Raw genomic sequence first — 69,221 nt, forward strand, 5'->3', positions numbered from 1 at the left:
ATGGTCATTTTGGACAGCAATAAGTGCAAGATGAAAATAAAATAACGGCGTTCTAGAGAGGGCTTCCCTGGTGGCTCAGTAGTAAAGAATCCTCCTGCCAATGCAGGAGACAAGGGTTTGATCCCTGGTCGGGAAGATTGCCTGAAAAAGGAAATGGCAACCCACTCCAGTATTCTTGCCTGGGAAATCCCATGGATGCAGGAGCCGGCTGGCTACCATCCACGGGGCCGGAAAATAGTTGGAAGCGACTAAGCATGCATGCACACAATAGAAATTATTGCTGTTGTTACATTCATTATCAGCATCAGTATGGAGGTGATGAACGTGGGATGCAGAGATCCCCAAAGCAGGAAGATCGGTCCCCTGTCTTCTTATATCTGCACTGTCCTGTGAGAAATCACTCCCCATCTACCTTCTAGTTCTCTTCAGCTGTGACAATTCTTTTGGATTGTTTTTTTTAATATATATAATCATTTTTTTCAATGCAAAGAAATAAAGGAAAATGATAGAATGGGAAAGACTAGAGATCTCTTCAAGAAAATTATAGATACCAGGGGAATATTTCATGCAAAGATGGCACAATAAAGGACAGAAATGGTATGGACCTAACAGAAGCAGAAGATATTAAGAAGAGGTGGCAGGAATACACAGAAGAACTATATTAAAAAGATCATGACCCAGATAACCATGATGGTGAGATCACTCACCTAGAGTCAGAAATCCTAGAGTGCGAAGTCAAGTGGGCCTTAGGAAGCATCACTGTGGACAAAGCTAGTGAAGGTGATGGAATTCCAGCTGGGCTAGTTCAAATCCTGAAAGATGATGCTGTGAAAGTGCTACACTCAATATGCCAGCAAATTTGGAAAACTTGGCATGGACTCCACAGGACTGGAAACTCCACAGGATTGGAAGAGGTCAGTTTTCATTCCAATCCCAAAGAAAGGCAATGCCAAAGAATGTTCAAACTCTCGCACAGTTGCACTCATTTCACATGCTAGCAAAGTAATGCTCAAAATTCTCCAAGCTAGGTTTCAACAGTACGTGAACCAAGAACTTCCAGATGTATAAACTGGATTTAGAAAAGACAGAGGAACCAGAGATGAAATTACCAACATCCACTGGATCATAGAAAAAGCAAGTGAATTCCAGAAAAACATCTACTTCTGCTTCATTGACTACACTAAAGCCTTTGACTGTGTGTATCACAACAAACTTGTGGAAAATTCTTAAAGAGATGGGAATACCAGGCCACCTTACCTGCCTCCTGAGAAACCTGTATGCAGATCAAGAAGCAACAGTTAGAACTAGACATGAAACAACAGACTGGTTCCAAATTAGGAAAGGAGTACGTCAAGGCTGTATATTGTCCCCTTGCTTATTTAACTTATATGCAGAATACATCATGCAAAACGCCAGGCTGGATGAAGCACAAGCCAGAATCAAGATTGCTGGGAGAAATATCAACAACCTCAGATATGCAGATGACACCACCTTTATGGCAGAAAGCGAAGAGGAACTAAAGAGCCTCTTGATGAAGCTGAAAGAGGAGAGTGAAAGAGCTGGCTTGAAACTCAACATTCAAAAAACTAAGATCATGGCATCCAGTCCCATCACTTCATGGCAAATAGATGGGAAAACAATGGAAACAGTGACAGACTTTATTTTCTTGGGCTCCAAAATCACTGCAGATGGTGACTGCAGCCATGAAATTAAAAGACGCTTGCTCCTTGGAAGACAAGCTATGACAAACCTAGACAGCGTATTAAAAAGCAGAGTCATTACTTCGCCAGCAAAGGTCTGTCTAGTCAAAGCTATGGTTTTTCCAGTAGTCACATATGGATGTGAGAGTTGGACCATGAAGAAGGCTGAGTGCTGAAGAATTGATGCTTTTGAACTGTTGTTGGAGAAGGCTCTTGAGAGTCCCTTGGACTGCAAGATCAAACTTGTCAATCTTAAAGGAAATCAGTCCTGAATATTCATTAGAAGGACTGTTGTTGAAGCTGAAGCTCCAGTACTTTGGCTATCTGATGCTAAGAGCCAACTCATTGGAAAAGACCCCGACTGAAGGCAGTAAGAGAAGGGGACAACAGAGGATGAGACAGTTGGACGGCATCACCAACTTGATGGACGTGAGTTTGAGCGAGCTTTGGGAGTTGATGATGGACAGGGAAGCCTGGAGTGCTGCAGTCCATGGGGCCACAAAGAATCAGACACGACTGAACAACAACAATAAATCATTTTTTTAAACTTTTTTAAAAATGATTTTATTTATTTATTTTTGCCTGTGCTGGGCCTTTGTTGCTGCACAGGCTTTTCTCTGCAGGGAGTGGGGGCTACTCTTCAGCTGCGGTGCGCAGGCTTCTCATTGCAGCGGCTTCTCTTGTTCAGAGTGTGGGCTCAGTAGTTGTGGCACATGGACTTGGTTGCCCCGAGATATGTGGGGTCTTCCTGGACCAGGGATCAAACCCATGCCTCCTACACTGGCAGGTGGATTCTTTACCAGTGAGCCACCAGAGAAGCCCTATAGTCATGTTTGTACTCTCTTGTTTCCTCTCTTTTAATTCTTTTACATATTTAGATCTTTCATGCATGGTTATTTTAAATTCTGTATTTGCTGAGTGTAATGCCTGAAATCCTGGCGGGCTAAATCTTTTGCTTTTGTTTCTCTTGATGCTTTAATTTGTGGTGGCTTTTTTCTTAGTGGGTCTGGTGGTTTTTTGGTCCTGGAATTTTTTTTTTATTGGTTGCACTTAATCTCTGGAAAACCTGAAAATCGCCTTTTGGGGACTCTCCTTTGGAAAAACCTGTAGTTACTCCTATGAGACACAAGGGGGCACTACATTCATGATAAATTAATTTCTGGGAGGAAGGTGTCCCACAGCTGGAGGACACTCTGGTAGCAGATGCTGTGGTTCATAGGAGCCCATCTGTTTTAAAACTCTTTATTTGAATTGGATTATAGTTGATTAACAATGTTGTGTTAGTTTCAGGTGTACAGCAAAATGATTCAGTTATACATACACATATATCTATTATTTTTTCAAATTATTTTCCTATTTGGGTTATTACATAATACTGACCAGTTACAGGAGCTCATCTTATTGCGAATATTTTCCCACCACAGGGAAAGGCAGTTTTCTCTGTAGGTTCCCTTTACTGGTGGGTGGAGTCTTTCTGTTCTCCTCTCACTAAAGGTGTAGCCCTTTCCAGGATCTTGACTTAATTTGGGCCAAAGTCTTCTGTTCTGTGTGTTTCTTTCAAGTTCTGTGTCACCATTTGCCTCAAGGGCAGCACAGTTCCAACACATACTCACTTCCTTGTTTTGAAGGGGTCTTTGGAAAGTTCCCTCACTTCTTGCAAAGTTAGCAATGGTTTTACAATCACGTTTGTTATCATGGTTGAAACCTAATGCCTTATAGTAGGAGGGCTCTGTGTAAAATCTAGAGTGCCAGCCTGCTGGGAGGAAGTGGGAAAGACCAGTTTTCATTCATTCATTCATTCAACAATTATATATTGAGCTTCTGTAAGCCCACTAGCATTTTAATGAGCAAAAGAGTCAAGGTCTCTGCCTCATGGAGCTTGTAGTTTAGAGAAGAGACAATTATAACCAAAGAGAAAATGTTAGTTACTCAGTCATGTCCGACTCTTTGCAACCCCATGGACTATAGACCACCAGGTTCCTCCGTCCATGGGATTCTCCAGGCAAGAATACTAGAGCGGGTAGCCATTCTCATCTCCAGGGGATCCTCTCCAACCAGCAATTGAACCTGGGTCTCCTGCATTGCAATAGATTTTTTACCATCTGAACCACCAGGGTCACACAAATGAAAGTATGTGATTACAGACTGAAAAGGGGAGAGAACACGAAAAGTACAAGCCAGTGGTTCTCAAACTGGCTGAAACCAGCAGCATCCGGGAATATACTGTGCAAAGCAAATTCTCAGATCCTCTCCAAATTTCCTCAATCGGAAACTCTGAGGGGGACCCAACAATCTGTATTTTAACAAGCCCACCAGGTAATTCTGAATCACTGGCCTAAACCAAAGGACACTGACCTAGAAAGAGGAGCTGAGGACAGTTTCACTATGGAAGTGATGCTGAACTGAGAGCCAGAGGCACACAGATAGTGAGAATAGCGTGAGCAACGCAAATGTCCTGCAATGGGAGGGAGCAAAGAGATGTCCGAGCGCTTTACAGGCCGTGGAAGGAAACTGCCTCGATTCCTCAGAGCAATGGGAGGCCATCGAGGGGCAAGAGGTGTAGAGGGACCTGATCAGATTTGCATTTGAAAAGTTATTTGTCCAGATTCCAGACAGGACTTGGGGTGTGTTAGTAGGATTGGAAAAGGGAGAATCAGTCCCAAGTTTAGCAGCAGGATTCACAGAGGTTGGGGACCCTTTTGAAGTGGGAGCAGGGGAGAAGGAGAGCTGCTCTTCTGGCCTCCGGAAACTCCAGGCACGTGTAGGATGCTCGAGGATCTGCGACCAGAGACAGTTGGCCATGTGGGCCGGGAGCTCGGGACAGCACCCAGGCCAGAGACGCCAATGCAGTGCGACTCCTCTTGGCTCAGTGCGTCTGGCAAACGTGGTTTAACCAGAATCAGCCCAGGGTGCTGCTTTGTCCTTCTTTACCTGCGTGTGTGGCCCTCGAGTCTCTATACCCAGAAATTAGTCTCCTCCATTTCTCCTACTGTGATTGATGCTGTAAGAATAAATACGACAGGGGACTTCCCTGATGGTCCAGTGGTTAAGACCTCACCTTCCAGTGCAGGAGGAACAGGTTCAATCCCTGGTCAGGGAACTAAGATCCCACAAGCCTCAGGGCCAAAACACCAGAACAAAAAATATAAGCACAATTGTAATAAATTCAATAAAGACCTTAAAAAAATAAGTAGGACATTTGATGGCCCAAATCCAGTGAGACACTGTTTAAGATGTTTACCCAAGTTGTAGACCGTTTATTTGTGACCCTCAGACACAACCCCCATGTTCAACCTCAAAGCAGGTTCCTTTACTATTTCCTAGTTTTCAGGGATTCCTCTCTGAATCAGTCTCAGATAATGATGCGTAAAAGTGAAAGTCGTTCAGTCGTGTCTGACTCTTTGTGACCCCATGGCCTATACAGTCCATGGAATTCTCCAGGCCAGAATACTGGAGTGGGTAGCCTTTCCCTTCTCCAGGGAATCTTCCCAACCCAGGGATCGAACCCAGTTGTCCGGCCTTGCAGGTGGATTCTTGACCAGCTGAAACACAAAGTAAGCCCAATGATGCCAAACAACATGCGTTAATTCCTTAAGGAGTTTAACAGGCGCATTCTGAGCCCCTGCTGAAATAAAAACATCTGGCTTTGTAAAATATCTTTGGTCATTTCCTGCCTGATCTTTGTTTGTCTTTCCACCCTCCTTTCCAAGAGGAGTGAGTTGTTTTCTCTCTAATCACACCGCGCTTAACCCTCGCCTCACCCCAGCACTGTTCTCCAGGCCAGCTGGCAGCCCTTGCCATAGGCCAGTGGAAGCGACTTTGGCTTGGGACCACATGGCCAGCCAGAGGGGGGCCTGCCACTCTCTCTGGTTCTAACGAGGAGCACAGAGGAAGGGAGGAAACAGAAACTCTGTGCCCTGCAGTGCAAAGGCAAGCTTGCGGGTGGAATTACAGCCCCCAAAGGATCTAATTCGGAGAAGGCCGTGGCACCCCACTCCAGTACTCTTGCCTGGAAAATCCCATTGACGGAGAAGCCTGGAAGGCTGCAGTCCATGGGGTCGCTGAGGGTCGGGCACGACTGAGCGACTTCACTTTCACTTTTCACTTTCATGCATTGGAGAAGGAAATGGCAACTCACTCCAGTATTCTTGCCTGGAGAATCCCAGGGATGGGGGAGCTTGGTGGGCTGCCGTCTCTGGGGTTGCAAAGAGTTGGACACGACTGAAGTGACTTAGCAGCAGCAGCAGCAAGGATCTAATTAAAACAAAGTTGCAGGACTTCCCTGGTGGCACAGTGGATAAGCATCTGCTTGACAGTGCAGAGGACGTGAGTTTGATCCCTGGTCTGGGAAGATTTCACGTGCCACTGAGCAACTAAGGGAGTGTGCAACAACTATTGAGCCTGTGCTCTAGAGCCTGCGAGCAACAGTGGCTTAGCCCAGGAGTCACAACGACTGAAGCCTGCATGCCCTGGGGCCTGTGAGCCACAACCAATGAGCTCTGTGCCACAACTACTGAAGTGCCTTGAGCCCGTGCTCTGCAACAAGAGAAGCCACTGCAATGAGAAGCCTGGGCACCGCATCTGGAGAGTAGCCCCCGCGCTCCACCACTAGAGAAAGGCTGCTTGCAGCAAGGAAGATACAGGGCAGCCAAAAAAACAAAACATAAACAGAAGCGATATTGTAACAAATTCAACAGACTTTTTAAAAATGGTCTACATCAAAAAATCTTGAGAAAAAGTCAAAAACTAATTTTGGAAATTCTATCATTATTATTTTAATTTTTTTTTGAAGCTGTGTGATTCTGTTTTATTTTTTGGCAGCACCACACAGCATGCGGGGTCTTAGTCCCCCAACCAGGGATCAAACCTGCGCCTCCTGCATTGGAAGTGCCGAAACTAAACCATTGGATCACCAAGGAAGTCCCAAAAAAAGCATTTTGGTGAGGTGGTGAGAAATGACAAACTGCAGAGGACCACTCTGACCTCCTTGCCCCGTTTCTAAGAACCACCTCCTTTTCTCACATGCATGCTGTTTTCTCCCTCTGAACCAGCCACCGACTCCCCTGAGAAGGTCCAATGACTGCTCCCCAACACTGCAGTGTCTGGCCTGAAATCCCTGACATTGCAGTCATCCTGGAGATCTGGGACTGGTCACTTGTGCTCGAGGATAGACCAGTTAGAAGGGATCTCAGAGGAAACTGGGGCACAGAAAGGTCACCAGCTGCCTCAGACAGACCCTGTTTTTCCACACCAGGAACATGGGTTGCCTGAATCTGTGTGAGAGTGGAGGCCACTGGAACTGAGTTCAGGTTACCAGAATGACAACTTCCTCAGCTTGAAAAGGTGGGGCGTTTCTTCCCTTAGAAACATCCAGAGCACCGTTTCTTAAACTTTAGCCTGGAAAGATCTGTATAGCCAAAGCTATGGCTTTTCCTCTAATCATGTATGGATGTGAGAGCTGGACAATAGAAAAAGGCTGAGTGTCAAAGAATTGATCCTTTTGAACTGTGGTGTTGGAGAAGACTTGAGAGATCAAACCAGTCAATCCCAAAGGGAAGAAACCCTGGATATCCATTGGAAGGACTGATGCTGAAGCTGAAGCTCCAGTACTTTGACTACCTGATACAAAGAGCTAACTTGTTGGAAAAGACCTTGATGCTGGGAAAGACTGAAAGGGGCGACAGAGGATGAGACTATTAAATGGCATCACCAATTCAATGCACATGAGTTTGAGCAAACTCCAGGAGATGATGAAGGACTGGGAAGCCTGGCATGCTGCAGTTCACGGGACACGACTGAGAGTCGGACACGACTGAGCAGCTGAACAACAAAAGATCACAGTGAGAGTTTTGTGCAGCACTGATTCCTAGGCCCCAGCCTCAGAGATTCTGATTCCGTCAGTTCAGGGTGGGGCCTGGGATTCTGCCTTTCTAACGCCCTCTAGGAAGTCCTCTTGCTGCTGCTTCATGGACCATGCTGGGATTACCCCTGACCTTACCCACTGTGTTAGTTCAGGTGAAGGCTAAAGAGATGTCAGAATGCAGCAGCCCAGGGCGGCCCGGTCAGCAGTGCTCACTGAGTCCCCAGGTTCCAGGAGCCTCCTATATCCTCAGCAGTGGCCCTTATTTCCAGCCATCAGTGAGGAAACTCCTCTGAAGCAAGCAATGGGCAATTTGCACACATTTCTTCTGCTTACATGTCGCTAGCAAGAAACCAAGCAGCAGTCCCCACAGAGGGAAACAGAGCCTCACTCAGCGGCCGCGTGCACAGAGGCCATGCTGTGAGAAGGGAAGAATGCTTAGGATACCGTCTGTCGCCTGTAACACATGATCCCATAAACAAGGGATCCGAAGAGCACGCGGGGAGGTCGAGTCCGCGTGAATCTGAGCTTAGGTGTCTCGTGAGGGACTGTCACAAGCCCCAGGCAGAGCAGGGTAGCAGAGCAACTGAGCTCTGGAGGCGGAGGCACAGACGCGTGCAGGTGAGCTGTGTAAAGCAGCAGCCGTGTGGCCTGGGACGGGTGACATGCTGTCTCTGAGCCAAGGCCACCTCCTGTATAAACCGTGGTGATAACACTGAGATTGTCTTTATACAGGGGCCCCAGTAAATGGCAGGAATCCCAGGCGTTCAGGGCACCATGCGCGGGTGGAAGGAGGCCCTGGTTGATCTCAGACTAGATTAGGATGTCTGCTCACTTTATTTGCCAATTAAGTGAACCCTTTCAGCTAGTTTTTAATTCCCCTTTAGCAATAGAGACGGTGAAGAAAACAAATGCCCTTGATGGGAGTGGGCGAGGCAGACACTGCTCCGCTGGAGACCCCAGGAGGGGCCAGGCGAGGGGATCTCTCAGTGGAAGCCGGTAAGAGGGTGACAGGGTGGGCAGGGATGTGGCGGCTGGGGTGAGGATGGAGGCTGGGAGTACACTTCATTTCACAAACATTTATCAGGCTCCTTCAAGCATGGGGCTCCGTGCTGGGAAATGACCAGAAATATGACCCTTGACCTCAAGGAGCACCCAGTCTAATTGGGAAGCCGAGAAGCAAACCCGCAACCATGATTAAGTACAGGCCAAGTCTGTGATCAAGGCATGGCGATGAGCGGAAAGGTCTGGAAACCCCAAAATCAGTTCCGGGCAGGGAGAGGCAAGCCAAGGAAGGACTCCAGGAGACAGGTCCAGGTTGGAGCTGGCTCAGCCCTGGGATGGGGGAGTCAGCCTTCATGCACTGCCCACTGCTGGCTGAGAGGAAAGGAATCTTCTAGGTGGGAAGCGATGAGAGAGTACGGCTTGCTTATTCAGGGACCTCAAGCAGGACTGGGCTGCTGAGAACAGGAGAGGAAAGCTGGGGGGCAGAGGGGAGGAGGGGGCCTTTTCCCGAAGGTGACAGAGTCACTGAAGGATTCTGGACTAGAGGAGGCATTAAGGCTACCCTCAAGTCCTGCACGGAGAGGTTTGAAGGGAAGTGAGGTGGGGGGGCAATGAGGATCTCCTCACTGGAATCCAGGGAGGGTGGTTAGCACCAGGCAGCTCTTAAAGGGGCGAAGTCACAGGACGGGGTTGGAGGGGGGGGCTGGAATGTCACCAGCACCACTGGCTCTGGGTTTACTTCTCAGATTCAGGAAGCAAAGAATCGGCACATGCTGCCGAGAGGCCCAGGCCAGCCTTGGACTTTGAGGGGGGCGACGTGCCAGGGACCCCAGGCTTCCTGACCAGGGACCCCACACTGTCTCTCCAGCCCCGTCTGGTCTGAGCACTGGAGGGGACTTGATAAAAGGGGGTTCACCCTCTGCATCAGACTCACGAGCCAGTGCTGTCAGCCTGGCCTCCAGTCTGGGCAGGTGGGCAGTGGTCCCACTGGGGAGCTGCCGGAGTCGCCTGGCCGGCTCACCCCCAGGACAGGAGGAGGTGTTCGTAGCTGAGGAAGGTGACAGCGTTGACGGGAAAGGCACGGGCACTGTTGATGGTGAGCCCTCGGAAGAAGACCCCCAGTCCTTCCTGCCGGGCGCTGCTCACCATGCAGTCCAGCAGCCCCCCGTAGGCCCTCTGCTTCAGCCCCGCCATCTGCATCCGGGACTTGATCACATCCAAGGGGGTGGCGGCAACCCAGGAGGTGATGCCGGCAAAGCCCCCTGCCACCAGCACTGTGCCCGAGCCTGGGGGACAGGAGTGGGGAGGCATTCAGCCGAGGAACGAAACAGCCCCCCATCCACAGTCCCCCTCCCCGTCCTCCCCTTTCCTTCCTCCTCTCTGTCCCTCACCCTCTGACGCCACTTCACTTACTGGGGGTCTGGCCATCCAGCGTGAATTGGCGACACAGCCATTCGTAGGTGACGAAATAGATTCCCAGAGTAGGGGTGTCCCTCAGGGTCAGGGCCCAGGCTCCCCGGAACAGCCCCCGGGGCCCCTCGGCCTGGAAGATGGAGGCGGCACAGTGCACGGGCCCCCGGTACTGGGGTGGGCGGCTCCCTGGCTTCGCCCTGGGCTCCGTCTGGTTTTGTAGCCGGACTTTGATGAGATCAAAAGGAGCCAAGCAGTAGGCCTGTAGGGAAGGAAGCACGAAGGGCCTGGGCGGACCTTGGGACAGGAACAATCCCTCCGAGTTGTCTTGATGGGAGGAAGGCAGCGAGCAGACAGGGCAGCATCTTTTCTGCAGGACCTCGCAGGCTCCGTGGCTGCTCTCAGCCTCTCTCACGCGCAGTGGGGAAGGGGCCAGAGCCCCCTCCCTTACCATCAGACCCCTGACAGCAAGGAGCCCTGCCCCTCCCCTCGGCCAGACTTGCTGACACACCCACGGTGCTAAAGAAAGAGTTCCCCAGCGGGCCAGTGCTTGGGACTTGGTGATTTCATTGCCATGGCTGGGGCCCAGAAAAACAAAAGAGAATTCCGTCTGTGCCCACGAAACAGCAGGGGATGGACCCCTCCCCACGGATAAAGAGGTCATCTCGATAGCATTGGGGACTCGACTTCATAGACTCCTCCGGCCTCACCCCCTGCCAGACGCCTCTCAGAGGCCCCTGGGTGGGGAAATTCACCTCACAAAGCCCTAGACTCTAGAGTCCCAAGAAGGTGGGTGACAGGGTGGGATCTGAGGGTCCTCGAATATGATGGCTGAGGCGGACGAGACAGATCTGGGGTAACATTGGTGCTGGGGGCTCGGAGGGAAGGGAGGGCCCAAGGTGTGAGTCAGGGGTGCAACTAGGGCAAGTTCAGGTGAGGACTGAGGTCCCAGCCGAGATTAGCACAGCATTTCTGGACTTGGGTGTTTTTTGTTTTCCTTTGTGGAAGGCAGCCAAGCTCACAGCCCTGGAGATGGCTGACGGCGGCGGAGCCTGCAGGCTGGCTCTGGTGGTGATCTTTCGAGGGTGGCAGTTGGCTTACTTCCTCCCCCGCAGGAATGGCTGTGGGCTGGGGTCCCTCCCTGTGAGGTGGTGCTGTGATGTCGCCCTCTCAGCAGAGCCCAAGGGCAGTACTGAGCTGAGGGCTGCTCTGGGAGGTGGGTCCCTGGGGGTGAAGACACAGCTGGGCCAAAGGAAGGGTGGCGGGGAGGGGTGGGCTCGGGTCCCTGCCCTCTCCACCCTGTGTCCACAGGGGCCGTGGGGACGTCATACACTTTACCAGCCTTAGCCGAGTCAAACACAACCTTTGTACACAAGAGGTTGTCATTCCCTGCTTTATGCTAACTAGAGTGTTCCTTCCCATCTCCATGCAAAATATACATTTTCTGCTCCAGGGTGGAAATCAGAGCCTTGGGCTTGCTGGTAAACGGGGCTCCACCTGGTCCCTGGACCCTGTCCCCATCAGCGACTGGACAGTCCCCAGTTCCACCATCTGTTCTGCTTTCTGAGGAACCAGAGAGGAGGGGAATGGAGAAGCTGGGCCTGGTTGAGCCTAAATCAGGCCATCTGGCCTGGGGGCTCACTCTCTTCCTTGTTTTCGTGGGATGCAAGTCTCGGGGTTTGGGAAATATTCAGGCATGAACCCCGCACTAGGGGCAGAAGCAAAGCCAGGGCTTTTTGGGTCTCATGAATTATTAATTCACTCAGTGAGCCCCTGACTCTGTTCTTTGTCCTTGCTCTCTCCCCTGAAGTGGACAGAGCATCAGGGCAGGTGTCAAGTAGAGGGTGACCTGGGGTACTAGCTGGGGGCGGGGGGTGAAGCCAGGTATGAACCTTGGGCTCTGCGCTCAGGCCCCCCCTTAGCTGAGGTTCCCCCTGCTGCCCTCTCCCCTCTACCCCACCCCTCAAAACCCAGTACTCGAGCACCGAGAACAAAGACCAGAATCAAATGGTTAGTCACTTAATAATTAACACTCTGGACCTCTCCCAGTGAGATCTGTGGATGGGCCAAGGGTGAGGGTCAGAGATGGCAACAGACACCCCCCGAGGTGGGCACCAACGGCTGTCCTCTTGGCACTGTCCCCCCCTCACCCCAGCTCTCTCGCCCCTTTGCCCCTTCTGTTCTCCATGACTCTCCCCTCCAGACCTGCAGCCTAGAAGGCCACTGCTCTGCCAGGCCAGGTCCCAGGAGCAGGCCTTTCCCCACCACTCCTCACGTTCCCTTTGAGAAGGCCAGGGGTCTGCGGCTGTGGGTCACTAGAGGCGGGTTGGAGGGAAAGGAGTGAACTGATCATCACTATGCAAGTGTGTGTGTGTGTGTGTGTGTGTGCCTGTGCACCCCCTCACCTGCAGGAACCCCCCGGTGCAGCCGGCTATGAAGACGTGTGTGTAGCTGGGCGGCTGGGCCCGCCGCTCCTGGTGGGAGGTGGCCGTCAGCACCAGCAGGGCGTTGCTGTAGACCCCGAACAGGACGGAGTTGACCACGGCTATGCTGGCGATGGGGAAACTCATCCCCTTGAAGAAGCCCAGGAGCTGCAGAGACACGGTGCGAGCTGGCTTGGGGCTGTGGGAGCCTCCCCTGACCCTCTCCAGGCCTGGCATGGCCTCCTCTGGCTGGAAACCACTCCCGAGTCCGGCCACAGGCAAGTGGAGGCCAGCTAAGGCCGGGGATGGCCTCAGCTCCACTTTGGAGGGCATAGAGCTACTGCTCAGCCCACCCCCAGTGGCCCCAGACTTGGATCTTCTTTCTCTCTTCCTGAGGGGGCAGAGCCCTGCTGGGGGAGAAGGAAGCTGGCCCTGACCGCCCAGAGGCCTCTCGCCCCCAAACCCCCCAACCCAGGTCACCCACCGACTCATGGCGGTAAGTCTTGACCATACAGTCGACGATGCCCCGGTACGTGGTCTGGGTCTGCAGCCGCACCTGGACAGGGAGGACAGAGCAGGCGGGAAGGCCAGGCGTCCAGCCGGCTCACCCCTCGGGCCCTTTGGGCGGGACCCCAGTAGGGCGGGAGAGGCGGAGAGGGCCTCTGCGAGCCAGGCCCTGCTCTCTCCCTGATGTCTGCTTCAGGCAACATCTTTCCTTTCTTGGGCGCCTCCCCTAGACTCACCTTCACAGTGTCAAAGGGGTGTCCCAGGACCAAGCCCAGAGCTCCTGTGGGGATGATAAAGTGCTAGGAGTAAGGCCCCTCAAGCTGGGCTGAGGAAGCCAGGGTGTGCCAGGGGGGAGTGGAAGTTGCCCCCTGGCACCTTCCTCCGTGCCAGGCACTGGGCAGGGAAGGTGTGGGGAGCAGAGAGAGCGAGCGAGCCTGGCCCTGCCTGGAGGATGCACATGTGGCGGGGAGGAGCCAACCCCAGACACACAGAGTCATCGCCCATCCGAACTTGACCCCCGAGCATCCTGCTGACTTGTCTAACTGGGGGATTCCAGGGCTCCAGCCTCCCTTCAGCTCACAACTGCAGTCGAGTGCAGGGCCTTGTTCCAGGCCCCGTCCTCCCAGCGCTCTGCCCTGGCAGTGCAGTCGGGGGCTCTGAGAGGACGCCTGCTGGCACCAGGGGGATCCAGCCCCCTCAGCATCTCGCCACCTCCTGGTCCTGCCCTACTTAGCAAAAGCTGGTCATGCAGCTTCAGGGAGGTCACAACACCGGAAGGCGAGTTCTGACGTTTCTTTCTCCCAAAGGGGAATGTCACTCAGATGCTGGGCCGGGGCTACAGCTCAGCTGGCCTCAGGGCTCACAGCCCATTGCCAGGTAGGACAGAGGTCCAGAGCGGAATGCAGGACAGTGGGTGATGTCAAAGGTGAACTGTCCTCTGAGCCCTGGAGATGAAGCTGGTGGCACAGGTGAGTCTGGGAGAGCGCTCACCATGGCCTCACCTCTGACAGGTGTCCAGGTTGGGGGGGTGCAGCCTGGGGCTTGGCAGTAGCCTCCACCCACTGCACCGTCCTCTCCTCGCCCCCTTGGGCAACTCCCAGGAGGCCCAGGGACAGCTGGTTCTGGGCTCTCACAGGCCACCAGGACTTTGGCTGCAGCTCCTCTCAGGTCACCCACCTTCCCCAGGAAGAGTGACCTGCAATTGGCATTGATATGACAGAGGGGAGAAAAGTGTCTCACCGGAGATCCAGCCGGCCACAAACTCCTCCGCGGGCATGTCTGGCAGGGGCGGTACAGGTGGCTCCAGCAGAGGAGACGCTCGTGAAAGTGTAATTCCACCCTCCCCGGACCCTGGACTGATAATCTGCTACTAATGTTTAACCCTGGGTGAGGGCCAGGTGCCAAGACCTCAGGGGACCAGGATGGTGAGCCAACCAGCTCTAGAGATGTGCAGGGTGTGAGATCTCACGGGGCAGGGAGGATGGCCCACCGTGGCCCGAGCCCCCTGACAGCCAGTGAGGGCCTCATAGTGTGACCAGGCCCGGCAGCTGGGCTCGGGCCCTGGGGCGGTCCTTCCGGGGCCACCTCAGTGGACAAGGATCTAAGGAGCCAACCCCCCTTGGCCCAACTCCTGCTCATCCCCCGGCCCTGCACAGCAAGCTGCTCACCCCAGCTGGGGTAGGTGGAGCCTGGCCACCAGGAGCCAGGCCCAGCCGAGAGGAGTGACTCACCAGGGCCGGAAGCCGCCTTCTCCGAGGGTTGTTTACCACTGACTCCCCAGCATGTATCAGAAGCAGCCTCCCTAGCCCTCTCTTCCTGGAGCCTCTTTCCCAGGGGAGAGCTGGGGACTTGGTGTTCAAAGGATGGTGTGTCTCTCTGCCTGGGGTGACCAGGCTATGATGCCCACTTCTCTGTGGACAACAACCCAAGCCAACGGGCCAGGGACCGGAATCCCGGTCTTCCTCTCTGCTTCCTTAAACCTTCTTCCCCTGCTGCCAGCTCGCTAAACGAATGGTTACTCCAGTCACCCTCTTGCTCTGTTATGAGCTGTGCCATGCTAAGTCACTTTAGTCGTGTCCAACTCTTTGTGACCCCACAGACTGTAACCCGCCAGGCTTCTCTGTTCATAGGGTTTTCCAGACACGAATATTGGAGTGGGTTGCAGTTTCCTCCTCCAGGGGATCTTCCCGACCCGGAGACTGAACCAGTATCTCTTAGTTCTCCTGCCTTGGCAGGCAGGTTCTTTACCACTAGGGCCACCTGGGAAGCCCCAAAACGCACATGCTTTGTTTTGAAAATGCTATTTTGTATCGTTTAAAAATGTGTTGCCACTTGGCCTTACACCTGGCAACTAACGCAGCATTATAAATCAACTATGTTATTGTTGCTCTGTCCCTAAGACCTGTCCCATTCTTTGCGACCCCATGGACTGCAGCACACCAGGCTTCCCTGCCCTTCACTACCTCCTGGAGTTTGCTCAAACTCATGTTCATTGAGTCCGTGAAGCCATCCAGCCACCTCATTCTGTGCCACCCCTTTCTCCTCCTGCCCTCAATCTTACTGAGCATCAAGGTCTTTTCCAATAAATAAACTATACTTCGACTTAAAAAAATGTGTTGCCTCTTTTTATAAATCAGATGATTGCTCATAGGTTATGTTTTCTATAAGTGTCTGGTACTTTGGTTTTTCCTACTCTGTTATCTCTCTCTCCCCCACAAGGGGAGACATGTATCTGGAGTGAAAGAAGCACAGGGTCTGGCATCTTCTAACTGAGTTCCAGTCTCAGCTGCCCCAGTCAACAGGGCGATCCGGCCAGGCACGTGCTTTTTGAGGATCTCTTGTCCCATGTCATTTGGGAGGCTTGGGAGGTCATCAAAGGGGCTTTCCAGGTGTTGGTGTTGTAGACAAAAATAATCAGCAACAATCTATAATAAGAATTGAGAAGTTTTATTTGAGCAAAACTGAGGACTATACCCCAGAAGACAGCCTCAGGTAACTCTGAGGAACAATTCCGGAGAAGCATGGTTTTCAGCACAGTTTTTATGTCTGATCAGAAAAAGATTCGTCTAGTCTTTGGTTTGGTTTTCCAGTAGTCATGTACGGATGTGAGAGTTGGACCATAAAGAAGTCTGAGTGCTGAAGAATTGATGCTTTTGAACTGTGCTGTTGGAGAAGGCTCTTGAGAGTCCTTTGGACAGCAGGGAGATCAAACCAGTCAATCCTAGAGGAAATCAACCCTCAATATTCATTGGAAGGACTGATGCTGAAGCTGAAACTCCAATACTTTGGTCACCTGCTGCAAAGAACTGACTCATTGGAAAAGACCCTGATGCTGGGAAAGATTGAGGGCAAGAGGAAAAGGGGGTGACAGAGGATGAGATGGTTGGCTGGCATCACTGACTGAATGGACATGAATTTGAGCGAACTCCGGGAGACAGTGAGTGACAGAGAAGCCTGGCTTCTGCTCTGCTGGACTGCTCTGCTGCACTTTATGAGGTCGCAAAGAGTCAGACAAGACTTAGCGACTGAACAACGACAAGGACAAAGAACATCAAACGAATCAGTGATATATTCCTTCAAAGTTTCAGAAAAACAAATCAGCACGAACACAGTAAGCCAATATGGCCTTAGTGCCTGGGAAGGGTGTCTTATCATTGAAGGAGCACCTGTGTTGGTGTCCCAGGAAGACGGGCATTTCATCTTTATTTTTAAGATGGACGTTCTTTTTTTTTTTTTTTTTTCCGGCTGCCGAGCATGTGGGATCTTAGTTCCCTGACCAGGGATCGAAACCGCTCCCCCTGCAGTAGAAGTCCCGAGTCTTAACTGCTAGACTGCCAGGGACGTCCCTTAACACGGACGTTCTTTACTTCTGGTCAATAATTGAAGCAGATCTGCAGTGTATGTTTGATAGGCCACAAACAGGCTGCTCTAGTTAGCATCAAATTCAAGTTAACTCATGTATAAGCCGGAGTGACTCCCCCACACCTCAGTAAGTGAACATTCCTTTTGTCAGTGTCCCTGTTCAGGACCACATCATCCAGGATCATGTTTCTGATTGTCTGTTAATCTCACATGTATTCCTATGAGGTAAGCCCGGAAGACAGCAGCGGTGGGGATGTGGAGGCATGGGTGGGGCAGACCCATGGATGCAGGCAAGGTGCTGACCGCAAGTTTGACTGCAAACCCGGAGGAAGACGGCATTAGGAGAGCGTGGGGGCACTCCGATGGAACACGTGCTTCACATGGACAAACATGAAATATTCTGTCAGATTTGTATTCTCAGGAATGTTGGGCAGTTGGGGCCTTGGGGTGGAGGTTGAAGAGAAAGGGGTCTTCTCTCAAGGGCACGGAGACCCCGGGCTCAGGTGTCACTGCCCAGAGAAAGCTGTGATGGCCCCAAAGGCAGCCCCAACCCCTGGAATTGCCTGGACACCTCCCTTTCTCTCTACCTCACCACTGTTCCATGAGGAAACGCATTCACAGTACCTCCAAAACAGACCATGAATCCAATCCCTTGCCGGCTCCCCCGCTGCTTCTGCTGTGGCCCCAAACCACCAACACCACCACTTGGATACCCGCCTGCAGCTGGCCTCCCTGCCCCCGCACCACCCCTTCCACTTCCCCTTCCAGCCTGTCCTCCACCAGCACCCTGATGACGCAACTGAAATCGAAGTAGACCATTCTCTCCCCTGCTCCACACCCTGCAATGGGCCCATCCTGCTCAGAGTCAAAACCGAAGCCTTGGGGACTTCCCTGGTGGCCCAGCGGCTAGGAATCCACCTACCAGTGCAGGGGGCCTGGGTTCGATCCCTGGTCAGGAAACCAGATACCACGCCACAACTAAGACCCGTACAGCCAAATAAATAAATCTTTAAAAACAAAACGAAGCCTTCCAGGGACTTCCCTGATGGTCCAGTGGTTAAGGCTCTGTGTTTCCACTGCAGGAGCCACTAAGATTCCCCCCATATGCCTTGCATTGCAGCAAAAAAGGAAAAAGCCAAAGCCTCCCTAGGCTCTAGAGAACCTCCAGCCACGCTGGCTTCCATCTCCTCCCAACAGCCTCCCTCCTCCAGTTGGCCTCCTCTCGCTGGGCTCAGACATCACCTACGCAGTGAGCCCGCTCTGACTGGCTCGGTGAATGTTGTCGTCTGCCCCACCTGCCCAGCGTTCCCGGTGCCCCTTCCCTAGCCCAACCTTCTCTTTCACTCATCGCCTTCTGACACACTAAGCAATTAACTTGTCTGTCTGGACAGGTATCTCTGGCTGGTTTGTTCCTTCATGTTATCTTAAAGCCTTAGAACTATGCGTGGTACAGAGTATGCAATGAATGAGATATGAATGAGCGGATAAGTCAGGGAAGAGCATTAGAAGGGCCTGGGTCTCCAGTTCTCTCTCCCTATTTCCAAAGGGCCCCAAAGAATGTACAGTTCCCAAACACCCCCTACCTGCCCCTCCTGATCTCCAGCTCTTAGTTTCCCATCTGCCTGAGGATCAGTCCTGATGGTGCTTCTCTCCCGCAACTGTCAAAGCAGAACGCATCCCCCACCACCACTTTCTCGTGGGTGGACAGGTTCTAGGGAGCAGAACCTGCGACCTCCTCCCCCTGGAACGATCCTAGGCTCCTTGGGCTGCCCCCAAAGACCTTCCGGAGCCCTGGTCCCTCATGGACGGCTAAGTTGTAATCCTAGTTTTGCAACTTGTTATCTTCTGAGTGATGCCGGGCAATCCCTCTGTGGGCTTTTACTGCTTGCAAAAGTCAGGGACCAGCCCAGCAGATAGCTGAATCCAAGGCCTCTTGGCTGTAAAGGCCATCAGGCTGCCTGTCTCTTCTGAATGGGCCCCACTCTGTCCTCTAAGCCTACCACATGTCCCCAGCTAAAGGGAGACCCACAGCCACTCCCCAGAGCCTTACAGAAGGGCAGCCCCAAGCCTGGCTAGCTCTTCTCCAATTCTCCAGCAAGGTCCACCAGGTTAACCCTCAGCCTGGCAAAGCAGAGCTCAGGTCTTGACATTCTCTAGCTCACAGCTTCCAAAATGGCTTCACTGCCTGCCAACACCCCTCTCCGTGCCCCTCCCCATACTTCTACTCCTGGTGTTCATGCCATCCCTGACCCCCAGTGGGTGCCACCCCACCTTCCCACCTGCTGTGCTGTTTGCTCAGGCCTTCCCTGGTGTCCTAACCATGCTCCTGCAGCTCTTACTACCTGGAATGCTTTTAGGAATCTCTTCCAGCTCCCCTCCTCACTGGACCTGGGTTGTCTCTTCACCATCACCACACATACTGCCAGACATCAGCTTTGTTATTGAAACTTCTGATCCTGTTTTCTCACGAAATGGAAATCTGATGCTCACCTCTTAATGTCTTAGAAAGATTACAGCACTTAGAAAAGGATCTGGCACGTTTTCTATACTCCACAAATAGCAGCTACCATTATCCTTATCATCACTCACAGGGTCCTGGATGTTGACATGAGGAAACACACATGAAAGGGCCTAGCACACAGTAGGTGCTCAGGAATTGAAGACTCTGTTCGTCCTGCTTTTGACATTTTATAGCTCTTAAGGCAATTCTGTCACCTTATGGGCCTTTAAGGGCTTCCCAGGTGGCGCAACTTGGGACTTCCCTGGCAGTTCAGTGGTAAAGATTCTGCCTTCCAATGCAGAGGGTATGGATTCGATACCTAGTTAGGGAACTATATCCAGCATGCCACAGGGTACAGCCAACATTTTTTAAATAAATAAATAAACACAACATTGTAAATCAACTATACTTCAATTTTTTTTAAAAATTTAATGCAAAAACAAAAAAACATGCATCTTTCCTGGTGTTCTCTCTCCTCTCTCCCTCCACCCCAGTGAAACCATAACATAACCTTTCTGAGGGCAGGAGCCATGTCTCATCCAGGTCTCCACGCCCTGCCCCAGCCCAAGCTCCACACTCCAGTAAGCACTCAACACACTCAACTGTGTTTGCACTCTACCCCAGACAGTTTAGGGAAGACACTGAGCCATCGTGTCCCATCCCAGAGTCGGGAACCTGGAGCCAGGTGCCGCTTCCCACTGTCACAGCTGAGCTTCCCTGAATCCTTAGGTCATGTTGGGAAGGAAGACAAGATGTAATGGGCCAATCGTGGGGCAACCTGGGTCTTGGAGGGTAAGCAGAGAGCTGTTTCAAATATTGAGACTTGGACTGTTAGGCTGGAGCCGCCTTCCAACACGCTGAAATCAGGGCAGGTGAGCCCTCTACCCTCCACCCCTCACCCCACCTCCTGATCACCCAGCCCGTTGCTGTCATTTGGAACAATCTCTGGCTTCTCCATCTCGGGAAGGCAATCCATGGACCTTTTTTTTCTGAGATCTACACCCCAGGTACACACATGCTGGCCTTGCCAGGACACGTTGGTGACATGACCCTGGGGATAGGTGCTTTCACACCTGCCACCTCTAGGCCCCAACCCCTTTACCCAGCCTGGGAATGCTGCAAGGTGTCCCAGGATGTGTGTCTAAGATAGTGAAGGCTCATGTGACTGCTCCCTGGGATAACAAGAGTGCCCAGCCTGGATTCCTGATATGTAATCTGAGGATCTTTGGAGGTCATCCAATCCAATGTCTTCCTCTGACAGAGAGCGTAACTGAGGACCCGAGGGGAAAGGACTTATCTGGAATAGTCAAGACAGGCACCCCAGTTCCTGACCACCGTGGGGAGCTCATCCCCTCTCCCGGCCTCGAGGCACTGCGGTACAGCAGGCTGCCTGCATCACCTTTACCCCGCGGCCAGCACAGTACGGCTCCGGGACGCGTCCCCACGAAGCATCTCCCCTTTCACAAGTGAGGGGACTAGCCCAAAGTCACTCGCGTGTGAGCGCCAGAGCTCGCACCCCCATTCCCTATTTCCTTGAACCTTCGCCACGTTCTGTTACAGGCCAACAGGTGGGGCCTGTGTGTGGGGATCACGGGCTCCCCCGTCACTCTGGTAGGTGGCGAGTCAGTTTCTTCAGTCGGCCACCAGGAGCCTTAGGCCGGCGGCCGGGATAAGCGCGAGCCTGCGAGGGGCGTGCGCGCGCGGGCGGGAGGCAGGGCGCGTGCGCGGCGGGCCCGGGCTCCGATTGGCTCGCGCGGGCCGAAGAGGCGGGGCCGTGCGGGCCGCGCTTCCTCCGCCCGGGCTTCCGCGTCGCAGCCTCGGGAACCGGAGCGCGGGCGGGATCCTGTGTCTCGGCGGGCAGCGAGGACGCAGCGGCACCTGGGGGCCCGAGTCAGGGCAGGAACCTGGACTGAGGCAGCGGGCGCTGCGTTCCTGTGAGGTGAGAGAGCTGCGACGCCCTGCACGGGCCTCCGCCCCGGACAGGGGTATGCTGTGTCCTGCCTGGGCATCTCGGCGAGCCGAGCTTGACCCTTCTCCTGACCATTACGGCCCCGATTCCTTCCACCAGCCCCCATCTAAAGTTGACTGAGGACCCCCCCCCCCCCGCCCCAACCCCTCACCCCGCTAGTCTGAACACCTGTGCCTTCAGCCCTGGTGTTCACCTTCGTAGATCAGCTCTGAACCCCTTCCTTCCTTCCTCAGTGACAGCTTGAAGGGCTTCCCAGCACCCCCATCCTTGGACCCTCCAGGGACAACTTTTTCTCTTTTCTTCTGCAGATGGACGGGCCAGAAGGCAGTACCGGGCAGCCCGGCCCAGCTGATCGGTCCCATCGAAGCAGTGTGTCCTCCGTGGGAGCCCGAGGTGGGTCCGTGACCCTAGTCCCCACCCCACCGTAACTTCCTAGGGTTCCAGCCCCGAGGAAGTGGCCCTGGCTCATCATCTCTGTCATTGAAGAGAATTTTATTTATTAATTAACAAATAAGGTCAGTTGGGATGTGGAAAAGTGACAAGTCAGTCCGAGGATCTGGGCTCTGTCACTAGGCTACTTGCAAAGTTGGGTACTCACTTGTAAATCTTCCCCACTTGTAAAACCTGTGAAATTCACTTGAAATCTCACGAATGAAAAGTGACATATTCACTTTCTCTGTTTGGTAAATAGTCCTTTGAAAACAGGAATCATTATTTACATTTTATAGGAAGGAAATTGGGCCCTAGAGAAGTTAAGTACAGGACACTGGAGTCCATGGTGTCACAAAGAGTTGGATATGACTAAGCGACTGAGCTGAACTGGACATTATTTTATGATCTCTCAAGAAAGTGACTGTTAGAACCGAACAGACTGGGGATCCAAAAAGCACCTTCATTTGTGTTAGTAATAAACTATACCTTTGTGTTTCACAGGCTTCACCTCATTTGGTTCACAGAAGCTCTGGGTGGGGTAGTGGGGGATAGGAATTAGCCCTACTCGGCACGCGAGGCATGTGGCACACTGACTGGCTGAAGCCAGCCAGCCAGAGGCCAGTCAGGATTGGAGCCTTCAGGGCTTCTTCACGGTGCCTGTGGTTCCAGTGGTAGAGATTTGAATCTGGCTGCCCTTCCAAGGGTCTCCTTTGGGCTCCAGGCTCCAAACACGCGTCCAAATGCTGTCATCAGGGAACACTCAACTTTCAGGGTTGTACCTCAGCTGGCCTGTTTAAGACTTAAGTCCTTTTGAAAGGCCATCGTGTTGAGTCCTGAGGCTTGAAGAATCCTAAGCAGACTGAACCCTGAAACTTGCTATACTGCGGGGTGGCCCCACGTTAGCTTGGGCCAGAGAGAGATAGTGGCTTGTTTAAGGTAATAGCGTGTCACCAGCTCTCTCCCTCCTTGCTCGATTTACTAACTATTGTAACTTCAGGAAGGGTTCAGTCTCTCTCTGCCTCAGTCCCACCTGTGGAATGTTCTCTTTCAGGGGAGAAGCACAGCAGAGTCTTTGAGGCTGCAGGGGGAGTGTGTTGGGGGTGAAGCGGCCAGTCCCAGTTTGAAACTTTGGGGGCTTAGGGTGGGACAAGGCTGATTGCTGAGCCAGAGTTGCTGGCTTTCTGGGTGGTTTGAGGGTCTCCAGTAAGTCCTAACAGACTTAAAAAAAAAATTATGCATTTATTTCGGCTGCACCGTGGCTTAGTTGCCATGTGCAGGATCTTTAGTTGTGGCATGTGAACTCTTAGTTGAGGTACATGGGATCTAGCTCCCTGACCAGGGATCGAACCCAGGGCCTCTGCGTTGACAGCATGGAGCTAACAAGTGCTCTTCACAGGGTCCTTCGGGGATGCTGAGGCTTTGCCTCCGGAGTGTAGCCATGGTCACCCCAAGGGTTACAGGGTCCAACCCCAGCAGGGGAATGGAAGATGCTTAGATGGCATGCCTGTGCCAGCTGGCCCAGCTGACCTTGCCCGGCCCACATTGCAGCAGCCGATGTGCTGGTATACCTGGCGGATGATTCGATGGTGCCCCTGGCCGTGGAGAACCTGCCCTCACTCAGTGCCCACGAGCTGCATCGGGCCATCCGCGAGGTCCTACAGCTTCCAGACATCGCCCTGGACGCCTTCGCACTCTGGCTCGTCTCCCCTCTGCTGGGTAAGGCTTGACACTGAGAAGCCCAGGTCGGGGGGCTGGAAGGGCACTGGCAGGGGAGGAGGGGGCAGCTTCTAGAACCTCTGGCCACTATACATCAGGGAAAGGTGGGACTCATGTGTCCTGGAGCCACCCATGGCTTCCAGGACCCAGAGCCCTGGAATGATGCCTGGCTCCTCTGCCCCCATCTCCTTTCTTGGTGCTGGTGGCAGAGGAGAGGTCGTGCCTGCCCCTTACCTCAGGGCTGCTGGAGCCTGAGCATCAGGAGGAGCGGGATGGGGGACAGGGAGGGAGCCATGCACGTTCACAGAGCACGTGGTCCGTGCCACAACCTGAGCTGGCATTTTGCAAGTAGAATTTCACCTTATCCTCATGGCCCAGCCTGGTCATACTGATGAGGAAATTGAGGTTTGGAGCAGGGGGGACATTGAGTGGTGGGACAGAGATCGGAACAGAGGCCTGGGTGGGCCCCCAGCCAGCCTCTTTGAACTGTACCCTGCTCTTTGGAGGCTGGGAGGAAGGTGGGACCTGGCCCAGGACGCAGCCACCCCAAGGGTGAGACTTTTCCTGAGGGCGGGGATGATGAGTGGGAACCCAGCTTCTCTGCAGGGACGCTCCAGCCCTGCCCGGTTTCTGATCACTTTGTCCTGCTTTTTCAGGCTGAGATCCCGAGACGGGGGTGTAGCAAGAGTGAGGGCAGTGGGGGCTCTCCAGCCCTTAGGCCTGGGGGATGTGTGGCGGGCTTGCAGAGAGCCCCCTGGGGCCTCCGAACAGGGCCACTAGCCTGCTGACTTGGTTGGGAAAGGGGCCAGGGAGAGGATGCTCCAGCTGGTGCCGGGGCCAGGCTTGTTTTGGGATTAGATACTCTCCCTTGTAGAGAAGCAGGGTCAGAAGGGTGTGCCTGGTCCCTGGGCCCCTAGGAGTTTGTGCCTCTGCCCTGGAGGGAAGATATGCTGGCTTGGTGGGAAGGGGAATGCCTGTCTCCCCACCCCCACCCACCGGTGGGAGCTTCCTGCCCAGCTGTTGCTCTCGCCCACCCTCTTCCTGCTGACCAGTCTGTCTCGGCCGCTCCCCACCCAGCTCAGCCATCCCACCTTCACCCTCCGGCTACTGGACAGGACTGCAGGCCCCTCTGCTTGTGTCTCTGGAAAACTGGTGGGGGGGTGGTTTCATGTGGCCCCTGCCCGGCCTTCAGCTCCTGTCTCTGCAGTCAGCCAGCTGACTTCCTCCCCCACTCCCTCCTCGTCGCATTCCGTCTGCCCCCTCACAAGAACATGAATGGGCTGCCTGTGTGGCCAGTGGGTTATGCTGGGCACCACCCCAGCCAAGAGGCCCCAGCATGGGGTCAGCGCCCACTCTGTTCCCAGGCTGGGTTCAGGAAGGCTGAAAGGCCATTTCAGCTTTGACGTGGGCCCTCAGGACTCTTGGCCCCAGTCCGCCCCCAGAGTGGGTGTGGCAGTGACCCACGCCCCAGGGCCGTGAGGCAGGGAGGGGTGCCGCCTGCTGGAGCCACCCTTCAAGCTGGATGTTTGGGAGGGTTTGACCTTCTGAGTGCCATTGTCACTCCGCATGGAACAGTTCTCCAGGGACAGTCCGTCTTGCTGAGGGGACAGCCTCTAGGCAGGAAGGCCCCATCTGGAAGTGTGGGACCACAGTTCCATACTGATAATGGGAGTCCTCTGAGCTGCCGGGGCTTGGGTTAAGGCCATCTGGAGCCCAGAGCCCCCAGGGGACATGCTTGGGTGGGGGCTGGCAAGGGAGAGGCCCAGGCAGGGCTGGGAACAGGGAGAACAGCTCCCTGGGCCTTTGACCCTATCACCAGCTTTGGGCTTTGCTTTCCAGGTAGTGCCAGGGGCAGCAGGACGGCCACCCCCAGCACCTTCCAGCTGCCTCAGCCTCTCGGCTACAGCCCACGCTGGGTACTGTAGGGAATAGTCGGACTGGCTGCCTGGAACCTGACCCCCTCTCACTTGCTGTTTGGACAAACACCTTAACCTCTCTGAGCCTCATTTTTCCCTGTGGATGAAGTGAGAGTAGGGTTATTTCAGGGCAGTTGCTGTAAAGCACTTGAAATGGTTCGGTGAACGTTGGCCCTGAGTGCGTCGTCGCTGCTGTGAGTGTGGGCAGTTGCGCTGCTCACGGCTTCACGGCCGCTTTCCCTCTCCTCCCGCAGAGGTGCAGCTGAAGCCCAAGCACCAGCCGTACAAGCTGGGCCGCCAGTGGCAGGAGCTGCTGCTGCGATTCACCGACGCCTCGGATGACGACGTGGCCATGGGTCAGTGCTGCTGCCTGTGCGTCCCTGGCTCGGGGCCCACCTGGGTCTGGGGTGTGACCTCCCGGCCCAGCCAGGCCACCCCTGGCAGATGGAGCTGCGCTCGCTGACGGCAGAGCCGGCATCTCCCTCAGGGGAGGGGAGCCCAGGATAGGGTGGGCTGGGGGGAACAGTGAGCACCTCGAGATAAGCCACACACCCCCATCTCTGGACGGCTCTGGGGTTTCCTGAGCGGTGGTGGAGAAGACTCGGGAACTAAGGAGACTGGGTCACTCAGCGGGGAAGGCAGGGTGGCTGTGCAGGGCGGCCAGCAACCCCCTCCTCTCTCCCCAGATGAGCCTTCCCTACAGTTCCGGAGAAACGTGTTTTTCCCCAAACGGCGGGAGCTCCAGGTGAGGCAGGGAGCCCCAGGCAGTACCACCTCCCCAGGGTGTCCAACGGTCCCTTGGCCCCTGAACACGGGTGTCCCTCTGGACTGAGCCATTCCTCTCTGCCGCACCGGCTCGCAGATCCATGACAAGGAGGTCCTGCGGCTGCTCTACGAGGAGGCCAAGGGCAACGTGCTGGCCGCCCGGTACCCTTGCGACGTGGAGGACTGCGAGGCCCTGGGCGCCCTGGTGTGCCGTGTGCAGCTCGGGCCCTACCAGCCTGGCCAGCCCACCGCCTGCACCCTGAGGTGAGGGCCCATGGAGGGGAGCCCCTGGTCTCGGAATCCTGGTTGCAGGTGCTCTTGCCAGGTCCTGGAGTCAGGAGGCCCTGATGCTATGTGACCTTGAGTGAGTCACCCCACCTCTCTCGACCTCCTCTTCCTCATCTGCTCTGGGCTGAGGGGCCTGGGCAGTGGGAGACAGGTGAAGTGACACCCGTGAGAGGACCCCTTCTTGTGCACAAGGGTGGAGCCCAGCCCCCATCTGAGGTCAGAGGGAGTTGGGCTTGTTCTCTTGGAAGTCATCGCTGGGGACTGACCACATTGAGTCCCAGTTGCCACTGATTGTCTGATTTAGTCCTGAACTCCAGGGAAGAGGCCCCATTTCCTGACACTCCAGCGTGCTGGCTCCATGCTTCCTAGCTGTCTCAAGAAACTGTGCTCTTTGATTCGCAGGGCCTGGGGTTGTGACAATTGAGTCTACCCGGGAAGTAGACCAAGCCTGCCTCTGACCTCCGTGGATGAATCCTGAGGTTTAGTGATAATTGCAATGAGTATGTACTTGAAATACAGCCTGTTCTAGACTCAGGGTTCCCCCCAACACCAGCCCTTCGGTGTATAGCTGTGTTGCGGGGGGAAGGATGTGCAGAGACCAGGCCCTGTGCCCGGTGACTAACAGCTGGGGCCTAGCAGGGCCACCCAAGCTCAGCGGAGCCTGAACGCTCCCAGCTGAGCTGGCTTGAGGCTGGCAGCCATAGAAACCCCGGCTCTTGGGATGGCATGTCTGGTCCTATTGCAGGTGACAGCAGACCCAGCTCAGACTGTTTGGACTTGAAGGACTTTTTCAGGAAATAGATGAGTCCAAGGTGACTGAGGGTTTCTCAGGTAGCTCAATGGGTAAAGAATCCACCTGCAATGCAGGAGATGAAGGAGACCGTGTTCGATCCCTGAGTCAGGAAGATGCCCTGGAGAAGGAAATGGCAACCCACTCCAGTATTCTTGCCTGGAGAATCCATGGACAGAGGAGCCTGGCGGGTTACAATCCACAGGGTCCACAAACGGTTGAACACCACTGAGCAACTGAGACAATGGAGGGTGACTGAGGTTCAGGGGCTCTGATTGGGGCCCTCCCACCCACCAGACTGGTCCTCGCTCTCCTTGCCCAGCCCTTTGTCCTCCGGACCAGCTTGCACTCAGGCAAGCTCCTGCCACACAATGGCCAGGTGGCCACAGTAGTTGCATGCTGGCAAGAAGAGACCTCATCCCTCACGTGACCAGAGCCCTGAGACTCATTTGATGATGATGGCTGGGCCCAGGTCCACCCAAAGGAGACAGAGTGGCTGGGACACTGATTGGCTGAGGTCCAGATCCTCCCTTGGACCCTCCATGAGCCTGCACAGACCCCATGGACTGAGGGTAGGAGGCCAGATTTCCAAACGACAAGGGGGAGCTGTGGCTGGAAGCAGAGAAGTCGGGGGGCAGCCCCCTGGACGCCCCTCCTCCTGCTGCTCTACAGCCAGGCCTCTCCCCGCATCACGTTCCTTCCTGTGTCAGGGCCGCAGGGCTGGCCACCCTTCCCCGTGGCCTGGAGTCTTGCTCCTCCAGAAGCCTCCTCCCCTCTTCAATGAAAATGACAACTGCAGCTGTTTGTTCGGCCCCTGCCATGTGCCAAGCACGTGTCAGCACCCATCTGTATGAGCAGGGATCCCTGTCATTGAAACGGGCTTGAACCAGCTCTCATGCCCCGAGCCCCAGCTGCAGTCCACTGGAAGGGGCAGCGCCCAGCCACAGTCAGAGGGCTGCCTGAGGGGGAGACACGGTGCTGTCACACCAGGATTCTTGAGTCTGTGTGATTGAAAATGCCCTTTCCTTCATGAGCCTGTGCTGGTGGTGATTTTTTTAACATCTCTGTTTAGCAGAACAAAACATTGATGGTGCTAGGTCATTTGCACTATCTTTTGATTATAAAATTGCTGGCTTAGGAATCCAAAGCTTCCTGACTCGGTGACACAGACTTGGCCCCGAGACCCTCTGGTCACGGTCTGCTTCTGGGGTCAGCCTGGTTTCAGCTCTCATCTTGTCTCCTGGCTTTGCCTTCTGGCCTCTCGCCAACCAGGCGCGCTGCAGGGATGGGGGCAGTGGGCTCTCTGGGGGCTCGTGTCCAGGCGCACCCCGTGCTTCCCGCACCCCAGGACCGCGGTGTCTTCCCAGCCTGCAGACACAGAGCCATCCTCAGCCCAGCCCCATCTCCCTTCCTCCGCAGGGAGAAGCTGGACTCCTTCCTCCCTGCCCATCTCTGCAAGCGGAGCCACGGGCTCTTTGCTGCTTTCCGGGGCCGTGGTGCCAAGGCCGGGACAGGCGAGCAGGGTCTGCTGAACGCCTACCGCCGGGTGCAGGAGGTGGCCAGCAGCGACGGCGAGCGCGAGGCTTCCTTGAGCCCCCACTACCGCGCCTACCTCCTCAAGTGCCACGAGCTGCCCTTCTACGGGTGAGCAGCTTCCAAGTGCGGCCACAGCCCCGGGTGCTGTGTCCCTCCCTGGCCCGTGAACCCATCTCCAATCCCACTGAGCTCTGTCCTCACTCAAGGTGCGTCTAGATGCCAGCTCCTCAGGCTCCATGGGTCCCGGGCTGGACACTCTTCCTCCCACTCCCCTGTCATGAGCTCGGACACCGGGCAGGTCCTCTCCTCCCTCCTGCTACAGTCACGTGGCCCGTAGACCTGCCAGCTCTCTTTCACACAGGCAGTTCTAGCCCTTAGCTCTTGGGTACCTACTGGGCACCAGCACCCTTGAGGTGCTAGAGACCCCTTGGTGACCACTGTTCCTGCCCGTGAAGAGGCTGTTCTAGGGGCAAGAGAGAGAGCAAACAATAGAAGCAGAGAACAGACTGTGGGTGGGCAGGATGAGCTGTGCTGTGAGGACAGTGGCCACACTCCAGAGAGTGCTGAGGCTCAGGCTGGTGGTGGTGCCGCAGGCAGCGGGATTCCAGAGGTGGTCGGGTTCCAGAGGTGTTGCGGGCGGAGCTGAAGGAACTCGCCAGGTGTGCCGGAGAGGAGGCGAAGGGGAGCAGGCCGAGGGGACTCCAGATTTCTGCCCGAGCAGCTGGGAGGTGGAGTCACCAGCTGAGACAGGACGGGCAGGGTGGGGAGGGGTGCAGGTCAAGGCAGATCAGGGGCTTGTCTTTGGATGTGTTGATTTTGAGATGCTTGCCAGACCCTCAAGTGGCGCTTCCGGGCAAGCCCTTGGGTTTCTGGGAAGAGAGTCAGGTAGTGGATGAGTCATCAGCCAGGAGCCCCAAGGAATGGCCACAGAGGTGAGTGTGGACCAGGCAGGGGACGCCAGCCAGCCCGGTGAAGGGAAGGGTTGAGGAGGAAGAATGACCAAGTTTCAGGTGCTGCTGCGGCAAGGTCGAGTTCAACATGGCCCGTGTGGCTGATCGTTGACCTTGGCTCCCGCATCATGAAGGCGGCAGCGGGTGGAGGAGCAAGAGAAAAAGAATCGGTGACAGTCCGTGGAACCAGCTCTCTCAGGAGCCTCCCTGTGAGATGGAGCCCAGGGATGGAACCGCTGTGGGTGCGGGAGGAGGTCTTCCGCTGCCATGGTGGGTGAGAGGCGTGTGTGTGGACAGAGAGGACCCAATCGAGTGAGGAGTTGAGGTGAGGGCGGACCAGTGGCTGCTCTTCCTGTTGCTTCAGTTTCCTCCGTGGAGTCAAGAGTCTGCCCGGAGGGGGAGCCCTCCGCTGAGCTCAGAACTGAAGGCGGAGCAGGCTTGTCTCCAGTCCCCTCCTGGGGCTGCAGGGTTTAACTATGGCTCTGGCTTTGCCAGAAACCTGGCTTTGATCCCTGGGTTGGGAAGATCCCCCGGAGGAGGGCATGGCAACCCACTCCAGTGTTCTTGCCTGGAGAATCCCATGGACAGAGGAGTTAGGCAGGCTACAGTCCATAAGGTCTCAAAGAGTTGAACACGACTGAGCGACTACACTTCTGCTTTCACTGGCTTAGCCAGGGGTGAGGGCCCAGGGCAGCTGGAGTGTGACAGGCCACGATGGGGCAGGAGGGAGAGGGTGGCAGCTCAGTGCCTGGGTGTCCCAAGGCCCCTGGCCCCCTTCCCTTTGTCAGCATCAAATCCTGAAGTGGCCTCCCTGCCTGAGCAGCCCATGGGGGGACGGTGGGCAGCCTCAGCCTCCAGGCTCTCCCAGCCTCCAGAGCCTCAGCTCCCATTTCTGAGCTCTCAGGCTCCTGGCCATTCCGGGAACGTCACTCACTCTGTCTCACGCCTGTGTTCATGCTCTGCCTTCTGTCCATGGTGCCCAGCTCACTCTGCCACCCAGTTCCCCTCCTGTCCTCTGTCTATTCCAGCCTTCCTATCCTGCCTGATCAGCTCAGAGGCCACCACCTCCACAAAGCCTCCCTCTCACCTACCTCCTCTGTTTCTCCCTCCCTGGGATGGGTTTCCACTTAACCTTTAGTTACCCAAACAGCGTAAGCATCTCAGGTGCCTGGGACACGGCCTGGCCAGTGCACCCACTGGTGGCTGAACCCCGACCCTGGCCTTGTTCTTGGTGCTGGAGGGGACAGAATAACCCCAGTTTCCCTCCCCAGGTGTGCCTTCTTCCACGGCGAGATTGACAAGCCAGCCCAGGGCTTTTTGCACCGGGGCGGGCGCAAGCCAGTATCTGTGGCCATCAGCCTGGATGGCGTGCATGTCATCGACTGCAGGGAGAAGGTATGTCCTGCTCCTCCAGGGGGGACCTGGAGCAGGCGCCTCAGTGGAGAGGAGGGCAGTGGGATCCTTACCCAGGCCTTCCTGGTTCCCTTGGGCCTGTGGTTGGCCTCGGGCAGGGTGGGCAGCCTTTCTGGCCTCCCTCTCTCAGATGTCTCTGGGGCTTCCACTGGCATTCTGGGGGCTTTGTTGAGCCTGCTGTAGGTCAGCTTTCCTGCCCAGCCTGCAGCTGGTGGAGAGCATCTGGCAGGGCCTGGCTGGACACTGGTGGTTTTCTGGAAAAACCTCACGACTGGGAGCCCTCCTGGCTGTTGGAGTCTGGCTCTGCCTCCTGCTTTTGGCACCGGATGTCTCCGCTGGTTGTCTCAGCCTGTGTAGAAGTGGTGTCGGTAGCCCGCCCCAGGGGCTTCTATGCACCTGGGCGGAAGTCCCTCCCATGCCAGCAGACAAGTTTGGGGGAGACTTCTGGTGGTCCCCAGAGAGGGACCCCAGCCCTCCTTGGGCACCTGCTCCCCGACATGCTGGGCCCAGCTGCTCCTCCTGCCGAGATGCCACCCAGCTGATCTCTGGGGAAGGAGGGTCTCCCCTGTCCCCCATCCCAGCTCTTAGGGGCTTGTCCCACTAGTGAGAAGGGCTGTGGCTTAGGGGGTCTCAGCTCCTGGACCACAGCCCTCCTTGAGGGTCTGATGGAAGCAGGGATTCCTCTCCCAAGAGACACTCATACATGAGTTTCAGCTCAGCCTTGGAGGTAAATATAGCCTGGCCAGGTGTCCCCTCCTGGTGACGCCCTCGGGGATGGGGCAGGGCAGCAGGCCTCAGCCCAGAGGAGTCCAAGCTCTGTCTCCCGCTGGCCAGCACGTCCTGCTGGGCCTGCGCTTCCAGGAACTATCCTGGGACCATACCTCCCCCGAGGAGGAGGAGTCCGTGCTGTGGCTGGAGTTCGACGGGGACAATGAGGGCACACCAGTCAACAAACTCCTCAAGATCTACTCGAAGCAGGTAGGGGTGGGTGCTGCCCGCATCCCGGTGGGGGTGGGCATGGAGAGGGTGGACTTAGGGGCCCCTAGGCTATCGGAGGTCTCAGCCTGGCTAGCAAAGAGGTGAGAGGGCTGCTGAGGGCCTGGACACCCCGGAGCTGACTCCTGCCGACGGGGAGCCACCCTTGAGGGTTGGGAAGGCCTGGCCCGGTGGTGGGGCAGCTGGGGCAGTGGTTGGCGGGGGGCTGCCCAGCGCTGTGTGCCCAGTGTGCCTTTGTTTCCCTCTTGTGCGCTCAGCACCCTGTCTTCCCGCCGCAACCTCCACCCCTGCCCCTTCTCCCACCTTGGTCAGGGCCGAGGGCCCTTCCAGGACTGTGTGCCTCGGTGCTCCTCTCCCCAAGCGCAGAGATGTGCTCCAGCGACTCCCCATCGGTGAAAGCACACGGCCCTCCTGCCGCCGCCTTGAGCCTCTAAATCCTCCCAGCCATTCTGCTCCCTCTGCCCCTCCCTTATCACTGGCCTAGACTTTTTTTTTTTTGGTCACACTGGAGCCTGTGGAATTCTAGTTCCCTGACCAGGGATCAGACTTGGGCCCTGAGTGGTGAAAGCACAAAGTCCCAACCACTGGAACACCAGAGAATTACCCAGGTCTCTTTTTTTTTAATCTAAATGTCCTATTTTATTTCTTTAGCACAGTTTTTTGTTTTTTAAATCTCAGATGTCCTTTTCTTTTAAAAAAATACGCTTATTCAGCCACACTGGGTCTTAGTTGCGGCACGCGTGATCTTTGTTGCGTCATGCGGGATCTTTTGTCGCAGCACATGAATTCTCCAGTTGTGGCGTGTGGACTCTGGAGCACACGGCCTCAGTAGTTGCAGTGCACGGGCTTAGTTGCTCCGCAGCACGTGAAATCTTAGTTCCTGACCAGGGATCGAACCTGTGTCCCCTGCATTGCAAGACAGATTCTTAACCACTGGACCACCAGGGAAGTCTCCATTTTATTGAATTACAATATACATGCAGAAAAGTGCCCAGCTCCTAAGTGTATATATATAGCTCAACACATTTCCTAAAAGAAACGCATATAACAGACTTCCCGGGTGGTACAATGGGTAGGAATCTGCCTGCCAGTGCAGGGGACACAGGTTCAGTCCCTGGTCCAGGAAGATTCCACAGGCCGAGGAGCAACTAAAAGGCCGTGTGCCACAGCTGCTGCGCCCATACTCCGCAACAAGAGAAGCCGCCGCGATGAGAAGCCTGCGCCTGGAGAGTAGCTCCCATTCACCGCAGCTAGGGAAAAGTCCAAGCAGCAGCGAAGACCCAGTGCAGCCAAAAACAAATAAATTATATATTTAAAAAAGAAACCCATGTAACACCTTTCAGATTGAGAAAGACCTCGCCTCGATCTGCCTCCCAGCCGTGCCCCCCGCCAAGGGACCCCCGCATCCTGACTTGTGCCACCCCAGAGTCTTTATGCCTGGCTTTGAACTTTACGGCAGAGGGTCCCCACGGAGCGTTCTGTTCTGCCCAGTCTCGCACTCAGCCCTGTATCTGGGAGCTCCATCCTCGTCCCCACTGTAGGTGCCAGTGCCGTGGTCTCCCGCTTGCACTGGGCGGTCCCGCGTATGAATTTGCCCCCCTTGACTTTTCTGTCCCATTGCTGACAGGCCTTGGGTGTCCAGTTCTGACTGTGGCAGAAGGTGCTGCCTGCGTCCTCTGTGCGCACGCCCAGCTTCAGGCTCAGGAGCCGACTGGTCCCTTCAGCCACTCTGGTGGTTGAGAAGGGATATCTCCTCATGCTTCTTTTCTTTACTTGCTAGTCAACTTTATCGATATAATTTACAATAAAATGCACCCGTTTTGAGAGGTGAGTTTTAACATGTTCACATGACCACCGCCACCACAGGCAAGCTACAGAGCTGCTTATTTGCTGTCCACGTATCCTCCTAGAAGTGAAACGTCTCTTCACATCTTTTGCCCATTTTTTATTGGCGTTATTTCCATCACCCCCAAATCTCCATGTGATTTTAGTTGGCATTCCCCCACTCCACACACACACACAAATGAGGTTGAGCACCTTTTACATATATATCCACCATCTGAATGTCCTGTTTGTTGAAGTCTGCCAATTTTTTTTTGAGTTTTCTCTTTTTTTTTTTTAATTGTTTCATATATATCTCTTATGATTTCAGACTCATCTCTTCACTTGCTATCTGATACCTCCTCTTAGCTGTACCTAGAGTTTTGCTTTCTTCAGAATGTCATATAAACTCACTTACTGTATTTACCCAGGAGAAAGAGACATATGTCCGCACACAGATTTACACTAAGATGTTCATACAGCTTTGTGTGTCATAACCAAAGAACTGAACACCACACGAACGCCTGTCAGTTGGTAGATGAGAAACAAATAGCGATCCAACCGTGCCGTGTACACACTCTGCAGCCTTTTGAGCCTGGCCACTTTCACTAAGATTCACGCCCCTGAGATGGTCCACATTTCACGAAGTCCTGGTTTTTTGCTTTTGACTGCTGTAGCATTCCATTGGGTGGATATAACTACAGGTTAGCTCTTTACCCACTGAAGGATATTTCCAGTTTGGGACTTTTGTGAATAAAGCTGCTCTAGACATTTGTGTACAGGCTGTTGGGTGGGCGTATGCCTTCAGTTCTCTTGTGTAAATACCTAGGACTGGGGGTTACAGGATTGTATCATAACAGCCTTACTGGAAGCTACCTAACTGTCTTCCAAAGGGACTGTGCCATCCCGCAGTCCCTCCAGCCGCGTCCGAGAGTCCCAGGTGCTCTGCTTCCTCGCTCAGCACTTGGTGGTGTCAGTGTCTGTTTGTTTGCCATTATAATGACTGTGTGGTAGTGACAGGTCAGTGTGGCTGTCATTTGCATTTTCATTATGACTTATGATGTTGATATCCTTCTCTGTGTTATTTGTTATCTGTAGGTCTTTGATGGAATGTCTGTACAGATCATTTCTCCACTTGGTTAAAATCGGGAAATTTGTAAAACAGTTTGATTTGTGTGTTTTAGTTTTGACCGTGCTGGGTATTTATTGCGTTTTGTGCAGGCTTTCTCTAGTGGCAGCAGGCGGGGGCTACTCTTCATTGCGGTGCCCTGGCTTCTTATCGCGATGGCCTCTCGTTGCAGAGCGACAAGGGCTCCAGACGCTAAGGGCTGCGTTGGTTGTGGCACGCAGGCTCCGTCGTTGCAGCGCACGGGCTTAGTTGCTCTGCAGCATGTGGAATCTTTCTGGACCAGGGATCGAACCTGTGTCCCCTGCATTGGCAGGCGGATTCTGACCCCTTGTGTCACCAGGGAAGTTCCTAAACTGGCTTATTTGTTTTCTTAGTGAGCTATAGGAGTTCATTATATGTTCTGCATACCAGTCCCTTATCAGATAAATATTTTACAAGTGTATTGTCTAATAACTTGACAAAGTCTATAACTTTGTCTGAGTGAGTGAAGTCGCTCAGTCGTGTCCGACTCTTTGCGACCCCATGGACTGTAGCCTACCAGGCTCCTCCCTCCATGGGATTCTCCGGGCAAGAGTACTGGAGTGGGTTGCCATTTCCTTCTCCAGGGGATCTTCCCAACCCAGGAATCGAACCAGGGTCTCCCGCATTCCAGGCAGACGCTTTAACCTCTGAGCCACCAGGGAAGCCCATAACTTTGTCTACAACTTTTTATTTTCTTAACAATGTCTTTTGAAGAGATATTTTTAAATCTTCCAGTCCATTTATTTTAAATGACATTAAAAAAATAATTTTATTTATTTACTTTTGGCTTTTCTGGTGGCTCAGACAGTAAAGAATTTGCCTGCAATGCAGGAGACCCAGGTTTGATTCCTGGGTCAGGAAGATCCCTGGCGAAGGCAATGGCAACCCACTGCAGTATTCATGCCTGGAGAATCCCATGGACAGAGGAGGCTGGCAGGCTACAGTCCACAGGGTCGCAAAGAGTCGGACACACGACTTTCACTTTGCGCTGGGTCTTCGTTGCTGCAGGGGCTTTCTCTAGTCGTGGCGAGCAGTGGCTGCTTCAGAGTTTTGGTATAGAGCTTCTCATTGCGGCAGCTTCTCTCACTGTGGAGCACAGGCTCTAAGGCGCGCGGGCTTCAGTAGTTGTGGCACACCAGCTTAGTTGCTCCTTGGCATGTGAGATCTTCCAGGGTCAGGGATCGAACCCACGTCTCCTGCATTGGCAGGTGTATTCTTTACCACTCACCCACCAGGGAAGCTCCCGGCACATCTCCATTTATTTGTCTTTGATTCCTTTCACTAACATTCTGTGGTTTTCAGCATACATATCGTATCTATCTTTTATTAGATTTATCCCCCTCCCTATTTGTTTGGTGCTCCCAGAGATGGTACACCGTTTTTTAATGTCACTTTCCAGTTGTTGGCTGTGGCGTACAGAAACACAGTTGATTTTGTTTTCCTCATATCCTATCACCCTGTGAAACTCACTCGTTGAAAGCAGGTTTTCTGAGGCTCCTTTGGGATTGTCTCTGGACTGTTCAGCGTTGTCTGTGAAGGGGGCAGTTGTCCTCTAACTTGGCAGGCTGCCTGCCTCTCCCTGGTCTTGCCTGCAGCACTGGTCTCACCTGGTGAGTCCGAGTGAGCAGGCATCCTGGGCCTGAGGGGAAAGCCTTCAGCCTTGCTCTAAGTCAGTGTGGTGTTGGCTGTGCGTTCTTCATAGAGGCCTTTCATCAGGTTAAGGAAGTCCTCTTCCATTTCTAGCTTGCTGAGTCTTATCCTGGATGAATATTTCATTTTGTTGGAGGCGGCTGAGCTGTAATGGCAGCCTCCCCCAACCTCAGGAGCGTCAGGCGGTGTTGCAGGATCTCAGAGGGCGGCCTGGTGTGCTCAGCTCCGTGCAGCTCCCTCAGGGAGGTGCAGAGGATGTGTGGGGCCTGGACCTCCCGTGCAGTTTCCTGCCCTGCTTACCCTCCTCAGGGCAGTGTTTGTTGCCCTGGAGCAGCCTCGGGTCACCCCATCGGGCGGGCAGTCACCGACTGCCCCCTTGGCCTTTGACCCTGCTCTCCAGTGGGTTCTCATCTCGGGGTCCAAGGCCAGCCTGTGTCTACCCCAGTCCTTGCTGTGTCCGGCTCCCTGAACACGCCCTGCCTAGGCAATGCCACCTGCTGGCAACTTTCTGTCTGTGGCTCTGCCAGCCCTGGCTGTCCCCACCCTAAGGTGCCCAGACCCTGCCCGCTAGCATCTGGTCACATTACCTTTTATGTCAACGTGTGTAATGTTTCAAGTCTGTTGAGAAGGCTTGAGGAATGTGTTCAGGGGAACTGCCTACCCCACCCAGCTGACCTCACTATTTAGCAAGCCAGGCTCCCCTGTCCTTCACTATCTCCTGGAGTTTGCTGAGATTCATGTCCACTGAGTCGGTGATGCTATCCTACCACCCCAATCCTCTACCACCCCCTTCTCATTGGACTTCAGTCTTCCCCAGCATCAGGGTCTTTTCCAATGAGTCAGTTCTTCACATCAGGTGGCCAAAGTATTGGAGCTTCAGCTTCAGCATCAGTCCTTCCAATGAATATTCAGGACTGATTTCCTTTAGGATGGACTGGTTTGATCTCCTTACAGTCCAAGGGACTCTCAAGAGTCTTTTCCAACACCACAGTTCGAAAGCATCAATTCTTTATGGTCCTTCTTTATGACCCGACTCTCACATCCATACATGACTACTGGAAAAGCCATTGCTTTGACTGTACAGACTTTCGTCAGCAAAGTGATGTCTCTGGTTTTTAATACACTGTCTGGGTTTGTCATAGCTTTCCTTCCAAGGAGCAAACATCTTAATTTCGTGGCTGCTATCACCATCCGTAGTGATTTTGGAGCCCAAGAAAATAAAATCTGTCACTGCTTCCACTTTTTCCCCATCTGTTTGCCATGAAGTGATGGGACCGGATGCCATGAATTTATTTTTTTAATGATGAGTTTCAAACCAGCTTTTTCACTCTCCTTTCTTTCTTTCGGGAAGATCCCCTGGAGGAGGAAATGGCAACCCACTCCAGTATTCTTACCTGAGAAATCCCATGGACAGAGGAGCCTAGAGGGCTACAGTCCATGGGGTCGCAAGAGTCAGACACAACTACACAATTAAACAACAACAATCTGACCGCTGAAGTCAGCCCAAATGGGGTGGCTCCCCTGGCCCACAGAGCAGACTCCCCTTCTTTTGTATAAAAGGTATTTGTTTCCTCATTGGCCTCCCCCACCGGCAGGTAGGGCATGTGGGTCTGGATCCTCTCGCTCTGCAGCAAGTAATAGAGAGCCCCCCAGGCCTCACGCCGGCCCCCTCTCCTCCCCAGGCCGAGCTGATGAGCAGCCTCATCGAGTACTGCATCGAGCTGAGCCAGGCTGCCGAGCCCGCCGCCTCCCAGGAGGCCGGCCCCACCTCAGCCTCTGGCTCCTCACCACCCCCTCACCAGCGCCCCCAGCTGCGGAGGCAGGGCAGCGTGGTGTGCAGCCGCATCCAGCATCTCTCCACCATCGACTACGTGGAGGAGGGTGAGTGACCGCCTCATGCTGTGCACACACACCTACACGTGTGCACACGCACACCACGGGGAGTTCTGGAAGTGGGAGCAGTTCCAGATGCAATGAGTTAGCTTCTAGCCGGCAGGACCTGGCGGGAGCCGAGGGCTGGGGCCGAGGGCTGGGTGCAAGCATCCGGTCGTTTGATGGAGAATCGGAGGCTTCCCTCTGGGCCCCCAGCAGTAAGAGCCCCTCACTGCTGTGTCCACAAGCATATCCAGACATGAAAAGCTAGAGACAACTAGTGTCTGTTACTAAAGCTGTGGGTGTAGGAAGGATGGATGCACGCCCTGTGGGATCAGTGCAGCTGGTAAAGATGACATGGGTGCCCGAACGCACGCTTTGGCTGGTGGCTCAGTGGCAAGGAATCCGCCTGCAATGCAGGAGACACAGTTTTGATCCCTGGGTCGGGAAGATCCCCTATAGAAGAGAATGACAACCCACTTCAGTATTCTTGCCTGGAGAATCCCGTGGACAGAGGAACCTGGCGGGCTACCATCCATAGGGTCACAAAGAGTCCAGACATGACTGAGCGGCTAACAGACACACACACATGATCTGCAGTTGATTGAACTGGTGGGAGAGACGGAACCATGGGTCTATGAAGGGCCAGCTGGAAGTCATACTCTGATTCTTGACTGCACAGAGGGTTGGCCTATCAACCCACCTGTTATCTAAGGGCCAACTGTATTTGTAGTTCATCAGCTACTATAAACAGCAAACCTTACCTGGTAGCCAAATCCTTACCTGGAATCCATAACTGTTTCCTCAGGGGAAATTACTGGAAATGGGGTTTCCAGGTCAAAGTGTGCACCGACTGTACCCACTCCAGGAGAGAAGGAGGCACCTGCCTCTCCATCCTCACCCACAGCAGGTGTTACCACCCTGAGGGCAGTGAGCTCGTCAGAGTTGGTGTTCGGATGCTGGTGAAGCGGGGCCGTTTTTCCGTGGAGTTTCTTCATGCGTTACCATTTATTTCTGTTGCCTGTTTTTCTTCTGTCGCTTGCTTTTTTAAATTAACGTATTATGTTAATACGGTGTGTTTGTTAGAATTAATGAACTGACACGATGCAGTAAATTAACTCAAGTCCTTAGTTTTCACCTTCCCTAACATCCTCTTTCAGATGCAAGGTCCCGTCCAGAACACCACACTTCAGGTGGCTGCTGTGTCTCCTTAGGCTCCTCTTGGCTGTGACAAGTTTCTCAGACCTTCCTGGTTTTGAGGACCTTGAAGTCTTGAGGCGGACTGGTCAGGCATAGTGTAGGATGCCCCTTTACTGGAATCTCTCTGGTTTTCTCATTATTAGACAAGAGTGAGCGTTTGGGGGAGGAAGATCACAGAGGTGATGAGCCGTTTTTACCACATCATATTCATTATCAGCATGATTCGTGACTTTAGATGTTGACCTTGATCACCTGGCTTGAAATTTTTAACTTTTAAGAAGTCTTTTTAGGGACTTTCCTGGCAGTCCACTGGTTAGGATTCCAGGCTTCAACTGCCCAGTTCGATCCCAAGTTGGGGAACTAAAATTCCACAAGCGCCACCCTCTCCCTCCTCCCCCGGAAAAAGTCTGTCTGTCTCATCGAGGATCATTTTCAGGCAATAGTATGTACTATAGGTATTTTGTGACTTTGGTCTGTTCTTACTTCTTCTTTTTTGTAATTGAATTATGTGTGTGCCCAGTCATGTCTGACTCTTTGCGACCCCATGGACTATACCCTGCTGGGCTCCTCTGACCATGGAATTTTCCAGGCAAGAATACTGGAGTGGGCTGCCCTTTCCTACTCCAGAATTGAATTACAGTTGACATATTATATATTCATATATATAGTGATTTTGACATAGTGATTCAGTATTTTTATATGTTATGAAGTGATCCTCCTAAGTCTGGTTATCATCTGTCACCATACAGAGTTATTATAGTGTTACTGACCATATTCCTTGTGCTATCTAGGACATCCCTGTGAGTTCTTTTTTAGCTGGACATTTGTACCCCTTTCCAGTCTCTTTTTGAACAGGTTTAGACACCACAGCAGGCCCACCATCAAATGGAAACACTGGTGACCTGATTTAGGAGACTGGCCGCCCCCCGCCCCGCCCCATGCTCTCACTATGGGAGGGTTGGGGGAGGAGCTGAGGCTCATGAAGCTGGTGGGAGTGAAGAGGGGAGCTCAGCCTGAAGGCTCCAGAAAGGGCTCCCCTGGAGCCGGGCCTTCCCCTGGGGGGGGGCCCCTCCTCAGTGCATCCCTCTTGTTCCCCAAACAGGCGAGACGATCAAGCGGGTGAAACCGAAACGCACCACATCCTTCTTCAGCAGGCAGCTGTCCCTGGGCCAGGGGAGCTACACCGTGGTCCAGGCCGCCGACAGCCTGGAGCAAGGCTGAGGGCCGCTGTGCAGGTGGGAGAGCATGGGGGCATCGTGCTGCCTGAAGCGCGGCTCAGGACACTCCAGAGGAGCGTGTGTGTCTTTGGTTTTTTCCCTGGACGTTGGTGACCACATCCCCACATTCCAGCTCATGTGGCCAGGCTGGGACGTGGCCCTGCGAGGAGAGGGTCAGGGGCCTCCACAGACAGTGAGGCCCCCACAGAGCCCTCTCCAGCTCGGTGGAACTGGAGGGACCCTGTGCCCCTCACTGTGGTCTCCCTCATGAGCAGGAGACCCTGACCAGCAGGAAAGCGTGCTTGCTGATCTTCGGTGATGTCACTGCTGGGAGGTGGCTGCCTTGTGGACCCACCAGCCTGTGGGCCCACACTCCACACCTGGAGGCGCTCCCAAAGCCCCTTGGGGCTTCCAGTTTCAGTTTTGATCTTTTTTTGATCTGCTTTGGTTCCATGAAGCCTGCAAACTCAGGCTACTCACGAGGGTGCCCCCACCATCTCAGAGCTGCGGGCGCTCCTTCCAGGATGGTGCTGAGGTTTCATCCAGCCCTAGGCCCATGCACGGGAAGTCCCTGGGCGAGAGGGGTCTCTTCTTTCTCGGGGACCTTGTAGGGAGGTGGATATGGCCTGAGTGGGGCTCTTCCCACAGCCTCCTGCCTCCTCCCAGAAGAGCTGGCCTCTCAGCCTTTGGCTCTTTCTCAGGGGTCACCCCCCCACCACCACCACTGGGGCGCTTCCAGGGACTTTCCACAGGAAGGAGGCAGGTCCAGCCCGACACAGGGTTTGCTTTGTCTTCCCTTCCCGGTGGAGAATGTGGGGAAGGGAATGTGAACCTCTTGTCTCCGGATGTCAGAGCCCACTCACCTCCTCCTCCCTTTGTTGGCTCTTGAACACTCCAGATGTTTCCAGGGGGGCTTGCCCTCCAGCAGTAGGGCCTTTGTTATCTGTCATAATGAATAGGTGTCTCCAGCCTTTCCTAATGTCCCAGCTAGAGGACATCTCATCTCTCCTGGAGACCTCACTGGCTCCCAGCCCCTCTGGCTCCTAGCCCTCCGGTTATCTGCTCCCACGCACTGTTTTGATGCCAGGTGAATTCTTACCTGATAGATTGAAGGGCCTGAGGGACATGATGGGTGTGTGTGTACACAGATTATTTGTTTTGACTCTTCAGCTTCTTCCTGTTTTCTGAGCATCCATTGTGCCTTAACTTTTTCTGTCTGCCCTTGTGGGAAAAAGCAGTGTTTCACTAAGTGCCCTTTGAATATTCCTATCCTTTTGTATCATGTGACTTATTAAAATCAATTTCCAGCAAACTTTATTATTGTTCTGTTGCGAAGTCGTGTACTGCAGCACTCCAGGCTTCCCGGTCCTTCACTATCTCCCGGAGTTTGCTCAAACTCATGTCCATTGAGCCGGTGATGCCATCCAAGCATCTCACCATGTGACTTATTATTAATAAAATCCATTTCCAGCAAATTGTGGGGTGGTTTATGTTATGAAATAATGAGAGTGTGTTAATTACAGTCTGGGAGTTGATTATAGGCTGCATATTTGCTTTCTATTAAATATGCATGAAGAAGGACTTACCTGGCAATCCAGTGGTTAAGACTCCATGCTCCCAATTCAGGGGGCACAGGTTCAATCCCTAGTTGGGGAACTAAGACCTCAAGTGCGGCAAGGAAGATCAAAGATCCCATGTGCTGCAACTGACTCCTGGCACAGCCATATCAATATTTTTTAAAGTAAAAAATCAATTAAAATACTTGATGAAAAGTAAATAAAACAACCCACAAGGAATTGCCTGGTGGTCCAGTGGTTAGGACTCACTGCTATCACTGCTGAGGCCCCGGGTTCAATCCCTGGTGGAGGAATGAAGAAACCACAAGCCATGTGGCATGGCCAAATAAATACAAATAAAACAACACACATTCATGATCTCACAGTTCTCGAGGTCAGTCTGAACTGAACTCTCACCAAGCTGAGATCCATGTCAGCAGGGCCACATTGCTTTCCTGGAAGCTCCAGTTCAGTTCAGTTCAGTTCAGTTGCTCAGTCATGTCCGACTCTTTGCCACCCCGTGAATCACAGCACGCCAGGCCTCCCTGTCCATCACTGACTCCTGGAGTTCACTCAGATTCACGTCCATCAAGTCAGTGATGCCATCCAGCCATCTCATCCTCTGTCGTCCCCTTCTCCTGCCCGCAGTCCCTCCTAGCATCAGAGTCTTTTCCAATGAGTCAACTCTTCGCATGAGGTGGCTGAAGTATTGGAGTTTCAGCTTTAGCATCATTCCTTCCAAAGAAATCCCAGGGTTGATCTCCTTCAGAATGGACTGGTTGGATCTCCTTGCAGTCCAAGGGACTCTCAAGAGTCTTCTCCAACACCACAGTTCAAAAGCATCAATTCTTCAGCGCTCAGCCCTCTTCACAGTCCAACTCTCACATCCATACATGACCACAGGAAAAACCATAGCCTTGACTAGATGGACCTTAGTCGGCAAAGTAATGTCTCTGCTTTTGAATATGCTATCTAGGTTGGTCATAACTTTTCTTCCAAGGAGTAAGTGTCTTTTAGTTTTATGGCTGCAGTCACCATCTGCAGTGATTTTGGAGCCCCCAAAACTAAAGGCTGACACTGTTTCCACTGTTTCCCCTCTATTTCCCATGAACTGATGGGACCAGACACCATGATCTTCGTTTTCTGAATGTTGAGCTTTAAACCAACTTTTTCACTCTCCACTTTCACTTTCATCAAGAGGCTTTTTAGTTCCTCTTCACTTTCTGCCATAAGGGTGGTGTCATCTGCATATCTGAGGTTATTGATATTTCTCCCGGCAGTCTTGATTCCAGCTTGTGTTTCTTCCAGTCCAACATTTCTCATAATGTACTCTGCATATAAGTTAAATAAGCAGGGTGACAATATACAGCCTTGATGTACTCCTTTAAGGAGAATAAATCTATTTCCTGGGCTCAGTGGCCCCCTCCTCCATCCCTAAAGCCAGTGAAGGCCAGTGGGGTCCTCACAGCACTGCTCTCTTCCTTTTCTCTCCATGTTTCTCTCTGGCTCTTCTGCCTTCCTCTTCCTCACGATTACACTGGGCCAAGGCTGATAATCAGTCCTGAATATTCATTGGAAGGACTGATGCTGAAGCTGAAACTAGAACACTTTGACCACCTGATGGGAAGAACTGATTCATTGGAAAAGACCCTGATGTGGGAAAGATTGAAGGCGGGAGAAGAGGACGACAGAGGATGAGATGGTTGGATGGCATCACCAACTGGATGGACATGAGTCTGAGCAAGCGCCAGGAGTTGGTGATGGACAGGGAAGCCTGGTGTGCTGTGGTCCATAGGGTCACAAAAGAGCCGGACACGACTGAGCGACTGAACTTAAGGCGGATAATCTAGGATAATTTCCCTATTAAAGTCTGAAAGTGAAAGTGAAGTCGCTCAGTCGTGTCCGACTCTTTGCGACCCCATGGACAGTAGCCTGCACCAGGCTCCTCCATCCATGCGATTTCTAGGCAAGAGTACTGAAGTGGGTTGCCATTTCCTTCTCCAGGGAATCTTCCCGACCCAGGGATCGAACCCCAGTCTCCCGCATTGTAGGCAGACGCTTTACCATCTGAGCCACCAGGGAAGTCCATCTATTAAAGTCTACTGATTAGCAATTTGAATTTCCCTTCGCCATGTAACCTAACATTCACAGGCTCTGGGGTTAGGATGCAGACATCCTGGGGGTCCTTATTCTGTCTACCACGCCATCCTTCCTGCCACAGAACCTCACTCACTGCTTTGTGCTGCACGCGGCAATGGATTTGCCTCCTCTCAGCGGGCTCCGACCAGACCTCCTTAGGCGGTCGCCAGGGGAGCTGGAGCGGCTGCCTGTAGGTTGCAGGTCCGGCTGTGGCCAGCAGGGAGCAGTTGAGCCCGCCCTTTCCTCTCCAGCTCAGCGGCAGAGGCGGAGCCCACACTTCCTGCCCGGATCCTACGCAGCCCGCAGCCCGGAACTCGGCCTGCTGCTTCTCAGGGGGACCGCCTGGCTTCTGACCGCCGCCACCTTCTTCTGGTCCACGATCAGGGGTTCTGGGCCTTCAAGAGCACCAGATACAGGGTTTCTCCCTCCGGTCCCCAGTTGGTGTTCAGTTCAGTCGCTCAGTCGTGTCCCACTCTGTGACTCCATGGACTGCAGCACACCAGGCCTGCCTGTCCATCACCAACTCCTGGAGTTCACTCAGACTCACGTCCATCGAGTCAGTGATGCCATCCAACCATCTCATCCTCTGTCGTCCCCTTCTCCCGCCTTCAATCTTTCCCAGCATCAGGGTCTTTTCAGATGAGTCAGCTCTTCGGATCAGGTGGCCAAAGTATTGGAGTTTCAGCTTCAACATCAGTCCTTCCAATGAACACTCAGGACTGATCTTCTTAAGGTTGGACTGGTTGGACTCCTTACAGTCCGAGGGACTCTCAAGAGTCTTCCCCAACACCACAGTTCAAAAGCATCACTCTTCGGCACTCAGCCTTCTGTATGGTCCCACTCTCACATCCATACATGACCACTAGAAAAACCATAGCCTTGACTAGACGGACCTTTGTTGGTAAAGTAATGTCTCTGCTTGCTTCTTAATATGCTGTCTAGGTTGGTGAGGGACCACATATTTCAAAGATCAGGATCTACATCCCAAGAACAGATTCTGCTTTGGGAGTGTGTGTGTGTGTGTGTGTGATGAAAACAGATTCTGCTTTAGGATTGTGTGTGTGTGTGGAATGAAAACAGAGTCAAAATATTTAAAACCATGGAATCCAGGAAGTGGGGTGGGCACACTCGGGGTCTGCTCACGTCTGCCCTGCTCTCGTCAGCCCTGCTCCCATGCCTGGGGACTGTCCCAGGCCCCAGCCCTCCCCCCATGCCGCTTCCCGGCAGTCCCGCCCATCTCTCAGCACCTCCCTTCCCCCACCCGTACTCTGCCCTCAGCTATTTTGAGCTACTTGTCTTAGGTATAATTTGCAAGCGGGAGAATAATAATAGCTCCTGCTCTTCCCAGGACCTCTGTGTCCCCTGCCTCTTTGACCTTGGCATTTGGGGAGGAGGAGGAAGTGGTAATAGCTGACTCTCTGGGTCAGTAAGCAGAGGCTTCGCTCCCAGCATCAAGGTCAGCAGCCTCCAGGGGCAGATGGACCATTTGGAGAGGTTCCTCTGGCAACCCACTCCAGTACTCTTGCCTGGAAAATCCCATGGACAGAGGAGCCTGGTAGGCTGCAGTCCACCGGGTCTCTAAGAGTCGGGCACGACTGAGTAACTTCACTTTCTCTTTTCACTTTCATGCATTGGAGAAGGAAATGGCAACCCACTCCAGTATTCTTGCCTGGAGAATCCCAGGGACGGGGAGCCTGATGGGCTGCTATGGCGTCGCACAGTCGGACACGACTGAAGCCACTTAGCAGCAGCAGCAGCAGCTCTGCCCAGAGGCAGCTCCCGCACCACACACGCCTTTCTCTGTCTCACCCTCTCTCTCCGATGCCACTCAGGCGCCAAAGGCAGTCGGAACAGAAACGTCCTCCTTCAGAGGGTCAAGGAGAGTCTGAACAACCAGTGCTCCAGCGGGGTCACTAAGGGGGTGAGACAGGCTCAGGTCCGAAGATGGTCCCATCTGCAGGGATGCAGCCTAAGCGAGCTCTGGCAGTGGGGGCTGCAGGTGGGCCTGGGAGAGGCGGAGGGGGCTGTGCAGACCCAGACATGGGAGGTGGTGGGTGTCGGCACCGTGCCAGCCCCTCACCCACAGGTGGACGCCTGGTGGGTGGGGCTTGGCGTGAGTCTGGCACGGTGGACACAGGCCAAAGGGTGGAAGGAGGCTACAAAAGCTGGGACTGACTTAGTCTCGTCAACTAAAAATGATGCACAACTTGGGAGCTGCGAGTTCAGTTTTATTTGGGGCAAAATGAGGACTGCAGCCCGGGAGGCAGCACCTCAGACAGCTGTGAGAGACTGCAAAAGAGGCAACGTGTGTGTGCGTGGTGCGTGCGTGCGTGCGTGTTAGTCGCTCAGTCATGTCCGACTCTTTGCAACCCCATGGACTATAACCCTCCAGGCTCCTCTGTCCATGGGATTCTCCAGGTAAGAATACTGGAGTGGGTTGCCATTTCCTTCTCGAGAGAGGCAGTGGCGGAAGGTCAATATGTAAGATTCCATGAAGGGGTAGTTCCATGCAATCAAGCACTTACTTTATAAGAGGTTTTCTGCTAGTCACAAGCATCTGATGTCATCATGAAAGGATTTATGTCATCATGAAGGGATTTAGTGCTTTTCTAGATATGAGGAGATGCAGGACTGGGACCTTGAAATCAGTTCCTGAAAATATCCAATTATCTAAAGACCTGCCCTACCAGGGTACAGAGTGCCTCACTCCACCCGGAACTCCCTCCAGGGGTTGAAGGTCACCAGCTGCAGCAGCACAGGGTTCAGCCTCCACAGAGGCAGATGGCAAGTGCCCTTGTTGTTCAGTCCTTGGCAAGGCTTTTGGCAAGTACCAACTTGTAGTTGAGAGTCTGCAAGAGCGGGGCTGGCAAGGAGATCTGGAAGCCACTAGTGGGGCAACAATGGTCAAGGAGGGCAAGGCTTGTGGGACCAAGTCGCTCATTCCACAGGCCTTCCCTCTGCTGGGGGCTGGGGTTGAGGACACAACCGCTCAGGGTGGGGTGGAGGGGACAACTGAATCTGGTCAGCACTTGGAGGTAGGGCTTCAGGGCACAAGGACTATGAACCTGTAAAGGAGTGTGAACTGCAGGTGGGCTGGCCCATCTCCTCCTCTGTTTTATACACAAGGGTCTGGGAGTATCCACCCCTGGCACACTCTCCCTGGAATGCCTCCTACCAGAGAGGCCCCCCTGGTTCCCTTGCTGCTGCTAAGTCACTTCAGTCGTGTCCAACTCTGTGCAGCCCCATAGATGGCAGCCCACCAGGCTCCCCCGTCCCTGGGATTCTCCAGGCAAGAACACTGGAGTGGGTTGCCATTTCCTTCTCCAATGCATGAAAGTGAAAAGTGAAAGGGAAGTCGCTCAGTCATGTCTGACTCTTAAAGACCCCATGGACTGCAGCCCACCAGGCTCCTCCGTCCATGGGATTTTCTAGGCAAGAGTACTGGAGTGGGGTGCCATCGCCTTCTCCGCCTGGTTCCCTTAGCAGCCCAAAAAGTGAAAGTCGCTCAGTCGTGTCCAACTCTTAGTGACCCCATGGACTATAGTCTGCCAGGCTCCTCTGTCCATGGAATTCTCCAGGCCAGAATACTGGAGTGGGTAGCCGTTCCCTTCTGCAGGGGATCTTCCCAACCCAGGGACTGAACCAGGTCTCCCACATTGCAGGCAGATTCTTTACCAGCTGAGCCACCAGGCGAGCCATAGAAAAGAGCTTGACTGTTAAGTCACCTCAGTCCTGTCCATTGCCTCCACGGGATCTTCCAGATCCAGGGATCGAACCTGTCTCTCTTATGTCTCCTGCATTAGCAGGCGTGTTCTTTACCACTAGCACCACCTGGAAGGCCCGGCTGGAGCTGCTCAGCAGTGACCAGGGTCACCCTTCATGTGAACTGCTGGGCGGGGGCCACAGGGAGCAACCCCTCTCCCTTCTCCTCCTCTCAAGACCTGGGAGTCCAAGGCTGGACAGGCCGCCAGAGCTGGACCTGTAATCGAGCTTGTGGGCCTGCTGCTGACCTGGGAACTCATTTCCTTCCTTCCATCTGTCCAGAAACATCACAAATATTTACTGAGAGCCTCACAGTGGACAGCACTTTTTGTTGTTCAGTTGCTGTGTTTGACTCCTTGCAACCTCATGGTCTGCGGCCTGCCAGGCTTCGCTGTCCTTCACGATCTCCTGGAGTTTGCTCAAATTCATGTTCGTTGAGTCGGTGATGTCATCCAACCATAACATCCTTTTGCAAAGTGACCTTTACAAAACATAATTGTTAGGGACTTCCCTGTCAGTCCAGTGGTTAAGACTCTGTGCTTTCACTGCAGGGGACACAGGTTCAATCCCTGGTCAGGGAAGTAAGATCCTGCATGCTGAGTGACCAAATAACAAAACAAAACCAACGTAAATTGTTTGGTCAACACATGCCTGGAGGTCTGTTCCATGCCAGGGCCATTTTCAGAGACTGCCGGGCCCAGTGGAGGACAAAACGGATAGAAACCCCTCTCTTGAGGAGCTGAGTCCCAGTGGGGGTGGAGTAGGGTAGGATGAAGCTGTTAGTGGCTCAGTCCTGTCCAGCTCTTTGCTACCTCATAGACTGTACCTCTGTCCATGGGATTCTCCAGGCAAGAATACTAGAGCGGGTTACCATTGTCTTCTCCAGGGGATCTTCCCCACCCAGGGACAGAATTCAGGTCTTTTGCATTGCAGGCAGATTCTTTACTATCTGAGCCACAAGGGAAGGGGTAGGGTGGGGGGCACTCAATGAGAAGGTGACCCCGGCAGAAGCCAGGAGGAGCTGAGTGTGGACTGGATCAGGCGACCACTGGGTGAAGTGCTTTTAGGCAGGACAGTATTCATCAGAATTATGAAGTGAGAACAGGAAGGCTTGCTGTGAGCGTGTGAGGGCCTGCCAGGGTCATGCTGCAAGGGGGTGTGGGGAGCAGGCTGAAGCCCAGGCTGAGGCCTGTTTTCTGCCAGGGCAGGCGAGGCCAGGGCGGGCTGGGTAAGAGTTCCCGGTTGTGGTTCCTCCTGGGCTGCAGTGAGGCTGGCCAAGGCAGAAAGGGCTCTGGGCCAGCACGCGGTGACTGTGCAGTTCCTCACTCAGGCCCTGGGACCAGGGGCCTCAGGGCTCCCGGCCGCAGGTCTCCTGAGAGTGGTGAGCCCAAGGTGACCCAGAAGGCCATGGCTCTGGAACTGGACCTGGGGGGGAGGGAGTGGGGGGCAGGGTTCTGGCACATTCTCTAGTGGCTGCAGCAATACTATCATCCTGCCCCATCTTGAACCTGAAGTACCACCCCTTTCTCACCTCTCTTCTCCGTTTTTGGGCCACACTTCACCCCTTACAGGATCTTGGTTCTCTAACCAGAGATGGCACTCGTTCCCCCTGCAGTGGAAGTGAGGAGTTCTAACCACTGGACCACCAGGGATGTCCCTCACTCCTCATTTTCTGTCTGCTGGGTCCTTCCTCCGGCTGGTGTGTATGTTTGTTAACAATCCAGCTGAGCTGGCTGCGGAACAAGTCAGGAAGGCAACCCTGGCTTTGAAAAAAAGACTTGAAGCCTGGACTTTGACCCTGAAATCCTGGGCGACACCTTCCTAACCTCCTTTCCCCTCCAACTTGAGCTCCTAAGTTGGCTGGTGGCCAGAAGCAGCAGGCTTCAGCCACCCACCCGGGTGTGGCGGACCCATCACTACCCAGCCCCACCCAGAGATCCAAGGTCATCTTGTTTACCAGCTGTTTCCTGGAACAGCTTGTTTTGATCTACAGAAATCTGCTGACACACTGGCTGCCTTGCCCCTCCTCCTCTGTCAGGATGGAAGTATTTTTAGCCTTATTTGCAGAGAAAGAGGCAGATCCCAAGTCCCACATTTGTCCACCGTACCATGAGCACTGCCTTGACCCCTTAAGGCAGCACAGAGCGGTCCCTGTGTGGTTTTTCTACCCTCATCTGAGCTCAAACACGTCACACATCCCATTTCCAAAGAAAACTAGCTGTGGAAAAGTCCATGGCCAGGAGAAACAAACCAGGACCCACTGCAACTGTGTCATTTTGTCCTCGAATGGAGCTGGGCTCCTCCAGACATAAGGGCACAGAGGAGGTCAGCCATTCCTTTTGTGCTGGGAGTCCTCAGATCTGTAGGATCCTAATGCTTTCTGTGTGGCTACTTCCACATACTCCTGCTCTCCTGAAAAAAGCTAAGACAGTGTGGTTCTGGAATTTGGGAATATGTGTGAATGAGAAAGGTTATTAGACCACGTAGAGAGCAGCACCCGGAGAAGGGTGTGGCAACCCACTCCAATATTCTCGCCTGGAGAATTCCACGGAAAGAGAAGCCTGGCGGGCTACAGTCCATGGGTCACAAAGAGTCGGACACAACCGAGAGACTAACACAAAGAAAGCAGCAAGCTGAGACATCAAGCAGACACACACCAGTGACTACATCCTCTCAGGCACCTTGTAGATAAATATAGAGCTGAGCCCACAGCCTGGTACTGTGACTCAGCAGAGAAGTTACTTGCTTGGTATTACACACATCTCTCAGCCTTTCTAGAACATTCTGACATGCAATTCCCTTTTTCCACACTGTTCTTTCAGGTCCAGTCTCCCCAACCCACCTATGAAAATGTCAGGACAAGACAGATGAGCCAGACCTTGGGGAAAAGTGAGCTTCCATAATCTTTCCCTGGCTGGAGAGAGCAGCTGAGCTGCCCTGTGAACAAGCCTGGGCTTGCCACATACTCAACCTTCTGGGACGACGGTCACATGAGCAACAGCAGTTTTCCGAGAACCAGGAAGGGTGCAGCAGCTGGCCCCAGCCCCCGCCTAGCAGCTGCTGATGCCATCTTGCAGAGGCTGAGGGAAAAAACCCTCCTTCCCCAGTTTCCCCCTTGTTGCCAAGGGAGCCTGTTGTCACAGGTGGGTTTGTTTAGGGTGTGGGTGGTTACCCTGGAAGAAGACTTCCTGGCTGGAGTTGGTCCAAGAGGCCCTTCTCAGCTCTCCTTACTCCTGACCACTGTCCTTCCATCCCATGCGGCAGGGCTGACAGGACGCCCCGTGGGGGTCTGGAGCTGCGACTTCTCCTTACTCTGACCCCTACACAGGCAAGGGAGATGCCAGCGACCCTTTCCAAATTCTCACCAGTCCCACAGGCGCTGCCAGGCCTCGGTGGAGGGGACAGGCGCTCACGGGGTTGCTTTTGCTTCCACTTTGGGAGAGCCACATTGAGAGCCTGCTCCCCGTAGGCAGTCACCAGGACGTGCCCGCCCCCCCCCCCCCCCCCCACCCCGCCCCAAGCATCAGGCAGACCCCAAGGCCCATCACAGGTTGTAAAGTAGCTTGGACAAACTAGGTCCCTTCGCACCCCAAATGTTTTTCCTCACCTCCCAACCCCAAAGGAAAAAGGGTTAAGTATCTATATACTTTTAGTCTTGTTGCCATCCAGTTACACGTTTCGTTTTCTGCACAAACAAGATCTTGCTTTTCCTTACCTCACAACTACCTTTTCCCAGTTAATAGAGAATGAATAATCATAAAGTACTCTAACCGAACAGGCCCAACTTTTCTGATGAAATACTTGAAGCCTCCAGGCCCCTGGTAACAGAATAACAAAGCGATGACACACGCCCCTCAAGCTACCAAGCAGCAACATGGGGGCTTAACTTTTTAACCAACTTTTTAAAAATCACAGCCATGTTTCTTAGTCAAAGACACTGAGCACAGCTGTGGGTGCGGTTCTCTAAGAGCGGGCCCGGTGCAGACGTGCTTACGATCCACGACACCCACACGCGGAACCCTGGCTCCAGCCCGGCGGGCCGCGGGCTGCCCCTCCCCCGCCCCGCTCCCCCCCGCAGGCCTCAGCGCTGACATCACCGGCGCTCACGAGGCCCAGCCGACGCCCGAGGAGTCACGCGCTGCCGCTCCACCCCCGCCGCCAGGGAGTGATGCGCCCTCTGCAGAGATCCCTCCGCGGCCGCCGCCCGGAATTTTCCAGACGCTCTGCCGGCGCTTCTTTTGGGCTTCTGCTGGGCGGGGGTGACCTGAGGCGACCCCCAGCAGTTCCCTTCGCTTCCTGAGAACAGCCCCAACCCGCCTCATCCACTCCCCACCCACACCTCCCCTCAAGGAACGGGAAGCCTCTAAACCCTCGGCTCCATCACAGGCTGAGAAGGGGATTTCTCTCCCCACCCTCGTCCCCGTTGGAATCCGCCTCCCCTCAAGGTGACCTTGAGATCTGCCGTCGATCTCAGGAAGCCCTTGCTTAGAGGAGTGGGGATAACTGGGGAATTCGAGACCTAGACACCCGGGAGACTGGGAGCCGCCCGGAGTCGTCTCCTTGGCCCGGGTTGGGGAGGGACTTTTTTTCCAGTGGCAGTGGAGGAATCGTCCCGTTGAGCAGTGCCCCAGTGACGCGGCCCAGGGCTATAAAAGCAAAAGTTGTGGCCTGTCCAGTAGGAGTTAGCCACAGGGAGGAGTAGGGGCTTGGGCTTAGTTGTGGAGGGCGGAGTTGGATAGTTTAGGGTCTTAGGAGATAGATGAGAGATATGGCAGCGTTAGATGAGGCTGGGGAACTTGGGGTGCCAAGAGAAGGAAGGTTAACGGGGGGACTAGATCTTGGGGAAATTGTGCTGGGGAGAGCTGTGTTGAAAGGGCCCGCAGTAGCCCAAGGGGAAGACGACACCCCAGGCCTGGCTGTCGCAGCTGTCTGCTGGAGCAGGGGAACTTGAACTTTGGGTGGGCGCCGCTCCTGCGTAGGCTGAGCGGGCCCCCGGTGCCCGGGTTTGTGTAGGAGGAGGAAAGCAGAGACGGAGAGGTGGAGGTGGAGGGTCTTGCCTCCCTTGCTGGAGGCGGAGTTGGTCAGTCGATGCTTTGAAAAGGAGCTGGAAGGCAGGCAGTGGGGTGCAGGGTGGCAGGTGGGCAGGGAGGGGAGGACTTGAACTTGTAAATACCAGCAGTCCCTTTTTTTCCAGACAAAGGGTTGTGAGCCCGCCTGGGGATGAGGCCTCGTGTGGTGGAAGCTGCACTTAGCTTCGCGGGGCTGACAGCTTTGGCCCAGGGCGGTATGTAAGTCTGGCTCGGCCCGGGACAGGGTCCAGCCAGGCCCAGCCTGGTGAAACCCAGGTCTGGGTGTGAGGGTGGTCCTAGGGAGTGAGTGAGGAGGTAAGGTGCCGGTCCAAGCGGTTACTGGTATGTTTGGCAGGCGGGGGCTGTAGGCGAACAAAATTGACCCTCACTTTATTTTCCAGGTGGCAGTGCTCCCCTTTGGACTTTTCCTCTAGGTTCCTCGCTAACCTGTTCTGTGAGCTCACTCTGCCCCCTCTCCTCCCCTTCACTCTCTCGAGGTTACCCATTCACTTAAAACATTGCTTCTGGTAATCTGGTAAGCCGGGAAAGTTGTTCCCATTGGAGTCGGTATCTTGGTAACCGTGAAGAGGAGAGGCAGCCCCTGCTGAGACTCTGGGTGGGCGGGGTGGTGTTGCTTGCCAGTGGAGAGGGTGGGGATTGAATGTGCACCCTTGGGTGGGCCCGCAGCGACGGTACCATCTAAAAGCTACGAAAATGCCTCATGGACGGTGGTTTGTTACTGTAGTGTTCATCATGGCGATCTGATGGCACCAGGAGAAATGGAGCCCCTGGCCAGTGTGAGTCGTAGCGGTGCAGGAGGGGAGACCCTGGAGGAAAGAACCCGTCTAAATTGCTGTCTGCAGAGTGAATTTCCAGAGGCTTAGGAGGAGGAAGTTCTCCAGTGGCATGTTTCCAGGCCTTGCTCAGGAACCCCTGTATTCAGGAGGCCATCCTTTAAGGTTTTCATGAGCTTATGAGGGGCAGTCTTTAAAAGGCCAAAGCAGATGGATCCGGGGCCGTCAGCAGATGTGTTGCTTTGAGTGTTTGATCCGGGAGCAACGATCTCTGGGCACGTGAATGTCAGCAGGCCGTTTCCTGGGTTGGAGGTTTCAGATGCTGCCATCTTCTAAATTGAGTCTCCTGTCATACTAGTGTGCCACGAACCTTGTTTCCAGAAGACTCTTAAGCTGTAGAACATTTTAACGCTGATGCCACAACTCAGATGATGCCTTGTAGATGGAGCTTGCACATGGATCCCAGTGACCCTCATCTACCCACCTGCCTGCCTGTGCTTTTGTCGGAGGAGTTCTTAGTGTGATATATAATGTGTGTGGGAAAGCGTTCCAGATTGAAATACATTAGGCAAATACTTAAATGAAGCCAACTGACTTAAATGAAGCCAACTGGCGAAGTGGGGGTGGGGGTGGGGTGTCATTGTGCTGTGCTAGGTGGGAGGGTGCTGGTCATATCCAGATTGTGATAAAAATGGCAGATTTAGTTTGGTCACTTTTGTTACCAGAAGGGAATAGTCAGGGTACCGATAGTAATCTGTTCATCTTGCTCTATATGCTTCTTAACTTAACTTAGTTGATTAGATTTCAGAGGAATCTTTGTGTTCAAAGGGGAGGGCCCTGAGGTGAGGGGTTGAGGGGTGGGAAACAGCCTGGCCCTGGGGAGGGTGAGCTGAAGAGAAGGCTGTGATTAGGTGTGGCTGGCGGAGGGTGGGAGGGGTAGGGAAAGTGGGTGGAAGGGAATTCTCTGGAGAAAAGATCAGTAGGCAGAACTCTAGGGGATAGAGCTCAAAGGCAAAGAGAATGCTAGTTAATAGTACATTGTTAATGATAGTTAAATTGTTACTTGAAGTTTCTACAGTGCTTCAAACTGCTAAGGGTGGGGAAGGCAAAAAGCAAAATTGTTTTGCTTTGCTATAAGAAGGGGAAGGCTGAAAAGGTAACTGAAACCTCAGTCTCTTGAAAGATGGGTGTCAGGGACTTGCATCAGCAGATTAACATCTTTCACTCCTTTGCAAATTTCTTAAGTGGTTTATCTGAAGGTGTGCAATGTTCAGGGACTAGTTTCAGAAAATACTTACCCAAATTGTGGGCTTTAAAGTATTTTGAGATTTTGGTACGCATTTAGATGCCCTCTTCTGGGTTTGTAACATTTTTGTTCACTTGGTATTTTGCAGTTGAAAGTTTGAGCAAAGTGAAAACAATGATTTCTAAAGGAATTTTGTATGTTACTTCTTGCTCTATAAACATCTTATCTTTTCTTTGTGATGAGTAATTAGTAATAGCCAAAGCTTTTTCTTTTCATCCTCATTGTAACAAGGAGAACTTAAATCGTGATCACTCTCTAATTACTGTAATATTTGGTAGCAAACAATCTATGTACCCTTGCTAAGGTTCCAGTTAATAGTTCACACCATCTTCAGTTTGAATGTTTGTGTTAAGTGAAGGAGTACTAGAGGGGAAACTTAACCAAAATCAGGTAGGGAAATAAAGAGTGAAACTGGGGGTGGGGAGTTATTTCCTGGATTATGGTGTTTGTAAAAATTTAGGGAAGTAGCAATCCTTTGTGATAAAGTAATACCAGTGACTCTATCCTGTCCATTTTTCCCATTGAATTTCGTTTTGAGAATTTTAAACCCTCAGTACTTACGACATGGAATTTTTCTGGGTTCTTTAAAATGTTTACAAGTATGTTGATAGTTGCGTTCTTAACCTGTAACTTGGGCATGTGATACAGTTACTGTCATTGGAATTTAAAGAGCATTAGTCATGCGTGTATGGGGAAATATGTTCCGGTAAGCTGTTGTGAAATTGAAACTGTAAAAACAGGTGGAAAGGAATCTTTCATGTTGCTCTGTATGGTAAGAACCAGTCCTTGTCGCGTCATGTGTGTAACTACTAACACTTTTCTTCCCCTTTACAGCACGAATAAAGGTTTGCGTTCTAAACTCATTAGAATTGCTTGTATTGCTATATTTTTTCAACTCTGATTTTGTCTGTATGTCATGAAGCGAAATGTACCTTCATACTGTAGACTTAGGCTTAGATTGACTAATGTAACTCCAGACTGAGGTCGTTGAGCTCAGTATGGTAACCTCAACAGAACTGGTAGGTCCTGAATGGCCTGCGTCCCCAGTGGCAGTTGGGGATGGACTCTGCTGACTGGGAGTGTGTGATGGTTGTGCAAAATGTGGTGACAAACCACAAGCCAACGAAGGTCATTGTCAGGGTGGGGAGACTATTTCCTAACTTCTTGGAATTTTACCGAATTATATTTCCAAATCGTTTGTTAAAAAGGGGATCTCTCTTGATGACTGTGAGCAGCCTAACAAATGGAAAGAACATGTAATATACGTTTGACATACTTGTGGTCTTTGGGAGGCTGGAATGTGTCTAGGATTTGGGTTTAAGCACATACTTCTCATTTTACTAATTGCATAAGTGCTGTGCTAAGCAATTTGGAATCCAGGGTGTGTGTTGTGTCTAAGCTGCCCCTGTGTCCTGGGCGGGGAGAGCCCAGCAGTGATGCTGGGAGCTCGTTTTTGTGCTGCTGTTCTGTGTTCATTGGGGCCCTAAGGTTTTGCTTTACAGGAGATGAACTTAGAATAGAAACCACCACCCGCCTCTGCTGAGGCGGCTTTTATGTCCAAGGGAGTGGGAAGGGGACAGGGACAGGCTGTTCTGTGACCACAGTGAGGGGCTGGGAGAGCAGCTGGGTGTGGCCCCTGCAGAGACTGGAATTAGGTGCCCGCCTGTCCTGAGGCTCACAGCTGTGCAGGTTCAAGGATTTTTCCCCTGCTCAGCACCCTGTTCTTGATTTCCCCAGAACAATCTAGGCTTCCTTTCCTACCTTGCCCTTCTTGTTTTTGCTCAGTTCTTTTCTGCCTGCCTTGCCTTTTTTTGGAACTTATTTTTCCTTTTGTTTTTATACAGTGATTACCAAACTCAGGGTAGCTGCTATGAGTGTCTCTGGGTACTGTTACCTAGCGATTGGTGGGCTGATGAAGAGTTTCTCCACGGGGGTGTAAATGTCGTTGAAAAGGGGACTGTGAAGTGGGCCTGATGGTTCAGGAGCAGAGCAGGCAGCTGGAGGCTGTACCCACGCCCTCCTGGCTTCTGCCTTGTCCCAGGGCCCTGCCTGTTCTTTATCCTCTGTTCACAGGTCAGGTGGGATATGTCAAAGGTATCGTTGATGGTGTTGGTGATCACTGCTGATCGGTTTGCATCCTCATACATAGATCTGAATTCAGCCTTCCGTCTGAACTCTGAGAGGCAGTGGATGGTACAATGAAATTCAGGGAGTGGGCTTGTAGCATTTAGGTGGAAAGTGGAGATCTGGTGCAGCTAAATGTAATGGGGTATAAAAATAGCAAGAGGTGAATTTGGAAGTTCTTTCAAAAAGAAATAGCCGAAGAGGAAGTGTTGGTTGAGGCTCCTTTGTGGGCCCAGACTGGACACCCTGAGAACTTTGTAAATGGCCTGTGTTAACAGAAGGGTTCCTCACCCCCACTTCACTCTGTTGGCTGCCCTTGGTTTGTCTTACTGGTTGTGGCCGTGGCCAGGGCTAACCTCTTTGTGTACTTAAGTTTCTGGAGGAAATGTTAACCTCTGGCCTTGGGCAGTACTTGCTATTGTGCAGTGCTGATGTTACATGAAATGGCAAGACATGCTTCAGATATTTGTGGTAAGTTTTAAATGTTTATGGGAGGTGGGAGGGGGGGTTCAGGATTGGGAACTCATGTACACCCGTGGCGGATTCATGTCAATGTATGGCAAACCAATACAGTATTGTAAAGAAAATAAAGTAAAAATTAAAAAAATATAAATGTTTAACATGCAAAAATACACAGATGCAGTCGAAATGACAAGAGAAAGATAGCAAAATAACCAAAAATAAGAAAGCTGTGTTTAGGGAGGGTGGCCTTGACCTTCCTCTGGGTGAAGGCAGCCACTCCCACCCTCTGGTCTCCCAAGTAGGACGCCTTCTGCTGAAGGCTCTACCTTCCGGGGCCCCTCAGCATTGCACCAACATCCCTTTTATTTTAAATAACTGTTAGTTCTCATGTTGTAAAATGGGTTTATTGTAAAGTTTACAAATAAGAAAATTGACAAAAACAAACTCCTCAGTAATCTTATTGATAATTGTTATTGGCCTCTTTGCTTCTAGAGGTTTGTTGTTTTTCCCATGCATAGGATATATACCTTTTTACACAAAATTGGAATTATACTGTAGATGCTGTTGTGCAGCTCTTTTCACCTAGGCATCTTTGTGGTGACATAATGTTCATTGTGTGACTTAATCAATTTAAAATATCTTCATTTAGACAACATGGAAGTTATTTTCCACTTTTTCTTAGTAATGCTGTGATAACCCTCCTTCTAGCTCAGACTTTATCATATCTGATAGTATTTCTTGGGGATACATGAATATATTTCAACACATGAATTGCCTTTGTCAGACTTATTACGTCTAAGTTCATATTGCTAAATTGCCCTCCTGGGAGGGGTTTGTAAATAGTGTCCTCAATCTTAAGGTAAACCTTGTCCCTACTTTTTCTCAAATGAGGTAGTTTCACACTAAAAACCTTTGCTCCCCTTTTGGGTCCAGGCAGCTTTTTGTGTGTGTGAGCCCTGCTAGTGTACTGAACATCTGTGTGTTTTGACATCTGCAGTGTTGTGTGTGCATCCATGTGTGACTTTGTACTTTGAAATGGCTCGTTTTTCTATTTTGTAAAAGCACTTATGTATCACTAATGCTTCATTCTCTTTGATGCAAATATTTTTCCAGTTTGTAGATTGCCTTTTCATTTGTTTTTCAGTCATACAAAAGTCACAGTTTTTCTGAGTCCATCATTTTTCCTGTGGTTTCTGTACTTGTGTTAGTTTAGATCTCTCCCAATCCCAAAGCATGTAAGTATTAATCTCTGTTATTTTGTGACAATTGTATGATTTCATTTTTTACATTTAAACATTCACTCCAACTGGAGTTTATTAGCAGACGGGACTGGGGGTTGTGTGTGTGTGTACAAGGGGAGGCCTGGTACCCCCTCAGAGCCCCTGGGCTTGCTCCTTCCCTGTGGCTGGATGATGGAGTGGCAGAGAGTGCTTTCAGCTGGGAGACTTGTCACAACTGGACAGTTCACTGAAGACTTGCGGGCAGGTGGCCGTTGTGTTAACTGAGCCCAACTGGGGGCGGTTCTGGTGCAGACAGACGTGCAGATCTACTCCTGACTGGGAGCAGTTTCTGAGCCTCTCGGGGCTGGTTTTCCTCCTGTGTGAGGTGGGAGAATGAATGGATGTCTGTATTTGGCACGTGGCCGCTCCTCATTGAGTGGTGATGGTGATTCCTTCGCCTCCTTCGTGGCCAGCCTAGGTCCAGCCTCTTCCTTCTGGTTCCCACTACTCACTCACCTTCTCTGGGCCTTTCATGTAGTGTAATCTGTGTACATGTTCTGGGCTGTTCTGGTTTTCCACCTTAAGTTTGTTTCCATGCAGATTTTTTGTATTAGCAGAGTCCACAAATGTGTTGGAAGTGCTTTTTCTCAGGGATATTAATTCTCCCACAGAAATCCCATGGAGGACTCTTGTAGAAGCCTGTGAGTGCTCTGAAACTTTGTAGAAGAAGCCTGTGAGTGCTCTGAAACTGTTTTTCCGCGGAAACCATAAGCTTGCTGAAGGGGGTTCATGACCTCAAGAAAATACCATGAATGAACAGTTGCATTACTTTATCCTATTGTGCATATGCTATAACACGTTGAGCCGGTCTCTTAAGTTGTAAACAGTGTTTTAACTTTTCATTTGTGCTAGTATGAGCATCTCAAGTTTTGTGAAAATATGTAAATATGTATTGGTAGAAATATATATATATATATCCATATCTGTTCTCTAGGGTGGCACAGCCTGGTCACTGAGCAGACTCTCAGATACTTTCCAGATACCTTACACTTACTTTTGTGAGAATATCTATTTCCTTTCATAACTGCTAGCATCAGGTTTTTTTGTTTTATTTATTGCTACTTTCTAAAGAAATGAGTGGTAAAATATGCATAACATGCATCACCATCTTAACCATTCTACTGTACAGTTCAGTAGCGTTCAGATAATCTCCAGAATTTTCTCATTTGGCAAAATTGGAACTCTGTACCCATTAAACTCATCCTCTTCTCCCTAACCCTGGGCAACCACCATTCTGCTTCTCTGTTTCTATGAGTTTGAGAACTCTGGGTACCTCGTATTAAGTGGAATCATATAATATTTGTGTTTTGTGACTGGCTTATTTTATGTAGCATAATGTCCCCTAGGTTCATCCATATTGTACCATGTGTCAAGATTTTTTTCCTTCTTAGAAGAATATTGCATTGTATGTATACATCACAACTTGTTTATCCATTGGACATATCTATTGAACATCTCATCCTTGAACATTGGGTTGCTTCTACTTTTAAGTTGTGAATAATTCTGTTACGAACATGGGTGTACAAATGCCTTTTTGAGACACTGCTTTCAATTCTTTTGGATATATACCCAGAAGGGGTATGGTTGCCTCATAGGATATCGTTATGTTAAATTTGGGGAGAACTTTCATACTATCTTCTGTAGCAGCTGCACCATTTTATACTCCTATGGACAATTTACAAGGTTTCATAGCCTCACCAACACTTGTTTTTTTAGTGTAGCCATCTTAATGGGTGTGAAGTGATATTTCATTGTGATTTTGATTTACTCTTCCCTAATAGTGGTGTTGTATCTTTTCATATGCTGTCTGCCCAATTCTGTATCTTCAGAGAAATGTCTTTTCACCTTTGCCCAGTTAAAAAAATGGTTTATTTGTTTTTTGTTGTTGATTTATGGGGGTTATTTACATATTCTGGATATGAACCCCTTATCAGATACATGGTTTACAAATATGTTTTTCCATTCCATAGGTTGCCTTTTCACTGTTGATTGTGTCTTTTGATGCACAGAAGTTTCTAATTTTGATGTAATTCAATTCATCTGTTTTTACTTTTGTTTCCTCTGCTTTTGGTGTCATGTCCAAGAAACTGTTGCCACGTTGAATGTTATAAAGTATTTATTGTTGCTTTATTTAAAAAGTACTTACGTGGTCAGCCTGTATTTCTGTAATTACTGTTTAGTCTGTTTTACCACTTGATTTACCATTTGTATTTTTTCTTTGACCATTTACCAAATGTATAAAATTGACCAAATATATAAAATTTCTATATTTTATAAAGATCATGAATTCCTTGTATAGTTGGGAAGGGAAGCTTTTGCCAGTGATTATCAAACTTACTCTCATTTTTTCCTTTTACTGTTGTGCTTAGAAAGTATTATACAAAGACATTTTAAAGATTGATGTAACAAGACTAATAGTAACAACTAATACGTTTAACTTCTGATTACTTTTTCTTTAGTAGCTAAACGTGTGTACTCCCACCTTACAGTAAATGCTCTTCTCCATTTAAGGAGTTATGTATCCAGCCTGCTTGGTGTATCTAAACTGATTACACTGACAAAGTTGAATTATCAGACTTTAAGCAAATACTGTCATCGTGCTTTTGTTGCAGGTCTGTCTGTATTAGCTGCTTGTAATTATCTGCCTGAATCTACTTCTCACATTTTTAGTCTTTAGTTTTTGCTGTTTCTAATCAAATGCTTTGGATTTTAATGACTAAGTGTTCATTATAAAATCTAGTAAGTGGAAGATATGCTACTCCTTAAGGCAAGAATATTCTTTCTCTTTGTTGGAACTTGAGCACACAGAACTGGGTTAATCTTTGGTTCGAGACGTAAAACATGGCTGTCTTATATTTGGTTCCGTGATGTTTTGATGCTGTGGCAAACAGTTTTGAATCTTCTAGTATATAACTAGGACATTTAGACTGTGACTTTGGCCACCTATGGGGTTCTACTCGTTTCCCTTCCTGCCTCCCTCTAAGCCAAAGTAGTTATGATCCTGAATACTAAGTTTCTCTTTTACTTCTTCTTTTCTCATATAACTTTGGAAAAAGAAAAAAACTTACCTAAGTGAACTATAATTTTCATTTTAGTAGTTTTTAACTTTATAGAAAAAGTATAAGCTTCTGGAATTTTTCTCATTTAATGGTATTAAGATTCATCCTTTACCTTGTGCGTAATTTTGGAGTCTAATGTGACTATATGGACATAGTTAATGATTCCATTTTTCCCATTGTTTTTTATTCTGGTCAGTGTAATTGGATAAGTGGTAGGTGGATGCTCTCTTATACAGAATTAAAGCTTGACTGACTAGGTTGTCACACCACCCCCCGACCCCAACCAACCCCACCTTGAGTGCTGTTTCCTGCTAGACCTTTTTCTATACATTTTAATCCACATTTAATATTTAAAAAATCTATGTAAGTGGGAAAATACTGTTTTATACCATATATCATTCCTGACTTGCCTTTTTCATTTGGCAGTAGGGAGATTCCCATGAGTACGTGTTGAACTGCCAGCCTTGTATTAAGCGGCTGGGTACTAGTCCTTTACTTAGATGTTCCATGAGTTATTTAGACCTGCTGCTGCTGGTGGATATTTACACTATTTCCAGTCCCTTTGGATGCTGTGTGATCGTTGTCATACACACCCTGTGTGCATACACATGAATATTTCTCGGAGTAGGTACCAAAATGTCAGACATTGTATGCTCAGTTCTGCCCGGTTCTCCGGAGTGGGTCTACAGATTTGCTTGCCAGGGGATGAGTGTATATGTGCATATCCTCTCTGACAGTCTGAAAAGCAAGCTCTAAGATTCCTGCCAGTTGCTGTCTCTGATCTGTCATGGATTCACAGTGACCCACTGAGACTTTAATGGGTACAATGGACTCTTGCCATCTGTGGGTTTATATTTGTGGACTTGAAGCTGATGGAGGTGCCAGAATGCAAGGCATATAATCATTTGTAATCTTCTTAAAGTACAATTTTTTCAATTATTCATGTCATAAGGCTACTGAGAATACCCAGCCAAACACTCTCCATCCACGTCCCCCTGTGGCTTTGTTCTGCACTTGTCTCTGCATTGCAGCAACTCTTGAAGGGACCAAAACTTGGAAGATTTAGGTAAGTTCATGGCTAATGTTACTATACTGTGTACTGTGGTAATGGATGGGACTGTGGAATGTACATTTGTGGCAGAATTTATATTAATCCCTCTATAAATCACTAGTTTTGCATTTAAATTTTAAACAGTATGTAGAAAAACATAGAACATAGATGTTTCTCTGCAGTTCTTCTCCCAAGAATAGTTATTAATAGAAACTTCATTTATTGTCCTTCAGACATTTCCCCTCCGTGGACATACAACAGTTTTATCCTGTTATTATCTGCTCAGCTGCAAACATGCAAACATCTTTATTATTTTCATGATTCTATAATGTTTATTTAATCTTGCGCATGTTGGCATAGTCATTTTAACCGTTTTCCTGTTGTTGAGTTTCTAAGGTGATTTCCAGGGTTTTCTGGCCATACAGATAGTGCTGCAGTGAGCATCTTGTAGATACCTCTTTGCACATGTGCTATGCCAGCCCTCAGCTCATGATGCCTGCAGGAAGCGTGAGCTCCAGGCACACCTGCTCCACACGCCCTGTAGCCAGCTCTCCTACCCCGGTGCTGTCCAGGTCTGGGACTCACAGTCTTGTGAGGTGGCTTGAGAGTTTCTGCTGCCCAAGTAGAATAATGCTGGTCTTCTCCTAATGTGCTGTGAAATTCAGTTGAAACTGCTTGTTCATAACCAGATTTTAACTGAAGATGGTGTCCGACTTTTTAGCACAAAACAAGGACAGGCCTAACAAACCTCAATCTTTTCCAGTGTTCTTCCCCTAAGCAGGTTGAAAAACAAACTCTTCTAGAAAAGCAGTTGTGACGTTTGCAAAATTACCTTCTGTGTTTGGTCTGTTGAAACCTGACTGGCAGCTGTCTGCAGCATTTCTGTCCTCAGGGGAAAGAGGTGTGTGCAGGTGAGGCACAGTCTGCCCCCTGTCTTCTCAGCACTGCCTCGGCTGCTTTCTGGTTTAGTATGTGCTCGCTCTCCTCTGAGAGGCCACCCAGTGGCAGGAACACGGGTGTGAATCCCTCTGTCTCTCTCTCTCCTCTTAGGGTCAGTCCCCCCAGCCTTGTTCTCTCCCCGCAGCTTCTGGGGTGATGGCTGCAGTGTCCCCCTTACTCTTCTGTCAATGTGACAGCTGTGTGACCCGTCGTCTTGGTGTCAGATCCAGGCCCTGCCTCTGCCCTGAGCTGACCCTAAGGGCAAAGACTTCTCTAATTCAATGTAAAGGTGTAAAAAATGTTCAGGGTAAAACCTGCACATGTTAAAATCCAAACCCATAAGAGTTACCATGATGTTTTCCCCTCTAACCCCTGGCCCTCCCTTCCCGTAGAGACTGCTATTGTGGCCAGTTAGTTGCTGGAGCTTTCTGGAGAGCTCGTGTATGTATTTTGCTGTGAGGCCCTATGTTACACTGGATGGTTCAGATAACAGTGCATTGAGCTCGCCGTGTACCTGTATTCTTGTCTGCCTTGGTGTAGTATCTGTACAGGTCCATGTTTGAATTATCCATTCCCCTTTTGAGGAACAAATAAGGTTGTTTGCAGCAACTTTTACTGTATGTAAATCTATACTAAGTATCCGTTTCTGTGTGTTTCGGTGTACACGGCAGCTGCATCTGCGCCGTACGTTTCTTTTGAGGGAAATTCTGGCCCGTAGTTCGTTCCTTTCCAAAATGAGGGAGCCGTCAGCTTACACTCCAGGAAGGCTGTTCTGGTTGACCATTCCCTACACCTTTACCGACACTGTTCTTGAACTTATTTGTCTATGTGAAAAGTAAAAACAGTTATGTCATTGCAGTTTTGATTTGCATTTCTGTTGGGCTGTGCACTTGGGGATTTTTAAGAGCTCTTAGGGCTCCCCTTGTGGCTCAGCTGGTAAAGAAGAGCTCTTAACATATTAGTTAATAACTCTTTGTCATTTGTGCTGCAAATACTGTTTGTCATTTACCTTTAAATTTTATGCTTCTAGATTTTTTGGTGTTCAAGAGTTTTAAATATATTTAAGCTTTTTTATGAGTGTTTTCTTTTATGACTACTGAATTTTATGAGAGGAAATGGCAACCCACTCCAGTACTCTTGCCTGAAAAATCCCATGGATGGAGGATCCTGGTGGGCTACAGTCCATGGGGTCGCAAAGAGTTGGACACAACTGAGTGACTTCACTTTCTTTCTTGTCTTTCAGAAAGACTAATCCAGCTCAAGATTATTTTTTGTTAAACCTTGTGTATTACCCAGTTCTTTTAAGGTTTTATTTCTATTTGAATCTTAGCTCCATCTGGACTTTTGCCATAATGAGTAACTGGCAACCCGCCTATCGTCCCTGCACCTTACTGGTTTACGTGCCTGTTCCCCATTTGTCTGCGCATGTTGCAGCTCCAGTTCCCCACACTGTGGCTCTGTGCCCCACTATGTGGTGAGGATAGGCCTGCCTCCTTTCACTCCCAGATTTTCCTGGGGTTCGTGCATGTCTACTTTTCCTTCCGTATGATGTCTTCATGCTGTTGCCTCCTTGTGCAAGGATAAGGCATGTCCTCCCGTTGACTCCCGTTATTTTGATTTGGGTCCAAAGGATGTGGAAAGCTGTGGCCCATTAGACTCATCTTAATCTGTCAGTAACTAATATTTTCATGACTCTAATGGTTACTCTCTCACATTTGTATGACTATTTTAGCCATTTTCTTACTGTGTGTCTGGGCGTCCCAACCTGCTTCCAGAGAGCCCCCAGCACCCACCCTCAGGATCGCCCCCATCACAGCACTTCATGTTTTCCTACTGAGCCTAATGGTTACTTGTCACTGTTGAACTTGCAATGTCCTGTTCAGTGGACTTTACAGGTGAAATGCTCCAAAACATACTGCCAACAATGCCAATAGCTTTCTGCAGACCCAGCGTGAAGAATGAATTGGGCATATTCTAGGGTCACCTCCTAGGAAGGGAGTTCAGCTGGAGGGTTTGCATTCTGAACCTCTGTCCCTGTGTGGCTGACTCCTGTCAGCTAGGATGATCTGTGTACCCAGAATGTCTAAGGAGAATCCTGTCCTGGAAAGCAGCGCCTGACCCTGAACTGCCTTTTTCTCCTGTCCATGCCTGACAGACTGTTTACAAAATGTCTTGCATGCTTTCCTGCCTTATCAGAGTGGTGCAAACTAGAATTTACCATTGCTTTAGTGTCTCAAGGCCACCATCCACATCCACATTGTCCTGTCGGGCACATGGCAGTTGATTTGGGGTCTGCTTCAGTGGCCTGTTTGTCCCCTCACTGACCATCCTCCCCAGCCCAGCCCTTCCTCAGGGTTGGCCCACCCCTCCTGTACCAGACTCGTGGTGTCTATACTAGGGATGAACTGAAGGTGACTGGAGGTGAGACAGCCAGGCCTTCCCTTCAGTTATTTTATTGTTTCACCTGTGCATCAGCAGTGGCCTGCGTCTCTTCAGAGGTAATGTGTATGGGTTTGTTTTTCAACCAAACACAATTCTGTTTTCTGATTATGATTTTCTCTCATTTACTGTTGAAATACACCAGGATGCTTTTCTTTGTCTTGGAAGACGTCATTGTGCAGAAATCTGATTGTTTCCTTCGGGGAATTTCTTACTGGTGACATGACTGGCTCAGTGGGCACGGCCAGTGTGAAGGCTTTGGTCTCACCTTTCTGAGTGCCTTCTTGAAAGGCCAGCACACTTCAGCCCGGCCCTGCCCTTGGCAGTTTAAGCCAAACTGATCGGCAGTTTAAGCAGTGTCTTAGTGTGTTAATTTGCACATTTTGACTCTAGGGCTGAATATACACTAATCCGTGTGTGTTAGTTGATCTCTGCATCTGCTTTGTGCTTCACTTTTATTTTTGTCGCTTCCTGAGAATCCTTTTTTATGTTGAGGACACATACTGTAGAGAACTACAAAATGTTTTTCAAGTTTGTAATTTGCTTTTTAAGTTTACATCTTGGATCTTGCTGTTGGTTTTAAATTTTGTAACCAAATCTGATTTTATCATTAGGGTTATGTACTTCAGTGTCGCTGCGCAGCTTGTGGGATCTTAGTTCGAATCTAGACCTTGGAAACGCAGGGTTGTAACCACTGACCTGCCAGGGAAGTCCTTTTTCTGGTTCTTGTGTGGTTTCATTTTTGACATTTAACATTTTTACTCCATCTAGAAGTTTTTGTGTACAGTATGAAGTAAGAATCTAATTTAGATCTTTTGAAGTGGCTAACAAATTTTCCCACACCTTCACTAAATAATTGGTCTCTCTACTGATTTGTTAATTATGGGCTAAATACTCTGAATCTGTTCATGAACTCTTCAGTCTGCTCCACTGATGTCTTTTCTTGTGCCAACTCAATGTTTTAAGTATTTGGCTTTATAATATCTGCTTTAATATAAGTAATACAGGCCCCCGCCATTCTTTTTTCAAGTATTTGGATTTTGTTGGAGTTGAATTGCATTTATATACATGTTACTGAAACTTCCCATTTAGGAACTAGCCTCCCTGTTAATTCAAGATAGGATGATTTTCACATCTCTTGGGAATTTTAGACTTCATTCAAATTAAGCACGTTTATGAAGTATGTTCCTAGAAGCATTCTGTATTGTGGTTGGATACATTTTTCTACTAAAATTTCTGACTATGGTAGCATATGGTAAGACTGGTTTTATGTATTTTATAAACACATTGAATTTCATTACTAGAGCCAGTTGAGACGCAGTATAGCATCTTGGCTGAAAGTGTGGACTTTCGAGTCAGGTGACCCTACTTTCATGCTAGGCCTGCCTCATTTCTGTGTGACCATCTCTGCCTCGGTTTTCCCATCTGTACAGGGAGAGGAATGTAATCGTATTATCTGAAGTGGGATGAGGACTAATGGAGCAATGTAAGCTTTGTGCTTGGTGCTGGCCTGCCATGGAGTGAGCACTGTTCAAAGTGGTTTCTAAGTAACTAATGTCATCTTTAATCATATCATCCGTATGATTTATTCCTTTTCATGCTTCTCTCCTGTCTTGTTTGCATTGGCTGTAATTACATTGTGATCCTGTTCCCTTCTGAGCCACCCATTAGCAAATGGAGGCGGCCACACAGGCAGCCCGCACCAGGTTGCCCAAGGGAGTGATTGTTCTGCTGGTGGTCCTCAGGATGAGTTGGGGTGATCTGCTGATATACATTTCAAATTTCAATATTTATGTGGTGTTTTTTTTTTAACATGTACTTTGAAATTCCTCATTTTCCACTTGTGGTAATACAAAGTTTCCTTTTAGCTAGATTTATTTTTCCTTTTTTTAACTGAAATATTCACAGTACCATAAAATTCATGCTTTCAAAGTGTATGATTAAGTGGGTTTTAGTATGTTCAGTATGTTGTGAATGTTTTGTGTGTTCACATTCGTTCACATACACTAATGTTCCATTTCCATTATCCATTTCCAAAACTTTTCATTATCTCAAACAGAAGCTCTCTACCCCTGCCGTTTCCCATCTTCCAACCCTGCCCCTCCCCATCCCTGGTTCCTTTATACTCTCTGGCTCTGTGAATTTGCCTTTTCTTGATACCTTGTATAAGTGGAATCATATGATGTTTGTCCTTTTGTGTCTGTCTTATTTAGCATGGCGTTTTCAAGGTTCATCCATGTTGTGGCAAGCAGTATTTCTTTTTGTGACTGAGTAATATTTCATGGTATGGATAT

General features: G+C 51.3%; 2 protein-coding genes, 1 long non-coding RNA gene and 2 other non-coding genes across 8 annotated transcripts in view; 3 read left to right on the forward strand and 2 right to left on the reverse strand.

Moving 5' to 3' along the window:
• Nucleotides 1-8,378: 8,378 nt before the first annotated feature.
• SLC25A45 (solute carrier family 25 member 45) lies at nt 8,379-14,233 on the reverse strand. 2 transcript variants are annotated; one of them, XM_027959552.2, is made up of 6 exons: nt 14,145-14,233; nt 13,142-13,185; nt 12,883-12,954; nt 12,381-12,566; nt 9,979-10,237; nt 8,379-9,851 (listed from the first exon to the last, which is right to left on the reverse strand). In XM_027959552.2, the coding sequence occupies exons 1-6, from the start codon at nt 14,179-14,181 to the stop codon at nt 9,583-9,585; spliced, it is 867 nt and encodes a 288-aa protein (XP_027815353.2). In that variant the 5' UTR covers nt 14,182-14,233; the 3' UTR covers nt 8,379-9,582. The 2 variants fall into 2 exon arrangements, with proteins under 2 accessions (XP_027815353.2, XP_042094286.1); XM_042238352.2 differs by lacking the exons at nt 12,883-12,954; nt 13,142-13,185; nt 14,145-14,233 and having other exon boundaries at nt 9,979-12,566.
• A 6,821-nt stretch (nt 14,234-21,054) lies between these two features.
• FRMD8 (FERM domain containing 8) lies at nt 21,055-42,264 on the forward strand. Of its 3 annotated transcripts, none has more exons than XM_027959397.3 (11): nt 21,055-21,205; nt 21,544-21,628; nt 23,216-23,383; nt 25,554-25,655; nt 25,986-26,044; nt 26,162-26,328; nt 28,562-28,786; nt 30,900-31,023; nt 31,876-32,019; nt 38,341-38,539; nt 40,833-42,264. In XM_027959397.3, exons 2-11 carry the CDS (start codon nt 21,544-21,546, stop codon nt 40,949-40,951), a joined length of 1,392 nt encoding a protein of 463 aa, XP_027815198.2. In that variant the 5' UTR covers nt 21,055-21,205; the 3' UTR covers nt 40,952-42,264. The 3 variants fall into 3 exon arrangements, with proteins under 3 accessions (XP_027815198.2, XP_060260070.1, XP_042094288.1); XM_060404087.1 differs by lacking the exons at nt 38,341-38,539; nt 40,833-42,264 and adding exons at nt 33,381-33,574; nt 33,665-33,861; XM_042238354.2 differs by lacking the exons at nt 38,341-38,539; nt 40,833-42,264 and adding an exon at nt 32,295-33,371.
• Nucleotides 35,599-35,670, reverse strand: TRNAS-GGA (transfer RNA serine (anticodon GGA)). The gene has a single exon. It is a non-coding gene; the product is annotated as a tRNA-Ser (tRNA).
• Nucleotides 42,265-48,911: 6,647 nt separating the features above from the next.
• Nucleotides 48,912-48,986, forward strand: TRNAE-UUC (transfer RNA glutamic acid (anticodon UUC)). The gene has a single exon. It is a non-coding gene; the product is annotated as a tRNA-Glu (tRNA).
• A 4,095-nt stretch (nt 48,987-53,081) lies between these two features.
• Nucleotides 53,082-69,221, forward strand: part of LOC132658352 (uncharacterized) — a 28,271-nt gene continuing 12,131 nt past the window's right edge. The window contains exon 1 of the long non-coding RNA XR_009597841.1: nt 53,082-69,221. This exon is cut by the window's right edge and continues 3,998 nt beyond it. This is a non-coding gene — a long non-coding RNA (uncharacterized LOC132658352).

This window comes from Ovis aries, chromosome 21 (assembly GCF_016772045.2).
Source record: "Ovis aries strain OAR_USU_Benz2616 breed Rambouillet chromosome 21, ARS-UI_Ramb_v3.0, whole genome shotgun sequence".
Classification (NCBI taxonomy): Eukaryota; Metazoa; Chordata; class Mammalia; order Artiodactyla; family Bovidae; genus Ovis; species Ovis aries.

Coding starts and splice junctions, on each gene's coding strand:
- SLC25A45 (XM_042238352.2), bottom strand. CDS start 10,639: ATGACCTCTTTATCCGTGGGGAGGGGTCCATCCCCTGCTGTTTCGTGG. Junction 9,852..9,978: donor GCTGGATGGCCAGACCCCCA/GTAAGTGAAGTG, acceptor CCTGTCCCCCAG/GCTCGGGCACAGTGCTGGTG.
- FRMD8 (XM_060404087.1), top strand. CDS start 21,544: ATGGACGGGCCAGAAGGCAGTACCGGGCAGCCCGGCCCAGCTGATCGG. Junction 25,656..25,985: donor GGATGACGACGTGGCCATGG/GTCAGTGCTGCT, acceptor CTCTCTCCCCAG/ATGAGCCTTCCCTACAGTTC. Junction 26,329..28,561: donor CCCACCGCCTGCACCCTGAG/GTGAGGGCCCAT, acceptor CTTCCTCCGCAG/GGAGAAGCTGGACTCCTTCC.